The sequence below is a fragment of the Magnolia sinica genome, chromosome 12 (assembly GCF_029962835.1).
Source record: "Magnolia sinica isolate HGM2019 chromosome 12, MsV1, whole genome shotgun sequence".
NCBI lineage: Eukaryota > Viridiplantae > Streptophyta > Magnoliopsida > Magnoliales > Magnoliaceae > Magnolia > Magnolia sinica.
This window is the reverse complement of record NC_080584.1, coordinates 9666377-9738465: the sequence shown is the minus strand read 5'-3', so window position 1 is coordinate 9738465 and position 72089 is coordinate 9666377. Positions and strand designations below refer to the sequence as shown.

Sequence of the window (72089 nt, the reverse complement as noted above, 5' to 3'; positions counted from 1 at the left end):
ACACTTAGAGAAATATCGGGTCTCTAGTAGAGTTAGATATAACAAACTACCAATCATACTCCGATAAAGTTTTGAGTCAACATTTTTACCATTAGAGTCTTTTGATAGTTTCGGGTAGTACTCATAGGAGTATCGAAATTCTTGCCATTCTCAAATCCAAATCTCTTGATTAGATTCAAGGCATACTTAGATTGAGAAATGAATATTCCTTGATTGTTGCTTTACTTGCAATCTAAGGAAATAAGTCAATTCCCCAACCATGCTCATTTCGAACTGTGATTTCATCAAATCTGCAAACTCAGTAGTCAAGTCAGTACAAGTTGATCCATAAATGATATCATCAACATAAATCTGTACCATTAAGATATGATCATTATGTTTTTTAACAAACAGAGTTTTATCAACAGATCCCATTTGAAATTTATGACATAAAAGAAATTTTGTTAGTTTCTCATACCATGCCCTAGGTGCTTGTTTTAATCCATAAAGTGCCTTTTTAAGCCGATATACATGATCAGTATTTTTGGAATCTTCAAATCCCATTGGCTGTTCAACATAGACTTCTTCATGTAAATCGCCATTTAGAAAAGCACTTTTTACATCCATCTGATAGATCTTTATCTTTCTAAAACATGCAATGGATATAAATAGTCTGATAGATTCAAGACGTGCTACTGGTGCAAAGGTTTCATCGAAATCAATCCCTTCAATTTGAGTATAACCTTGTACCACCAGTCTAGCCTTGTTTCTCATTATATTTCCACATTCGTCAGACTTATTTTTGAAAATCCATTTTGTTCCAATGATGTGTTTATCTTTAGGTCTTGGTACGAGATACCAAACATCATTTCTTATGAATTGGTTGAGTTCATCTTGCATCGCAACAATCCCGTTCTCATCAGTAAGCGCTTCTTTTACGTTAGATGGTTCAATTTGGGATGTAAAACATACATAATTACATATATCCTCAAGTTGTCTATGGGTGCGAACACCGGTGAGAGGGTTTCCAAGAATTTGTGTGGTTGGATGATCTTTAACAGTCCTCAACTCAGAATCAGTTTGATTTGATGAAGTATCGGGTTTATCAATGATTAGTACTTCATCATTATCTGAATTAGAAGTTGGTGTGTTTAAATGATCATCAATGACAACATTAATGGATTCTTGAATCACACCAGTCCTTTTGTTCAGGACCCTATAAGCTCGACTGTTTAAAGAGTATCCTAGAAAAATACCTTCATCACTCTTCGTATCGAACTTTCCCAAATTTTCACGATCACGTAAAATATAGCACTTGCTGCCAAAAACTCGAAAGTATTTAACAGTAGGCTTTTTATTGAACCACAATTCGTAAGCCGTCTTATTATTATCTTTTTTTGTGTAGACTCGGTTAATAATATAGCAAGCTGTGTTGACTGCTTTGACCCAAAGATTTTTAGAGAGCTTCATGCTATTCAACATGACATTAGCCATTTCTTGAAGCACCCTATTCTTCCTTTCTACAATTCCATTTTGTTGTGGAGTTTTGGGAGCAGAGAATTCATGTAATATTCCTTGGTCAGTACAGAACTTCTCAAAATTGCTATTCTCAAATTCAGATCCATGATCACTACGAATTTTACTGATTTGAGAAGATTTTTCAGTTTGAATCCTTTTGAGAACTTTCCTTACTTCTTCAAGGGTTTCAGATTTATCCCTTAAGAAGACTACCCAAGTGAATCTGGTAAAGTCATCAACTATTACTAGGATATACTTTTTCCCACCACGACTTTCTGTTCTGGTAGGTCCTATCAGATCCATGTGGAGAAGTTCGAGTGGTCTTGATGTGGTATTTGAATTCACCTTTTTGTGTGAGTTCTTTGTTTGTTTGCCTATCTGGCACTCACCACATATTTTATCTAATTTCTGAAGTTTGGGTAAACCTCTTACAAGTTCTCGTTTGCTCAATCGATATAAATTTCGATAATGTACATGTCCAAGACGTTTGTGCCATAAATCAGTCTCGTCTGTATGGACCATGTAACATGTTTGATTAGATGAGTTGGATTCACTAATAATATAGCAATTTTCAGACGTTCTACGTCCAGTTAATATTACAGAACCCTTATTATTTAATATCTAACATCTTTGATTAGAAAACCGAACATTATGGTTATTATCACATATTTGTGATATACTAAGCAAGTTGTGCTTTAGGCCTTCAACATATAAAACATTTTTAAACACTGGAAGATTAAAAAGTTGAACCGTACCTTGGCCTATTATCTTGCAGTTGCTACCATCACCAAATGTGACTGACCCATCAGTCATATCTTTCAGATCGGTGAATAAAGCTTTGTCACCTGTCATATGCCTGGAGCATCCACTGTCTAGGTACCACTTTGAATGACTTGTTGCTTTGAAAGCAGTGTGAGCAACCAAGCAGGTGACTTTAGGAATCCATTTCATAATTGTTTTGGGTTTAGGAACATAGTTGGTCTTCTTTTGTGTATACTTGTAGGAATGACCTATAGAGTTAGATTTTAATAGCTCCTTGAGTAAATCAACTATCTTTTCAGCTAGTGGATTTCGATTCTGATTGAAGATGACATGGCTGTTTCTAGGGTTTTGAAAAGTTTTTGAATTTTTAGAAAAATCTTGATAAGTACTTTTCCCTTTTGAGTTTGAGGACTCTCCTTTAACAAACATAGGAGGAGTATATTTTTGTTTAGGAGGTTGATTTTTATCATAGCCCAACCCGGATCGATCGCCACATTTTCTTGATCCGGATAACAATTTTTCTAACTTTGGATCACCTTGGGCATATTTCCATGTGTCCTTTAAACTCAAAAGAGAGGAAACTTCAGTTTTAAGTTTCTCAATTTCAGATTTTAAATCAACAATTTGAGAGTTTTTAAATTCCAAATCGCATTTTGATTTTTCAAAATTATCTGAAATTTGTGATTTTTCTAAGACAAGCGATTCAAAACAATTTTTGAGTTTAGAAAACTTTTCTTTTTGAAGTTTAAGTTTGTAACAATTTTACAACTTTCCTTATATAGGGCATTGTAAGCGTCTTGAAGATCATCTTCATTTTCACATTCACTATTGATTTTCTTCACTTGTAGAGTCATTATCGAAAATGTGAATTTAGCTAGAGTCATAAGAGCTTTGACCTCATTGCCCGACTCGGTTTGAGAATCTTCTAATTCAGAAGAACCTTCAGAATCGGATGATTCATCCCATGTAGCCAACATACCCTTCTTCTTGGGTTTGTCCCTTTTAGGACATCTATTTGCTAAGTGCCCATATTCTAGACATTGTAACATTGACTATCTTTCAAAGATTTTCGAGATTTGGGTCTAAACTTCTTTTTGTCATTTGATTTTTGAAAATCAACTCTTTTCTTGCTTTTGAAAATTTTGTAAAATTTTTAGCTAAAAGAGCCATGTCATCTTCTGAATCAATTTTCTTTTGAACTACATTTAGAAGATTTTAGAGCGATAGATTTACCTTTAGGAGCTTTAAAGTTTAACTCGTAGGTTTGTAGAGAACCAACTAGTTCTTCAACCCTCATATTATCCGTATCACGAAGTTCCTGGATTGCGGTTACTTTAGAATTGAACCGTTCAGGAAGTGAGCGTAGTATTTTTGCACATACTTTACTTTCTGGGATTTTATCGCCAAGACCCCACATTGAGTTTACAATGTCATTCAATCTAGTGTAAAAGTCCATAAACATCTCATTTTCCTCCATATGAATTTCTTCAAATCTGGTTGTGAGGAGTTGGACTTTAGATTTTTTGACAATTGTAGTACCCTCGTGTGTCATTTCTAATGTATCCCAAGCTTGCTTTGCAGTATCACAAGAAATGATTCTTTTGAACTCATCCGGTGATAGTGCGCAAGTAATTGCATTTAGTGCTTTAGCATTTGCACTACTCTCACTTTTCTGAAGGGTGGTCCATTGGTAATATGGTGTGGTTTTCATAGACTTTGAACCATCAACCCTAGTAACTTCCATGATAGGAGGATTCCATTCGGTACCGTGGCTTGCCACACATTTTCATCCATTGATTTGAGGAAGATCCTCATTCTGGCTTTCCAATAAGCATAGTTGGAGCCATCAAAGGGTGGAGGCCTAGTGACTGAAAGGCTATCAAAATTTGACATCTTAAATAGCTTAAATCGTTAGCTCAGGAATTAAATCAAAAAAAAAAACGAGCTATTAGGCTCTGATACCACTTGAAAAGGCCAAGCTATATGTCCTAGAGGGGGGGTGAATAGGACAATGCCAAATAAAAACTTATAACAGCGGAATAATAAAGAAAATGATAGCCAAATTAAATAATAATGCAGGAAAGAAAAACAACCTCAAAATTCAGATCTTGAGAGGTTGATACAAACGTTATTCTAAGGACAACCTTACACCAAAACAGAGTTTATGGTAGGACAACCTTATTTCTAGAAAGGTCTTTGTATCAAGTCTCAAATCGAAGAGGAATACAAAAACAAATATGAACTGAATTGAAATAACTTGTAATTAAAGATGTATTGTTCTAGGGACAGCCATACACCATAAAAATGGCAGGGCAACCTTGCTGGAACAACTTTCAAAATGAAATTGAAAAACAAGCTTATAAAGGAATAGCAGAAAGTAAATTCTAAGCTATTACAACATTCTCACAAAGCTTGAAATAATTACAACATTCACCACCATACATACATCCCACAAAAAGAATAAAAACAATTAAAAGAATAAATCAATCAACCACAACTCAAAGGATTTATAGTGGTTCGCTTGTGTGTTCACCAACTGTTATCCAACAGCCACACAAAAAGCTACTCCACTCCTAATATCCTCACACAGGGGATATTAGCGTTCACTAAAGATAGGTTTTCCCAGGTTCACCCAAAACCCTTACAATTGTGTCTTTGTATGTGGGCTTACACAATTAAAAAAACCCCCACTTCTGAGTTTTCCTGGCTTTCCTCGGATGACCAATTTTACAAGATTTTTCGGCAAATCTTGAAAGAAACCAAAATAATAGAAAGGAATTTACAATATGTAATATACGAATATCTTCTTCGTTGTAGCGACCGGTAGAACCAAATCAAAGTAGATGATTGAATGTCCAAGTTCAATGTCCAAGACTCGATTACAATGGTTCTAGATCTAATTGATTTTAAATTAAACCAAATAGGGCTTGCCTTAATTGATTTTGATTCCAAAGAAAGGGAATAACAATTCCTCTTTATCAAATCGATTGGAATATAAGAAACAAAATCAATTAAAATAAAGCTAAGGAAAGAAGATATTAAATAAGCACACTTAGCTTAGATGGAGCACAAAATTATCTCTCGGAAGTTCGACGAAGATTGGCTTGAATACTATAATTAAATCGATGATTTCTTGAGATTCGTGCACTATTTATAGGTGAGAAGATCGGTTCTTCGACGGGTCTAGAGTGCTCTACGACTAGTCGAAGCTCTAACAGAGATGTGAAAAATCAGGCGGGAGTTGCGTTGACCGTTCTACGATTGGTCGTAGCTCTCCTACGATTGGTCGTAGGTTTCCTTCGATCGGTCGAAGAACCAAAGTTCGCCGGACTTCGAGTCGTAGATTCTACGATTGGTCGAAGATGTCGACACTGTTCCTACGATCGGTCGAGCAGACTCCAGGACTAGTCGAAGGCTAACTGATTTTATCCGGAATTTGTAACAAACTTACGATCGTCGAGGATTTTCTTAGACCGGTCGAAGCAAGTCTAGGACAAGTCGATAGTCGAAACAGACCAATCACATGTAAAATAACATTCGACTAATGTATCCGAAATGACCTACTTCTAAGGTCATCCTATGGTCAAACAAACCTCAATCATGAAGTATGGACATTGAAACAAGAGACCATGAAGAATGAGCCTTGAAGTCTTGATGTAGACTAAACCTTGAAGTAGCTCAATCATGAAAGTGGCTTGAGTTTCAGCTTGAGTCTTGAGTTCAGCTTGACTTTCAACTTGAGTCTTGAGTTCAGCTTGAGTCTTGCCTTGTACTTTCTTTTTCTTTTCAGCTTGAGTCTTGTGAGCAGTTCTTGCATTCAAGAGTCTTGTCTTGTGATCAGTTCTTTCATTCAAGATCCTGAGTCTTGTACTTGAGAGCTTTGCTTGATGTGAGCTTAGTTTGTTCATGAAGTCATGAATGTTGATCCTTGAGAGAGCTTCACTTAAGCAGGTTATATAAAACATAACAGAGATTTTGGCACCACAAATTTGACAACAAACAGGGATATAAACTTCGTCAGACGGTCCACGACAACCCAGATAACGTTTTGACTGCGCTGAGTCCTCGGCAAGCCCATGACAAAATCAGTATATATGTGCTCCCACTTCCACATCAGGATGCTTAACGGCTGCAATCGACGAGGGGGTCTTTGATGATCGGCCTTGACACGCTGGCATGTGTCACACTCGGCCATAAAACTAGCTATCTGCCACTTCATCCCCACCCAAAAATACTGATGTCTCATATTGCGATACATCTTCGTCGAGCCAGAGCGGATAGAAAATCGCGATCGATGTGCCTCGGTCATAAGATCTCGGCGTAACTCAGGAATATTCAGGACACATAATCGGCCTTTAAAAAGAAGTCCACCATCAGAACCATCTGTCAATCTGTCTGACTCTCAAATGCTGCATTTGCTCGGTAATCCTATAACGACTCGTTTATCTGCTAAGCCTCGATCACCCTTGCGACAAGAGAGGGTTGAATCGACAAGCTCAATAGCTGAACGATAGAAGACTGTAGACCAAACTCGAAGTTGTACTCTGTTTATCCTCGAGCATCCTCTACTCCTGAATTATCATGTGCGCCACTAGGCCTCGTGGCTGACGGCTGAGGGCATCCACCACCACGTTCCCCTTGCCTGGGTGGTATTGGAGATCAAAATCATAGTCCTTCAAGAGCTCCATCCAACGCCTCTGCCTCATATTCAGCTCGGACTGAGAGAACAGATACTTCAAGCTCTTGTGGTCGGAGAAGAGCTCGAACCTCACCCCATAAAGATAGTGCCTCCACACCTTCAGTGCGAAGACTACTGCTGCCAGCTCTAAATCATGCGTAGGGTAGTTCAGCTCATGGGCCTTGAGCTGACGAGATGCATAAGCCACCGATTTCCCATGCTGCATCAGGACAGCACCCAAACTAACTTGCGAGGCATCGGTAAAATACAACAAATCCATCACTCCCAGAGGGAAGAGTGAGGACAGGAGCGGACATGAGGCGATCCTTCAGCTCCATAAATGCATGCTCACAAGCATCACTCCACATGAACTCGGCACCCTTCCAGGTCAACGGGGCTACAATGTGAGAAAATCCCTCAATAAAATATCGGTAGTAGCCCGCCAAACTAAGAAAAATGCGGATCTCGGATGCATTCGCGGGCTGCCCCACTGACGCACGACATCAATCTTCGAGGGGTCCACGGCGACACCCTGCCTCGTCACTACATGACCGAGGAACTTCACCTCCTCCTGCCAGAACTCAGACTTCTCCAGCTTTCCGTAAAGCTGGTGTGCACGAAGGGTCTGTAATGTAATCTCCAGATGCCGCTCATGCTCCTCATGGGTCCTCAAATAGATCAGATGAACATCACAACAAACTGGTCGAGATACGGACGAAAGACCTCGTTCATCAACTGCATGAACAATGCAGGCGCATTGGTCAGTCCAAAGGACATAACTTGGAACTCAAAATGATCGTAGCGAGTCCTGAAGGTTGTCTTCAGAATATTCTCATCTCGAACCCGAACCTGATGATAACCGGACCGCAAGTCTATCTTCAAAAAGAACTACACCTCCTGCAGCTAATCAAATAAATCATCGATCCTCGGAAGCGGGTACTTGTTCTTGATCGTGACCTTGTTAAGCTTGCGTTAATCTACGCAAGGCTTCAACGAGCCATCCTTCTTCTTCATGAAGAGTACCGGCGCTCCTCACGGCGAATTGCTAAGACGAATAAAGCCTAACTCGCGCAACTCGTCCAACTGCTTCTGTAGTTTCCGTAACTCCAACGGTGCCATATGATACGAGGCCTTTAAAATAGGTGCGATACCAGGCACGAGATCAATCTGAAACTCAGTGTGCCGACGAGGTGGTAACCCCGGAATCTCCTGGAACACATCGGAAAAACCACAAATGACCGGCAGTTGGTCGATACACAAAGCGATTGACTCCTCAACGGCACACGATAACAAGCAAGAAAGCTGCTCTCCTCTGGGCTCGGCAACAAACTGGAACTCTGGCATGCCGGGTATACAGAATATGACTGTCCTCGCGGAGCAGTCTAATATGGCGTGGTACTCGGTGAGCCAATCCATGCGCAAGATAACATCAAAATCGGACATCGGCAATACGAATAGGTCTGCAGGTAAAAAGATATCCCCAATCAGAACGTGGCAAGACGAGCAAAATCGGTCTAATACCACAGTCTTCCCTAAGGGCGTCGATACTGACAAACTCTCTCGGGCAGACTCCATCGGTAAACCAGTCGATCGACAGAAATCAGCGGCCACAAAGGAATGCGATGCACCAGAGTCAAAAAATACACGTGTAATACATGTAGAAATAGGGAGAGTACCCTCAACGACCCCTCCTAATGACTGAGGGTCCTGCTGTGCGGCATAAAATCTGCCCTGGGACTGCTGGGGAGGTGCAGGTCCCCTCTGAGGTCTCTACTGATGTTGCTGCCACTGTGGTGGCCTGATTTGCTGCCTCTGCTGCTATGGGGGAGGTCCTAGAGGCTAGTGTTGTCGTCGCTGCTGCTACTGTGGTGGCTGTCGCGGAGGTGGATGTGGTGCCCTTGGCTGCTGCTCCTGCGGATGGGGACACTCGTGCACCCGAAGTCCTGTCCTACCACATCCAAAGTAGGTGCCTGTGAACGATCCCGAAGGTGGTGCTGGTGGTACCAGTGGTGCTCGGAATACTGGGAGGATCGTGCGACGCTGCTGTGAACAACGCTGCTGGTGGGAACTACTAGAGGGCGCCTTCCTCTTTTGATTTCCCCTCTGGTCATGGGCTCTTTGCAAACTAGCCCAATCTGACTCATAAATCTGTGCCCTCTCCACGATCTGCTCAAATGTCGGAAGCATATGTCCGATCACACAACTCCTGAGGGCAGGAAGCAAACCGTTCTCAAAACGGCGGGCCTTCCGCCCCTCATCATCAACAAGGTAGGTCGCGAATCTCGACAGCGCGATGAAATGTGCCTCATACTGGGACACTATCATGTCTCCCTGGACTAGAGTCTTAAACTCTAATGCGCGTTGCTGTCGCACATGCTCAGGAAAGAACTTCCGGTCAAACCGGTCTACAAAGTCCTCCTAGGTCCACTTAAAATCGGCCGCTACCGATCAGGCTACAGTTGCCCACCAATGCTGAGCCTCACCCTGGAGAAGGAATACAGCTAATGGGACTCGTTGCTGGGTCATACATCTCATGGTGTCAAATATCTTCTCCACCTTGGAGCACCATATCTCTACTGCAGTGGGGTCAGGCTCGCCCCAGAAATACGGAGGATCGTGCTGTCGGAAGTCCTTGAGAAGGGCGCTCGCACGCTCCTGCTCGGCCTCGGCTGGTGTAACAGTGGGATGCCTACTCTGCCCCTGAAGAATAGAGGTCATCGCCTGAAGCATCAGCTACACCTGTGTGGCACTCACAGGTATGGTCGGATCCGCATCGGTCTCAGGTAAAGGAGTGGCATCCATAAGTTGGAAAGCAGACATATCGAGTGGTGGAGCGAGAGTCACAGGCGGTAGAGCGAGAGTATCAGGTGGTGGAGCGAGATTCGTTCGGGTCGATCTTCTAGCCATTATGTCCTACAGGAAGGAACAAGGGCCTATCAGCCTTGAGAATTCTCGAAGGCATAAACGTTAAGGGTCTATGTCAAAAAAATCACTAAGTTATTCGGACTCAGAACCTTTCCACCCTAAGTTCATTAAAGATATGTGATGTGATCCTTAGGAATTCTCAAGTTATGCTCTGATACCAACTTCTGTCATGCCCCAAACTTGGAAAACAAGCTCACAAAATTCTCGATCGCCAAATCCAGCGCTGACAGTCTCCATAGTGCCCCATTCTCGGATCCCGGCACTCGCATGCCAGATTCCGATCCTGGGATCCTACAAGGAGGATTTTCAGTATGAATTTTTTTTTGTAATGAAGTATAACCACGAGCATAACCAAGTCACAAAACAACATCACCACATATCCACTATATCAAAAACTTTAAGTACAATGCGGAAAGGGAAATACAGGGTGATCAAAAAGCTCTAAAATAAACTGATGCGCACTCCTGCCTCAGCGCTGCTACTGTCCAACGCTACCTGCACGCAACGGTCGTGCATAAGCTTACAAAAGATTAGAGGGTGGTGTAAGTGTGTGCACAGGGCAAGTGCCAAGTGTACAATATCAGAGTAATGCGAAAATATGCGGTAAGTTCATGAATGCTATCAGCTGTACCAAAGCTATATGATGCAAGACATGCATGCTATCGGCCATACCAAGGCCATGCGATGTGAGGCCTATGTAGCCAAATGTCATATGCAAGATGCAAAGCAAGCATGCCAGTCCTCATCAAGTACACATATTAGTACAGTTCCTCTCTGGATATCACCGGGGTCTACTACAACTCACACTGACTGCCTCCTCCCTAGCTGCACAGTCAAGCAAGTGGAAGAGACCACACTATCCGCCTGACCAGTAGTCTGCCAATACCTACCCGGCTCGTCGATAGCGGACTCATTTGTGAGCTGGTCAAACTCAGCCTAGCTTATAACCCCCTCACTCGAGCGGATAAGGCCACACCCCCTTCTAACTGACCACGACACAGTGGGAGACGCGACCTACTAGTATTCGGTACTTGGGCGCTCGTGTATCCACTCGGTCTAGATGTTGGAGCATCTCCTGGTACCAAAAAGGTTCTGATATTTTCACCCAATGACATCCTAAGTACACACAATGCTAGAGCCAATTTTTTCGGTATCCCATACGAACATCCATAATGTGCCTGTTGAGGCCACCGCCCTGATGTCACTAGGGCGTGCAGTGATCAAGTCACACATATGCGAGATGCATGAGTCACACCGTAAAATCATGCAGCAATCCTACGCGTACCACGCGATCATGTGGGGCACTCCGTCTCATAAGGAGTCCCGTAAATGTCTCAGCTCAACGGCTTATGCTATGGTCAAACATTCCTCATATCAAGCATACATATGATGCGTATGGGCATGAATCATAGAACTATACTAAGCATGTTATAAAGCGATGAATTAACAACAAGTATGGGCCTATCAATGGGCCTTAAGGAGAGTTACAATGTGGACATTTAACCAACATTGTACTTATAATGTGGACGTCAAACCAACATTGTTCCCAAGGCATGGCCTGCTATAAAATATCATTACACAAACCATAGGGAATCACACATTGCAATGGACCTATATTCATCTCATTGGGCCTTGACCCATAGGCCTTAGATACATCAAATGGGCCGCCTCATATGGGCCTTATATGAATCAAGTGAGCCGCATATATGGAACTAGTCCCCTTTCAAAGGAGAGTCGATTGTTTTGATCCCTACTCCAATGGGACATAAACCATCCACACCACACAACAAATGCCACTAATTCAAATCACAAGTATGATACTTAAAATAAAAATAAAAACTTAAATCAACAACCCAGTGGCAGGACCAACCATGAGGGTTCAGTCCACAAAGAAAAATAAATCAATAACCTAGGTGGTAGGGCCAACCATGAGGGTTCGGTCCACAAAGCAAAATAAATTAACAACCCAGGTGGCAAGGCCGACCATGAGGGTTCAGTCCACGAAGCAAAATAAATCAACAACCCAAGTGGCAGAATCGACCATGAGGGTTCAGTCCACAAAGCAAAATAAATCAACAACCCAGGTAGCAGGGCCAACCATGAGGGTTCAATCCACAAAAAAATTAAAAAAAAAATAAATAAAAGTAAAACTAATGTAGAAATTAAACTATGCTATTTGAAAAATAGATTCAGCGGATGATCTTTGTGATCAAACAGCAACTGTAGGACAACCATAGCACTTGGGTGATAAAATCCCAAGCAGGGCAACCTTATGTCATAGTTAGTGCTTGAAAGACCCAACTGAATTTATTTTCAAAGAAAAAGAAAAGAAAAAAATAAAAATAAAATAAAATAAATCTACAAAAAATCTGGAGGGTTTAGAAGAAAACTTACCTTAGCTATCTTGCACAGATCTGATCTATCTCAGTCTCTTCCCGGCAATGGCGCGAAAAAATTGATTGCTTGCCTCCAAGTGCAGAGGTTCGTAAGTAATATCCCGTGAATACAGGGTCGATCCCACAGGGAGATGAATTGTGAGAAGAAAAAAATAATCAAATGCAAAACAAACTAAGTAATAAAAATTAATCTGATGATTTGATTTTGAAATTTTTGAATAGATGTAATTCAACTGAATAAAATAACACCCAAGCTTCAAAGTTCCACACATAGGTTAATGTTCCAAAATCATGATGACTTGGATAACACAACTAGGATCTGAGCACTATGGTCAGCCTAATCGGAAAATAAAACAGTTTAAATATTTTAATAAATGATATAAAAGATTAGAAAATGATGGATTTGCACCATTGACATATATTCTCAAGCGCCGGTGATTTTAAGTATTCAATATCTATAGGATAATGAATATCAAAGAAATATAACAGGTTGAGAACATCTCCTATCTAGAAAATCTGATTGATCTAGGGTAAGCCTATCCATCAATGTGGATCTCATATGATGGAAACATATGGATCTCACAAGAGGACAAAAAAATAAAACCTAAATAATAGATAACATGCATACACCATTCTTCTCATCATTAAACCAATCAATAATCATAATCTTAAAAAATTATTAAACTCATGTGCTTCCCTTCTAGCTTAGGCTAGAAGGAACTTAGAAAAACATAATTAAATTGCAGAAATAAAAAGCAACAAGAAAGAAAGAAGAAAAAAATGCAAATAGAAAAGATCTAAAATTAAAAAAAATAACTTATAAAGCTTTAATAAAACTAAAAACTCTTTAAAAACCCTAAATATTGCTCTTGAATGCTTCTAATAATGTTTAAGAATGCCCTAAGAGGCCCTATTTATAAGTAAGGAACTCCAATTTTTGTACAAAGTTGAAAACCCTATAAATCGCCTCAAATATACGTATTTTCCCAAAATAGACTTCTCACTGCATAATTCATTTAAAACAGACTTCCTGCTGCGTAGTTTTTCAAAATAGACTTCAGAGCTTTAAAATACACTTTTCATGATGATTTTGATTCTTTTCATTCCTCACTTGGTTTTCTTGGATCTTTGGCATGTGAATTCTTCAATCTTGGTTTCCTAAGATCCATCCCTTGCCTTGGTAATTTTTGAGGATCAAATTCTAACTTTTTAGCACCCTTTTTCAATCTAAGCTCTTAATTCACCTTGCAACACATACATGAGTAAAATAGAATATTAAGATGATTTATGTTCATAAAACTAAGATATAAATAGAGAAAATTATGCAATATTTGAGTCTTAACATTCATTAAAAAAAAAGGAAATCTAGGCCTAATAGAGCACCCACCGTTCGATCTTCTCGGTCCGTTGGAATGCCAATCTCCTTGTGTCTCACTTTGATGGAGAGGATGAGAAATGAAGGGTAAGGATGATGGATTTTTGGGATGGAAATGTGGGCCACCAAAAATCATTTTTTTTTCTCCATGGGAAGGCTTAGACATGGTTTTTTTTTTTGCTTGCTTGAGATAGAGTGTTGAGAAAGTGTGAGAGAGAGAGAAGAGGTTGTAAGGAGAGAGAGTGATGGATGTGAGCGATGGGTGAGGTGATGGTGTATTTGACATGTATGGTTGTGTAAGAGAGAGGGTGAGAGAGAGTTGACTTGGTGGTTACTTGGGGATAAGGTGAAAGGTGATGTGTACTTGACATGAAGTGATTGATTGATGGATGGATTGATTGATTGATGAGATATGTTGTAGAGATTCTCTTGGAATTGCAAATGCGTGGCGTTTTCTTCGAAATAAACGCCGGCCCACATCTTCCAGCCAGGGTATCGCATTAGTGCGTGAGTCACGGCGTTGGAACCACGGCAACAGTGCGGTCGCAATGATACAATTTTCAGATTAAGCCGACTCAAATCTACAGGATTCGACTTATGGTCGCGCGCAAACGTCGATTATACGTCGCAAGTTGCCGAAATTTGACGGGAAAGACCGCGGGAGTCGACGGAATATTATGGACTAGGATACGGGTCTTACACTAGGGCCATGGTATACTTAGGATATAACCAAAAGTTGGTTGTTTCAGTCCAACGGAGCACATCTGGAGGCCCCTTTTCTACGTACAATCCGGAGTAAGTTCTCTAACATTGGATCTAGGTCAAGTTAAGTTTTCAGTCCGATCAAATTTACAGATCAACCGCGGAGGATCAGTTTCAGTTCAACGGTCACCGTTACTTAATAAGGGCCACATATATACTAACATATGTTGAAAAATTTCCTTGATTTGAGGCTGTAGTTGGGTTTGAATCTGACGGTCTGAATCCTTAGATTTGACCTTTAAGCGAACGGCTCAATTCACTTAAGTTCCAGTTCATTTATAAAGATATTCACATTTCTCACACACTTCGCTCCAGGCTCAAGTTGTGTGTTTCTGGATACTATTAGGACTTGATTTCTGAGATGGTTATCAAGCCCAGTAAGGTGGTCATAACCGTATAGTTTTACGATAATCGAACTTTCGACATGCAGTCCAGGTCCGATACGGAGTTTCGTAATGCTCCCGAGAGCAACGAGGTTTTGAGATGGATCCTAGATTTCTAGGCAATGTAGCATTAGTGATTTTACCAGTTTTAGGTCTTGCAGTTCGTATTGAAAGCTGTCCAGGCTAATTCGACAGGTGATTTTGTTTAGCCCTTAATTAATCTTCGTTTAATTTCTAAAGGATTTGGTCCTTAGTGATTTCTGCCTGAGGTGGTCCTCGGGTCTTTGTACATATTTTTCCGAGACGTTACACTTTTTTTTAAAATTATCAACTTTATTCAATATTCTTTTTTTCCCACAAAATAGATTTTTATTTTTTCAAAATCTCATTTTTTTCTCAAACATTGTTAAATTTTTTTGACTTCCCAATATTCTTTTTCATGTCATGTTACAAATCATTTAAATATTAGTTTTAAATTTAAAAAAATAATAATTTCTACTCGTTTGATATAAAAACAAAATAATTTTTTTTAGCATTCAAACAATTGTTAAAAAATAATATTAGATACAAATATGTACAATTAAACGACTAAAATTCTATTAAAAAACAATTCTTAGACTAGAAAAAATAATAATTTTCCACCATATTCTTTAAAAAAATGAAAAAAATAAACGTTCAAGGAAAAAGTCCTTTTATGATGGACCATGATCCATCGCAAAAGCAATTAAAAAATATCATGAATTGCTACTTGGGCGGGAATTTGCAACTAACCATATTCCATTGTAAAATCAAAATTTACGACGGATTTAATCTGTCGCTATTTGACGACGGACCAAAATCCCTTATAAATCTGTTGTAAATCAGGTTTTAGCGACGGATTTAGGTTCATCGCAAAATTCTACAACGTTTGGACTACAGATTTTCAAGAAAGACGGGGTTGGCGACAGACTTTTTCCATTAGCGACGGATTATATCTGTCGTTAAACTAAGCGATTTTTGCGACGGACGAATTAAGCGATTTTTGCAACGGACTTCGTCCGTCGCAAAAATCCGCCACAAATTCACAATTTTAGCGTAGTGTAGGTTAGGTTTTCTACCTCTCTATGTTTTATACAGAGATATTTTATATTTGTTAGACGAAATTCTGTTTAGTATATGACACGCTGCAAACAATGCCTCACCCCATAGACTTAGTGATAATTTTGCTCTTATTAGCATTGAGTTGACCATCTCTACTAATATTCTATTCTTTCTTTCAGCTATTCCGTTTTGTTGAGGTGTGTATGGTGCAGTACATTGATGTATTAGTCCATGTTATTCATAAAAGTTATCGAATTCATTGGAGAAGTATTCTCCTCCTCTATCGCTAAAGAGAATTTTTATCTTCTTATTTAGTTGATTCTCTACTTCTGCTTTATATATTTTAAACATGTTCAATACTTCATATTTGCTCTTTAACACATAAACATACACATATCTAGAGCAATCATCTATAAAGGTTATGAAGTACCGTTTACCTCCACGAGTAAGAATGCAGTTTAACTCACAGATATCACTGTGCACAAGATCCAATACTTGAGACGATCTTTCAACACTTGAAAAATGTTTCTTCATCATTTTGAATCATATGCACACTTCACATTTATCTTTTTCATTATCTGTGTATAAGATTAAATCATTCTTAGCCATGAACTTCAAGGTACTATACCCTATATGGGCTAGTCTATCATGCCACAGTCCAGCGGATTCAACCATATATGCATAAGAGTCACTTTCATTCAGAGAAAACTTAACCATCCCGTTACAAGCATATCATTTTCCGACAAAATTCTCATTCTTTAAAAGAATCAGTTTACCTGACTTGTATACCACCCTTATGCCTGGTTTACTCAGAAGATCCCTAGAAACTAAGTTTCGCCTCATGTCTGGGACGTGTAGTGCATTAGTTAGAATCACTTTCTTCTCAGAGGTGAATATCAATTTGACAGTTCCTTTGCCGATGACCTTCGATTGGACTTCATTACCCATTTGGACTTCTTGTCCATCGGTCAATTCATCATAAGTTTTGAAGGCTGATTTGTTGTGGTACACATGTACTGTAGCGGCAATATCATACCACCAACCTGGAACTTTGCCTTGAATGGCATTCACCTCAGTGATCATAGTTACAATATCGTCTTCTTCTACTGCACTTGCCTCTTTTTTATATTTGCGATATCGGCATACTCGAGCATAGTGTCCAATTTTCCCATAGACATAGCATGGGCCTTTGAACTTTTCGTTTTTCTTTAGGACATTTTTCTTGAATTTCCCTTTATTAGGTTTAAGGGAATCGTCCTTCTCAGGATTCTTATTATTAGTGTTCTCTACTGTATGTACCTTGGACGAGGTATTCCCGTTATCATTCTTTTTATCGCGGTTACGGGATTCTTCCTCAATTTTGAGGTGTTTCTGGATTTGTTCCAATGTGTAATCTCCAGTTTTATATAGCAACTTTTTTATAGTCTTTCCACATCGGTAACAATTTAGCGATTATAGCCCCGACTTGGAATGATTCAGGAAGATCAATCTTTATAACTTTAATTTTGTTTACTATTAGCTGCAGTTCTTGGATTTGGGACAGTAGTGGTTTTTTATCTACCATGTTGAAGTTAAAATACCCAGCGATGAGGAATTTGTTGGTACCTTCTTCTTCAGCCTTGTATTTAAACTTCAGAGCAGCCCAGATCTCCTTTGCTGATGACATCTGTTGGTACAGATCGTATAGGCGGTCGAAGAGCGCGTTCAGAATGTGTCCACGACACAAGAGTTCGTCTTCGGCTCGTTTATTGTGGGTAGCCACCTATTCAGGTGTGTCTTTGTCGGATGCTTTAGGTAGTGTTTACTGATTTGGATCTAATATGTAGTAGATCTCCAGCGTCGTTAGAAGAAATTTTAGCTTGTCTTACCATCTCGTAAAATTAGTTCCATCGAACCGATCAAGACATATCAAGTCCTGATTCATCAACTTGATGGATGAAACACTGTCGGCTGTCATGGCAAATAACACTTTAAGATTGTTAAAAAATTTACAAAATAATATTTTTTCTGTAAAATATGGAAACTGAAAAATGCAAATTAATTTGAAATAAGGACAGACTAAAACACATCTGAAACGCTGTCCGTAAAGTGTTATTTGCCCCTACTTAAGTAAATTAAGTATGCTGATAGGTTACAGGCAAACCGCTTCTAGTATACGACGAGCCTGGTGTGGGTCTGCGTTCAGCAAACACGAAGGCCCACCAATGAAACTCTTGTATACACTATCTGGTAGAATTACAATAAAAGAAAATTTTCAAAAGAGAAAAGAGAAGAAAATTTGTGATTTAGGCCACTGCACTGGTCAGGTTTTTATCCACTGGTTCAGTTGAACTGTTTTAGACCACACCGTTGGTCTATTCTTCAAACAATGGTTCTGATCAACCATACTATACTGCTGATATTTTGGTCAGTGGGAGATGAGATGCTTTGATTTGTATTGGGATTGCTGGAGTGTGGTGAGATGGTTTGGAAACCCATTTAGGCCCTCCTTTTATAGGCTATGGTGGTTGGGGGTTACGGTCCAGGGAAATAAATCCTATGACCATGACCGTTTTCTAGCTGTTGGAGAAAATTAGCCGTTTTATGGCCATTTTCTGACTGTTGTGCATGGGCCATTAAGCTGCTACATGCTGATTGTTGGGAGACAGCAGTTAGCCGTTTTCTAGCTGTTAGGCTAGCCATGCAGCAGTTACACCTGGACCCTGCACTAATAGCACAGCTGTTACAGATCTGCTACAACAGTTCTATTTCAGTTCTCTATATATACTAGAGGACTCTCATTCAGTCCTCTAGTAGTCTCCCCTTCATCCAGCCACTAGAGCCTCTACAGCCACACTGCCTCACATGTCCACGCCCTCGCATCGTGCCGAGCACGCCGGTGTTCCAATGCTACTCCACTATTGGAATACTCAAGTTCCATTCTCCTTTGGACCATGTGGGTAAGTATTATAATACTCCACTACTCTCATATAAACAACAAAATCTTCTCTTCCCTTTCCCATGTGGGACTATTCTTAAAAACCTCCAAAAAGCTTTTTTTACAAAACTTTTAATATATTCTATTATATTTTATTTTAAAATATATTTTATAAAATCAATATTTTATAACAGGGGGGCTACCCAATCCGTTTCCCAAAAAATGATAATCCTCTTGAATAGAAAAATTCTAATTTCCCGTAGAAGAGAGTATAGAGTATTCGTAAGCTGCATGCATCACTGCCCAACCAGGACCAGAGGTGATACAAAAGTATGTACACCGAAAGTTCAGTATTAACTCTTTGCACCCAATTCTCTGGTGCCCGTGTTGGGATAGTGCAGATGATAAGTACTGTCCAAGTTGTGGAATCAATTCCATATGGGCTACTTAAGCAAAATAATGCTGAACGGATGTTCTTGATCATCACCATCTGTAGACGAATTTAGAATAATGAAAGTAAAATTTTCAATAGCTTGCATTCAACCGTAAAAAAATCAAAAGTTAGTACCGTTACAGATGAGTAATTATGATAAAATGTCTTATCTATGGTGTTAGCCTGAAAATGGACGGTTCAAATTATCCGACCATATAAGAAAGTGGGCCTCAGTGGATGGTCACCTAAACTAGGCCATGAACCGCGACGGATGCAAAACGATCATGCAGTGATTTATTCATGAGGAGGCACTGGGGTCGCCTGGACGGGAAGCCGACAGCGTACGGAGTTACTAAGTAGGTTAAGCGTACTGAGTAAATCTGTGGGGTCCACCGATGATTTTTGTATTTTATTCACTCTGTCCATCTGTTTTATCAGATAATTTTAAGGCCTGAGCCCAAAAATTAAGCATATCTAAATCTCAAGTGGACCACATCATAGGAAATACTGTGAATTGAACTTCTATCATTGAAAAATTCTTCGAGAACACAGAAGTTTTGGATAAGCTGATATTTTGTTTTCCCTTCATCCATGTTTGTTTGAACTCATGAGCAGGTTGGATGACAAATAAACATCACTGTAGGCTCTAGAAATGTTTTAATGGTAAAAATCATTATTCCTGGTACTTCCTGTGGCGTGGTACACTTGAGCTTTGGATATGCTGCAATTTTGAAATCGATCCTAAAATGATCCGGAAAAACGGATGGATAGCCACATTCATTCACAGTGAGACCAAATGAGTTTACTCAATGAGATAAGAGCGTACAAATTATGAGCAACTCAGTACAATTTCGCCTGGACGCAGATTGCGCAGCATATTGAGTAAATTCTGTGAGGCCCACTATGATGACGTGTCTTATTCACGCCATCCATCTGGTTTGGATTATCAGGCATGATTCCAGAATCAAAGCATATCCAAAGCTCAAGAGGACCACACCACACGAAACAGGAATTGAACGCCGCCATTGAAAATTTTCTTGATCCTATCCATTATTTTTCTACAGTTTATATTATAGCTTATTCTATTGAATATTAGACCATTAAATTTTAATTCTCGATTGAAATTGTGAAATTGATGTAATTTATATAATATCTAAACAAGATTCTACCACGTGTACGGTAGAGAGATGGATCTCGAGTATTGCAGTTCACCACGGATGCTATATTATCGGCCCCCATGAGGTGTTCCCCAGGTAACAGCTTAGGGGCGTTTGGCGCAAGGTATTAGATGAGATTAGGTTCTATATAATTGTATTAATTTGATCCCCTTAAAATCCATCCAATATTTGGATGGGATGAGAAATGTTGTGATTATGTAGGATGGAATTACATTTGGTATCACATGTGATTTTCATGGATTTTGAAATCCAGTGCACATGTAGTCCCACATTGACGCAAGTATTTATCCATGCCATCCATACATATATATTATTTACACTCGATATTCTTGTCATATGTGTATGCAGGTTATACAAGTGAACAACATCCGTTGTGAATTTTGTCTATTAATCACAATTTTCTAGTCCACCAAACAAAATTTTGTTTAATCTAATATTTTTCTGTACCAGCAAATTTTATCCCAAACCTATAATTAGATGGCTAAAATATTACACTATTTTCATACATGCAATCATAGTACAATAGCCATGTTAATGGAGTATGATACAATTCAATACCATTTTATTCCGCGAACCAAACATGCCCCCAGTTACCCTTATCGTAGGGCCCACCCTGGTCATATGGTGTGGAAAAGGATTGGCTGGTATACCACACACCACCCATATAGTTGTTGTTGGTACCTGTCGTGCAAAGAGGAGAACTAATGCTCCTTGATCTTCAAGTTGTACGAACGGTTCAAAGGAGATCAAAGTTACATGGGCCCTACAATGATGTATTTATTACATCTACACCGTTCATATATTATCCAAAACATGAATCATATCTAAAGATCATCTGGACCACATCACAAATAGCGATAATGATTCATTTTTAGATAATGCTCTAAACTGATCTAAATATGAATCATTATTGCTATTTCAGTTTAAAGATAATGATGCTCGAAAGTGATCTCTAAAAATAGCGATAATGATTCATGTTTAGATAATGAATCGAACTTGGATCGAACCAGTTTGGTGACTCAGTTACTTTGCCATTGATGTTGTTCACCAAATGTTTGATAAAATGACTCAACGAAGTGTGACTGGTGGCAAGGGAGGTATGTACATGAAACAAATACCATTTTTTTTTTTTTTTTTGTTTTTCTTGATTTTTATGTTGCTTAGAAAGTGTTTGTTAAAATATCTATTAAAACTATTGCTTCTATTTCACATACAAAGGAATTGAAGATGCAGTTCAAGTGTTTGTGAAAATGCCTCGATGGCGGACTCGACTCGATCTTGGCTCAAGCTCAACTTGAGCTGGCCTGAGTTGCTGACCGAACTGAGCCGAGTCGAGCTGGCTAGTTAAACTCGAGGACCAAGCCAAGCCAAGTTTGAGCTGAGGTCAGCCGGTGGCCGAGCCGACCAGCTCGAGGTTGGACTCGATGTACACCTCTGCATATGGTGTATATCCACCCTGTTCATCCGTTTATTACAGCTCATTGTAAGCACAAAATATATTCAAATATGACGGTTTGTACAGTTTATTAGGTGACAAATAAATCCAAATCTGACGGTTTGTACAGTTTATTAGGCGAATATCTGTGCAGATTGACTTTTGATACGTCATTCCAATAAAAAAGGACGCGGAGTTCCCGCTAAACCCTTTGGCATGAAGTTTGTACGCTGTGAACTTAGGTGGGGTCTACTGTGATGTTTCTGAGAAATCATTTCCGTCCATCCAATTTTTTATTTCATTTTAAGACATGATGCCAAAAATGAACCGTATCCAATGCTCAAGTGGGCTGTAATAAAGGAAAAGATGGTTAGGGAAATTCCTACCATTGAAACCTCCGTAGGTTCAACAGCGATGTTTATATACCATCCATACCGATAATAACGTCATTCCTACTGGGGATGAACTGAAAACACAAATATTAGCATGATTCAAAACTTCTATAGCCCCATTAAAGTTTCAACTGTGAAAGTTCAATTATCACGTTTTCAGTCCACTTGAGCATTGGATTCCGTTTATTTTTGTCATCATGTCCTAAAATGAACCAAAAAAACTGATGGGTGGGGAGGATTTCTCACAAACATCACAGTGGGTCCCACCTGGGTTGCCTGTGCGAGAACTTCCTGCTCAAGGCTTCTGCAGGGAATCCGCGTCCCGTAAAATAGTACGAAAGTGGCCGTCCACCCTGATCATGACGTGTGGCAGGTGGGAAAGTGGGTATGTGCTTTTCATCGCGTGGGTATGTCCTTTTCAACGCGTGGGTCTGGTTGAGCATTGAAACCGCTGTTATCTAGGTGTCCCATTAAACACTAAGCATGGAAGTTACTGCGCTGGAAACCAAGTGGGGCCACTACGATATTCGTGAGAAATTTATCTTTTCCATCCATATTGTAAGTTCATTTTAACACATTATTACAAAATCAATCCCGGTTGAATGCTCAGCCGAAAACATAAGAATTAAAGGTATACTGTTGAAATATTCCTGAGACCACAAAAGTTTTAAATGATGCTAATATTTGTGTTTTTCGTTCATCTTGATACAAATGACGTCATGAACCGTATAGATGGCATGTAAACCTCACTGTCGACCTAGACGGTAGGAATTTCCTTAACCACTTTTTTCCTTTAATATAGCCCATTTAGTCCTTAGATCCTGCTCACTTTTAACTTAATATCCTAAACTGAGCTGAAAAAAAACGGATGAACCGGGTGGCCTTTAGCTGGAGAACCGCGTTTATCTTCAGTTGGGACGCGGATTAGCTACGGACAGGTTGAGTAACAAGACTTGCTAATGAAGTGACGTCATCAAAATCTGTGAGCCCACTATGATATATGTGTTGTATCTACACTGTACATCCATTTTGAGATATTATTTTACGGCATGAGCTAAAGAATGAGGTAGATAAAAATCTATAGTGGACCCCACCACAGAGAACAATGGGAAGAGTGATTCTTACAGTTGAAACTATCCTAAAGCCCACTATGATGTGTTTTTGAAATCCAACATGTTCACAAGTTAAAAAAAGACATGAAAGAAGGGACAATACAAATATCAGCTTCATCTTAAACTTTTGTGGCCTTAAGAAGTTTTCATTGGTGAGCGTCATTGTCCCTACAGTTGTATGTGCTGGGTCCACTGGAGCTTTGGATTTAACTCATTCTTTGAATCTTGCCCTAATATGATGTCTCTAAATAGCTGGACAGCTTGGATACGAGACATTAATCATGGTGGAACTTGATGACGTCACTTCAGTGGCGAGTCTCGCTACTCAACCTGTCAGTATCTAACATGCGGCCTTCTTTTGTGCGAATTTTGCTTGGTGCCCAGTACCTGACACCTAGCCAGTGGGTAATCCGGCCCTTCCAACTAATGTGTCATCCCGACAGGTAGGCCTGTGTTGAAAACGGACCAGAATCCTCAGCAACTCCCGTTTTAAGCACCCTAGCTCTGTGAGACACACCAGCTGTGTATTTAAAATCCACTCCATCCGTCAGGTCCTTATCTAGGATTTAGGTTGGCTACACGGCCAGGTAAAATGGAAATGGAATGCTAGCCATAAGTTTGTGTAGGGGTCAATGGAACATGACAAATAATTCCAACTCAAAACAAAAATTTCTTTCTACGGTTTTTAATCTCTAAATAATTCTAACTAAAATCATAACCCAAAACAAAATTACTACTTCCATTGCAACAAATGTTGTCAAATTTATGTTTATATCATTTTCTTTGAGTAAAATTTAGAGACCAAATGAATGTTTAAGAATTCAAGTGGTCCATGGTTTACAATTTAAACTATTGGTTGGTTGGATCCACTGGATATAAGTACGATTTTATAGGTTCTAAACATATGAACACTCAAAACCAAAAAAAAAAAGAAAAAAGAAAAACACAAAGCCCAACAATAGTATATTGGTTGGTTTGGATAGGTTAGTTGGGCCCAACCCTGTTGCAATTAAATGAGTTGGGCCTGATCAGGTTAGGGCTCTACAAATTTTATGTGTATCGGGTCAACTCACTAGTTAATAGGTATCAAGTCAAGTTAAGACTAAATCCCTTGTACTTTTAATTAAATTGGTTGGGCTCAGGCTACCATAATTAAGGAAGGGTGAGAGGAGGAAATCAACTACTTCAAGTATGCAAAACTTTGAATCCACAAAGTTATTCTTAAATCTACATTCGGCTCATTCCACTTTGTTAAGTTTTGTTTCGGTTACCTCGATGTGCATTTCATAGATGCCTCTTAGCCACTTGTTTACTTTTGAATACTTTTAACTGCCTCTTGTTTTGTTATCTCATTAGTTATGACTTGTAAAATGCACTCTAGGGCGTGTTTGATTTTCCAATTCCCTGAGAAATGCTTGGAAAATGGTAATAATTATATCCCTCCATAATTGTTGCACTCTTCTCCATAATTGATTTGACGGCCTAGTTTTTTGGTGTAAAAACAGTAGATACTGTAAAATATTTGTGGGTCCCACCATGATGCGTATTATATATCTACACCGTTCATCCATTATGTCAGATGAATTTATGATATAAGCCAAAAAATGAGGCATATCCAAAGCTCAAGTGGACCACGCCAGAGAAAAATGTGAATCAAATACTTACCAGTAGAAATTTCCTAGGGCCACTGTTTCTTTTGGTATGGGCAGCTGAGTATTGGATCTACTCCAGTTTTTTTTCTCATATCTCAAAATGTTGTGGTAAAATGAATGGACGAAACATATATGTCATATACATCAAAATGGGATCCAAAAATTTAAACTACTTCTTTTGAATCAGTTTCCAAGACTGAAATTCTCATGAGTATTCAAATAGGTGAAACGATAATAATCATCCAATTTTAGGGTATTTACCGTTTCCAGGTGAAATGATAAAAATCAAACAGGCCCCTAAGGATCTTTAGAAATTTTTAGTATGCTATGTTTTTTCTTTATTATAATACATGTCATTTCTAATTGATTTTCTCAAAAATGATCAAAATTAAGATACAACATATTTAACATGTGGGTTCAAATAAATGGAAACAAATCCATTGCCAGAGAAACACAACCAAGTTTCACGGAGTTGTATATATTTTTACTATCGCCCACCTGACGAGAGATCAACCTGATTATTGGGCTGAGACATTAACACATCGGTGGCATTCTGATTGATGGATTGGATCTCAGACCTCTTGCGCCATGATGGCAGATATGTGGTGCGTCGCACCACCTTTATTCCACACCCATGAGTGCTTAGCAAAGTTCTATGACATGGGCCTCTGCCCATGGACGCGGATTACACCAAGCTCTATGGGGTTGACCTTGATGTATGTGTTTTATTCAAGCTGTTCATCCATTTTGGTAGCTTATTTAATGCTTAAGTGGACCACATCACAGGATGAACGCCTACTGTATGTTGAAACTTTTCGAGGTCCACAAAAGTTTTAGTTAAAGCTGATATTCGTGTTTTCCCTTCATCTGGGCCTACGTGACCTTATAAATAGATGGGAGCAAGTAAACATCATTAACTAGAAAAATCAAAAACAAAAAATTAACTAGAAAAACAAAAACGAGACTGCCGATGCAGTCAAAACACATACATAACGAGAACCCGTGTGGTCACCAAGCAAAGCGCGTCGAGGCGTGGTCAAGGAAGCGTTTTCTATTTAAATAGACTCATCTCCGTTCTTCTGTGACGGTCCAGAAACCAAAACAAAAAACAATACTACAAGCATTTAGGTTTGGCAGTAGATTTTGATAGGAAGATATGAAGTCGATGCCAAAATCTCCACGCTATACAATACTTGCCTTTTGCTTTTGGTGCATACACCTCTTGCGTTCGGTAGAGCGATCCACAGCTCAGACTACAGATCCATCTGAAGGTATGTATGTACCTTTAGATGCATGCATTTGTATGTGTATTTATGTATGAAATCGTAAATACTCTTTTTTAAGGAAAAAAAAAAGGGAAATTGGAATTTTATTTATATACAATAAAAGTAGAACTTGTTCGTCTTTCTATATAACAATTTGGTTGGTTTTCTTTCAAAACAGTTGAAAGCATGTGAGATATTGATTTTTAAATTATTATTTTTTGCATTTTATTATCTAAGAAGGAGAGAATTATCATTTTTGGGTGCTTGGAGAGAGAGAGAGAGAGAGAGAGAGAGAGAGAGGGCGTGAAGAGAATATATACTGAACTTTTGGTGTATATGCTTTTGTATCACCTCCGGTCATGGTTGGGCAGTGATTCATGAACGTACGTATGCGCAGGCGAATCGTCTCTTTAGAAATTTCAATTTTTGTTTATTCAGTAAAAGTACTTTTTTTCCTTTTTTTTTTTTTTTTTTATCAAACATTCGAGGAAGCGGATTGGCTGGTGTACCACGCACCAGCGATAAAACTGGTGTGGGTACCTGTCGTGCGAAGACGGGAAACGGATTGGTTACTCCCCCTCCCACCAATGGCTAATTGTCGGTGTCATGTGGGCCCACCATGATTTATTTGTTTTATCCAGGCCGTCCATCTATTTTAATAGATCATTTTATGCTACGAGACTAAAAATGAGGTATATGCCAATCTCAAGTGGATCACATTATAGGAAACAGTGTTGATTGAACGTGGATCATTTAAAACTTTTTGGATGCCATATAAGTTTTGAATCAAGCTGATCCTTGTTTTTCTTCCCTTTGTCTAGGTCTGTATGACCTAATCAACAAATTGCATGTCAAATAAAAAGTACAATGGGCCCGATGAGGATTTTAATGGTGGATATCCAGTCACTATTGTTTTCCTTGTGGTGTGGTCCACCTGAGATTTATATACATCTCATTTTTGGGATCAAGTACTAAAATGATCCGTAAAAATGGATGAACGATGTAGATGAAACACATACATCATAGTGGGGCCCATGGAGCACCGAACATCAGCCACCAGGCTAGTGGCAGGGGGAGTAGCCAATCCGTTTCCACGAAGACGAGCCCTTACGCTCCTCGATCTCCGAGTTGTACGAACGGTTCTAAGGAGATCAAAGTTTCATGGCCCCAAAATGATGTATTTATTATATCCACACCATTCATCCATTTTTGAGATCATTCTGGACCAGGATCCAAAAATTGAATCACATCTAAAGCTCAACTAGACCCCACCACAAATAGAAGCGGGATAATGATGTTCACGGTTAAAACATTTGTAGGGCCCACCATAACATTTATTTTCCATCCAATCTTTTCATAAGGTCGTAAGGGCCTGGATGAAGAGTAAAAATAAATATCATACTGATCCAAAGCTTCTGTGACCCCAGAAGAGTTTCAATGGTAGACGTTGAATCCCTTACTACTTTTTGCAGTGTGGCCCACTTGATCTTTACATCTGTATTACTTTTTGGCTCAAGCCTTATGATGAGCTAGCCAAATGGATGGACAGGTTGGATATAATATATACCTCATTGAGGACCTACAGATCTTGCTGACGTTAATACACCAGCTAGATAGCTTGTGTGTGATACACCACCTCGATTAACTATATCATTTTATCCGCTCCGTCCGTCCATTTGACTGAATAATTTTAGTTCTTGACTGTAAAAATGAAACATATCCAAAGCGCTGACCTCACCACAAGAAAAAGTGTGAATGTAACATCTGCTGTTGAAACAATGTTGAGGGTCATAGAAGTTTTGGATCAGGATAATGTTTGTTTTTCCATTCACCATGTTTATGCGATTTTATGAACAAGTTGGATGAGAAATAAACATAACCATGCACCCTAGAGAGGTTTCAACGGTGGAAAATCATCATTCCGACTGTTTCCCGTGTTGTGGTTCACTTGAGCTTTGCATATTCTACAATCTTTGGCTCTAACTCTAAAATGAGCGGAAAAAATGGATAAGTTGCATAAATAAACTTGTACATTTACAGTGGATTAGCAAAGTTTACGCAGTACCTTAAAAGTATACTAATTAACTCAAGAGATTTTTCCTAATGTATATCTCACCTTTTTACCTTTCAGCTTTTGAAAACCATTCAAACTTTACTTTACCCAACTAAACCAATGCTATACAAATATGACGCTAGAACCAAAATACCCTTCCAACCCTATTGTCCAAAAAATTGACCCCGTATTGCTGCCCATCCAACTCAAAACGGATTGGCTACTCTCCCGCCATCATCCAATGGTTGGTGGTTGGTGCTCCGTGGCCCCACCATGATGTATGTGTTTCATCCATGCTGTTCATCTATTTTTCTAGATCATTTTATGGTATGAGACCCAAAACGAGGTATATCCCAATCTCATGTGGACCACATTACAAGAAACATGAAACATTGTTGAATGAATGTTGACCATTAAAAACTTTTTGGGGCCATAAAAGTTTTGGATCAATTTGATCTTTGATCTTTGTTTTTTTTTTTTTTTTTTTCCCCCTTCATATGGGTGTATATGACCTAATCAATGGATTGGATGTCAAATAAACAATACAGTGGACCTTAGGAGGATTTTAATGCTGAATATCCAATCACTATTATTTTCCTGTGGTGTGGTCCACCTAAGAGTTATATCCCTTTTATTTTTGGGATTAAGCACTAAAATTATTTGTAAAAATGGATAAAGGGAATGGATGAAACATATACATCACGGTGGGCCCATAAAGCACTGACCACCAGCCACCGGGCATGGAATAGCTATTAACACGCTGAGTAGCGAGACTCGCTACTCAAGTGACTTCACCAAGTTATGTGGGTCCCACCATGATGTATGTTTTGTATCCACACCATCCATCCATTTGGAGAGATCACTTGGAAAGGTTTCAAAGGTGGGCATCACTCTCTCTACTATTTTTTTTTTTTTTTGTGGTGGGGTCCATTTAAGCTTTGAATCTAACTTATTCTTTGGCTAATGCTCTAGAATGATCTCTCTAAATGGATGGACGATGTGGATACAAAAAATACATCATGCCAGGACCCACATAACTTGGTGATGTCACTTCAGTAGCGAGTCTTGCTACTAGAAACAAGATCGGGATGCTCTGGCATTCTTCTCAACTCAAACTTGATCGAGTACTTCGTATGTAATGAATTGGAAGAGACAAACCCAGGCGGACCAAAGGACACGAGCATGGGGCCTCTATGGGTGTTCTGGCCTTAGTGATTGAATAAGACTAATGACTGTAATGGATGTACTCCGGCTTCGTGAAATTGACCAAGCTTCACATGAAATTGACCGAGCTTCATATGAAATTGATTAAGTTTCACATGAAATTCACCGAGCTTAACATGAAATTGACCGAGCCTCACATGAAATTAACCGAACTTAACATGAATTCACCAAGCCTAACATGAAATTGACAAAGCCTCACATGAAATTCATTGCTTCACATGAAATTGACCGAGCCTAACATGAAATTGACTGAGCTTCACATGAAATTCACCAAGCCACACAAGAAATTCACCGAGCCTCACGTGAAATTGATCGAGCCTAACATGAAATTAATCGAGCCTCATTTGAAATGGACCGACCCTCACATGAAATTGACCGAGTTTCACATAAAATTCACCGAGCCTAACATGACTAAGATTCACATGAAATTGACCGAGCCTAACATGAAATTGACCAAGCTTCAAATGAAATTAACCAAGCCTCACAAGAAATTAACCGAGCCTCACATGAAATTGACAAAGCTTCACATGAAATTGATTGAGCCTAACATGATATTAACCAAGTTTCACATGAAATTCACTGAGCCCCACATGAAATTTGACCAAGAACTCTAGCAAGATGTGGAAATTGGATTACTCAGTACACTCTTATCGTACTAAGTAAACTGAGTTGGGCCCACCTTGAATGTATGGAGTCTATCCATGCCGTCCATCCGTTTTTCCATCTAATTCAAGGGGTCGAGCCCAAAATCGAAGCATATCCAAAGATCAAGTGGATTATACCACAATAAACAATGGGGATAATGATTTCCACCCTTGAAACCTTGATAGGCCCCACAGTGATGTTTATTTGTCATCCAACCTGTTCATTTTTATTTATTTATTTATTTTTTGTTAGCTTGTTACTACACCCATTGTCAGTTCACACTTCACTATTAGCCACCCCCACTAGGGAATCGATACTAAGACCTCAGTGTTGAAACGAGGTATCTTTCACTTAGTCTACCACTTGAGTTATGGATCGGGGTGTTCCAACCTGTTCATATGATCTTGTAGATATGGATGAACGGAAAACACAAATATAAGCTTGATCCAAAACTTCTATGGCCCACAAGAAAGGAGATTTTTTTTATTTTTTTATTTTTTTTATTTTAACACACGCACACACACACCCCACACACTCACGCTAGTGGAATTTCACCACCTGTGGATATTCGAACCCTTGTTCGGGTGTTGAAACTCCTTAGAGTCTACCACCCAAGCAACAGTAAGGATCCCCCACAAGAAAGGAGATGGAAAACTCAAAAACTAAGGTTGTGTAGAAAATCCTAGTTTTAATATCATGTTGTAAAAAAATGAATCATGAGAAATTAATGTATTAGGGAGAAAATGGCCTCCTCATCTCTTTTATTAGTAATAGAAGATACAAAGATATGGTGTCCCAAGGGAGCACCAAAATCAACATAAAACACTCTCTGTAGTTTTCCATTGTGTAAACCTTATTTTAATGGAAACTAAATGAGTAAGTTCATCTACATATCTTGCCTTAACTGCTATACAAGGAGTTGCTCCACATATTATTTGACGGAAATAGGTGGTGGATACGTTTCTCTTCTATTGAATCTTTTTTCATGATTCAGTAGTGTTTGTACCACTGATCATTGATGCATACTTGTATGATCGTATCATGACCGACCATCAATCCTAACCGTTGACTCTTAAAATGTTTGCTTTGCTTTGGATGGTGCAGCGGCTACTCTACACTCCATATTTCAGCAGTGGAACATTTCTGCAACATCTGATTGGAATATAAGTGGGGAACTGTGCAGCGGGGTTGCCCTTAAGGGAATCGGCAATGTGAACCTTGGGATCGAATGCCTATGCACTTTCAACAATGGATCCACCTGTCGCATAACGAGACTGTATGTGTTCTATCATGTGCACTATCCATTGATACACACCTAACACACGTATGAATATTTGATTTTGCTTCAAGGGGAATGATATTAATGGGCCCGCAACTTATCTGGTTTCAAGATATAAACTTGGGCTATCAATGGGCTGGGATCTGTTGGGTGGTTTCAAGCAAGGTGTTTCAAAATGATAACGGTGGCTGTAACGGCCACCATCATTACCGTTATGATATGGGCCACAATGGCCGTTACAGCCCCCATATAAATCATTATGGTCGTTTTTTATTTTTTTTAAAAAAAATTGCTACTTGACCTGTTACGGTTGGTTACAGAGCCGTTAACGGGGCCATCATGGCCTGTTTTTCTGTAACGGCACACGTTACGGCCGTTTCAACCCCATAACGTGTAACGGTTATGACAGTTACCATTATGGCCATTATGTAACCAATTTGGAATACATTGGTTTCAAGGACCACTCATGACGTTTTGGGCTTTGGTCTTAAACAATGAGGGGTGAAACGTATTTCAATTGATAAAGGTTGTGATTCAATGAGCAGTGCTTATTTGAAGGGGTGAAACATATTTCAACTATTTGGGTGGACAATACAGCTGTCCCAAATTTGGACCATATATTAGGTAGGGTACACTGAACATGCCATGGATTGAAAATAATATTGGTCTGTTGATTAGGAGGTTAAACTTGTACGAGAAAAAATGGGCAGTTAAACAGAAGAAAGTGCAGTGATTCAAATTCAAGGTATCTCAGTTGATGACCCAGATATTTGGTACATGTCATGTTTATAGTGTCTCCTGCCTAATCAATGGGCCTAAAACTCTGAAACATGTTCTGATGCATCACATGAGGGGCCCTTCATTGGATCATGACCCATCTAGGTGGGCCGTGACACAATCGAGGTCCATATTGCTGTTTGGACTGAAGAGTCAGTGCCGTGGGCTAGTAGTAGGCCTCAGGAGTGAAAAGTTCAAATTAAGTTAGCCCCGTTTGTTAAATCTGAAGTCTAAAGACCAAATCTGAAATCTGAAGCCTGAATCTGAAATCTGAAGTAAAAAAAAAAAAAAAAAAAAAAACTTGTTTGATAATTATGGCTGAAGTCTAAAAATTAAGTACTGAATCTTAAACAAACTGTTTGTTAACAAACATTTTAAATGTCTAAAATATGTTAATTTGACACATTTGTCCCTATCTCTCATTTGGAAATGTTTTGCATTATAAAGAAATTATTTTTTATGAAATGAAAATAAAATCATTATATTTAATTGAAATAAACTAAAATACTTAATAAAAAACTAAAAATCATCATAAGGTCCTCAATTCCTCTTAGCGGGAAGATTTTATAGGATTGAACACCAGTAACAACAAAACCTTCAAATAAGCCCATCTTATATTTATATGCTATCCAAACCGAAAAAAATAATCATATTAATCTAAAACTTCTGTGACCTCAAAAAGGGTTTTAATGGTAGATGTTCAATCTTCCGTCGCTCTCAAGCTTTAATATGAGCTTGCCAAATGGAGGATGGTTTGAATATAACACATACCTCATGATGGGACCCATAGAACTTGCTGACATCAATACAACAGCTATATAGCTGGTGTGAGCTACACTCTCCCCACTGTTTCCTGTGGTGAGGTCCACTGGAGCTTTGGATTTTACTCATTCTTTGGATCTTTACCCAAAATTATATTTCCAAATGGATGTATAGCATGGCTACAAAACATACATCATGATGGGCCCCACATAACTTGGTGATGTAACTTTGGTGGCAAGTCGCTACTCAACCTGTCAGTATCCAATCCGCATCCGCGGAAACAGATTGGTTAATCCCCTGCCATCAGCCAATGGCTGATGGTCGGTGCTATGTGGGCCCCACCATGATGTGTGTTTCATCCATGCCGCCCATCTATATTTATAGATCATTTTATGGTATGAGACCAACAATGAGGTATATCCCAATCTCAAGTGGACCACATTACATGAAAACAGTCTTGAATGAACGTCGGCCATTAAAAACTTTTTGGGAGCCATAAAAATTTTGGATTAAGCTGATCTTTGTTTTTTCCATTCATCTAGGTCTATATGACCTAATCAACAGATTGGATGTCAAATAAACAGTACACTGGGCCTTAGGAGAATTTTAATGGTGGATATCCAATCACTATTGTTTTCCCGTGGTATGGTCCACTGGAGATTTATATTCCTCTCATTTTTGGTATCAATCTCTAAAATGATCTTTAAAAATAGATGAATGGAATGGATGAAACACATGCATAATGATGGGGGCATAGTAAAGTTTCATTGGTTAAAAGTTGATTTTGTATTCCACAGACAATTTAAAGAGAAAAAATTGCCGTAGTAACTTGGGAAGGGGTAATTTTGGAAGCAAATTTTTTTGTTTAATGAAAAAATCACTCAGCCCATTCCGCATTCACCATTAAGCCAGACTAATATCACGGAAAGAATTCAGTGAAAAACCTCTTAGCGCTTTCCTTCTTCGGCGTTAATGATGCATTAACAAACACCACTACACATGGAATATTTTCCCCATTCCGCGTTAAGTGCAAAAATTCAGCGTTAACAAACAGGGCCTAAGTCTCTGGTAGACAGTTGCTCAGCACATGTCCAACCCATTGATAACACACTAATTTGGACTATTCATCCAGTGGCCCTGCTTCTTATTGATGCCAAAGCCTAAAATTTCTACCAACCGTGGTGGCATTGAATGTGGACCTTTGCTCTTTTTCTTTGAACAATCCATTGACAGGTGGTCGATCCCTGAGCAGAAAATGGATGAATAATTCATTTTTTTTCACTCTCCAGGAGGGGCCCACGGTATTAGGTTTAAGCTATTCATGGGCCCATCACTGGCCTCTTTGTCTCGGCTTATATAAAGAGGAGATTTAAGTCCCCAAGCTTGCATGCACATGTTAAGATATGCCCTTGTATAAATTCATTTATTTCTGTTTGTTTTGCCCTTCAGGAGAGTCGTTATGCAGAATGTAACAGGTCACATTCCGGAAACCATCGGGAATCTGACTCACCTCAACTACCTGTATGGGTTTCTCTGCTCTAATTTGTGATTTCCACAAAAACTTTGATTCGCTAGCAGAGTATGATGGATGATACCCAGGCACTTAGAAATTGCAAAATGTTTATTGTTTTTATCTGACTATTAGATTGGTGGACGTTTATTGGATGGTTAAAAATGAAAACATCCACAGTATTATTTTAATAAGTATCCATGAATATAAGGTCAGCATTGTTCAACCAATCTGATTTTTTGTTGGTTTAGTTTGAGTTGATATATGCCTCGTGTACCATTTGTAAGTGCCTGTGTATCAAACATCATATGAAGTCAGGTTATCAAAAAAAACCCTTCCACAAAACACCCGTTTCAGGGCCAAAATAACCTTCCTCTTATGCATGGGGTATTTTGGTCACATTGAGAGTTAAAATTAGGACTGGCCCGGTTTGAAGCCCATAGCTCAATGGTTAATAAGGTGTTTTTCAGCAGTGAGGTCGTGGGTTTGAGCCCATCTTAACCAGTGGCCCATTTGGTAGTTGGGCCCAGCTATTAGTGGGCAGATGGGCTTCAATTAATTTTGTGTGTGTATGCTTGGGTCTACTTTCAGGCCCCAAAAAATAAATATACTGTGCACAGGCTATATAAAATATCTAATATATGACCTTTGCTAAGCCCACGCAAGTGTACAATGCATCTCATTCACATGCTACCTGATGTTTGCCAATGTGGCACATGAGTGTGCGATCCAAGCCGTCTGTCCATCTTAATCTGAGAAAAATCCTACTCATTATTTCTGAGAAAAATCTCTCTTCTTAATCCTCATCTTATTTACTAAAACTTTTCCAAAGAGAAGAAGTGTGGGCATGTACATATGACAAAACAGAAGGTGATCAGAAGCATCCATCAGGTGGGTTTACTGCATTTTAGCTGCAGGCCAAAAGTACAGTGAACTTACCGTTGGATTTGAGGTCTTTAAACCTATGGTTCAAAAAGTTAAATTCCTCCATTTTGCAAAGATTGGATGGTCTGGTCCATGTGATTTTGGGATCAAAGCCCATCTATGGTGGGTACCTGATGGAAAATTGGGTCACGTGATCATGGCCCATCCTTGCTCCTTAGATGACTGCTGCTTCAATGTTTGCAGATTACTACTGCACTAATTACAAAGTTTGGCCTATATTTGCAGGGCATTGGATGGAAACTATTTAACAGGTTCCTTGCCTTCATCTATCGGCAACTTAAGGTCCATGCAGTACATGTAAGTTATGTAGGAGCTTCTGACATATAGGCAAGTAGCTTGACCATGATGTTGTTGTTGTTTTTGTTGATGATGATGATGATGTGGTTGTTGGTAGTGACGATGATGGCCATGATCATGATCGTGATGCAGCTGTCGGCAATGATGATAATGATTTAATGAACTACAATGTACTCCATAAGTTTAACAACCATCAAATATTTTGCAATGGAGACAATGAAGATGAAAACCAACGTGTGTGTGAGTCTTGTGTTTGTTGTCAATGTCTTGAATCTTTCTATAACAGGATATGTTGGTGTCATCAACTGACCACTCGATGTCATTGAACAAATGTCGATGCCATCGACAGATGCTCGATTCCATCGAGAAAATCTGAAAAAATCCTAGCTGATTGCTGAACAGTTTTGGAGGTGCTACTCAATGACATCGAAGGATGCTTCAATATTATTGACAGGTCTTCAATGCATGTCAATGCCATCGAAGGTCCCACCGAAGATGCACACAAAATTGCGTAAGCGCATGATTTGTTTCCTGTTCCAGTGTGATTATATATATATATATATCGGGTATAATTGGGATTAGGGAATGATTAGGGCTTTCTAAGTTGTTCTTAAGGGTTCAAGGGCATAGCTAGGGATTCAAAGGAGATTCGAGGGGTTGTTTGAATCAATAAGATGATCTATCTCTTGTAATATTTCTTTCATAATGCATTACTCATTGCTTTGTGCCATGGTTTTTTTTCACGTAAAATTTCGGATTTTTTTTTTCGGTTTGTTTGTGCGATTGCGATTAGTTTGCCTAATTCTTCTCTGTGGTATTAGAGCTAACATTGGGAAGCGGCTCGAATCTGAAAGCAAGTTATCAATGACATCTAACATGAAGTTCGATATAGAGAAGTACTTTGATAAAAATAATTTTAAAATATGGAAAGTTAAGATGAATCGCATCCTAGTTCAGCAAAGATTGGAAGATGCACTCCTTGGAAATGATTATAAACCATGAAATAAGAAGAATGGAACAAGTTATATAAAAAACCAATATCTTAATCCAGTTGTGTCTAACGGATGAGGTCCTTTATAATGTTATGAGAGAGAAAACTGTAGCAGATACATGGACGAAACTAGAGAACATGACCATTGTCTTAGCACTTCAGTCCCAAAGACGATAAGAAAGAAACGAGATGACATGAATACTTCTACAAATGCGATGGTTATGAGGGAGAGAAATTCTGAGCGGGATAGTGGATCTTCATGATCGAGATCCAAATCGAAAGGTAATGGTAAAGGTAAGATGAAGTGTTGGAATTGTGACATGACAAAGTATATGAAGAATGATGGTTAGAATTCTAAGTCGAGGAATGAGAAATCAAAGAGTTCTTTTAAAGACGTTAACACTACGAAATCCAGTGATGAGGCAAGTGATAGTGATGTGATGACCACATCAAAATTTGGATATTTCATTGATGAATGGATTTTGAAAACAGGGGCTTTGTACCACATGATCTCCCATAAGAGTTGGTTCACCAGTGGTGGTTAGGTGTTTATGGGTAATGACAATACCTGTAATATGGTTGGTGTTGGATCGATATGCATTAAGATATTTGATGGCATGGAGCGTATCTTGACCAAAGTGAGACACGTTCCTAAGTTAAGGAAGAGTCTGATGTCTTTAGGTGCACTCGAAGTAGAGGTGTACACGAACGACCTAGCTCGGTTAGCTCGCTCGACTCGACTCGAAAAAACTCAATTCGAGGCTGAGTTCGAGCCAAGTTGAGCTGATTTTTTTAGCTTGAAAATGAGTTCGAGCTGGCCCCTACTCGATTTGACTCGGATCGAACCCAGCTCGAATCGAACTCTGATCGAACCGATTCGGTGACTTGGTTACTTTGATATTGATGTTGCTCACCAAGTGTTTGATGAAATGACTTAATGAAGTTTGGCTGGTGGCAAAGAAGGTATGTACATGAAACAAATACCCATTTTTTCTTGGTTTTTATGTTGCTCAGAAGGTGTTTGATATAATACCTGTAAAACCATTACTGCTGTTTTACAAATAGTGAGATTTTGAAGGTGCAGTCCAGGTGTTTGTGGAAATGCTTTACAAGTGAAGTCGGCTCGATCTTGGCTCGAACTCGGCTCGAACTGGTCCGAGTTGTTGACCGAACTGAGCCGAGCTTGCCAGCTAGGCCCAAGGATCGAGCCAAGCCGAGTTTGAGTTGAGGTCAGCTAGTGGCCAAGCTGAATGGAGCTGAGGCCAGCTCGACTCGGTTTGACTCGATGTACACCCCTAACTCAAAGCGCTTGGGTGCAAATTCATCAGGTTCGATTGTGTCCTCGAAGTTTTAAAAGGGGCACTCGTAGTATTGAAGGTACAATGGAATAGTAACTTTTGCAGGTTGATTATGAGTACTTTATCGGGTAGAGTTACATCGTCTATAGAAAATTTCACATATGCATTGTGTGACATGTGCACTTGGGCCACATGAGTGAGTGGGGCATGAATGTACTTTTTGACTGCTACGTAATTTCAATTTTTTAAAACATTGATTTTAATATATGCGAGCATTGTATATATGGTAAATAGTTAGGTTATCTTTTAAGTTTGGAAAACATGTTTGTAAGGGGGTTATAGATTATGTGCCTTTTGATGTATAGGGGCCGTCACTCGTAGTTTCTGGTGGAGGCTCATCATGCTTTGTTACATTTATTAACGACTAGTCTAAAAATGTATGGGTTTATTTTATTAAAAAGAAATTTGAAGTTTTCACCAACTTTAAAAAGTGGAAAGTGATGGTAGAAAAACAGCCATGGCAAAAGGTGAAAGTGTTGAGGGCATATAATAGTTGAGAATTCACTTTTAGGAAATTCAATCGGTTTTGTTAGGATAAAGGGATAGTGAGGCACAATATATTGCGCCACACACCAGAGAAGAATGGTTTGGCTGAGTAGGTGAATCAGACTCTCATGGAGAGGGCTGATACATGATGAGTAATGTTGTGTTGGATAAGGAAACGTACACTTAGGTCGTTAACACGGCTTGTTGCTTTGAATCAGTCCCATTCTATAGCTATAGATTGTAAAATTTCAGAGGAAGTGTAGTGTGGTCTATAGGTTGACTACCAAAGGCTGTGAGTATTTAGTTGTGATGCTTACTCTCACGTACTGTCAGTTGAGAGGGATAAGCTGAACCAAAGAGTTAAAATGTATGTCTTTTTCGGCTATGGTAATGGTGTGAAAGGGTACATATCATATGAACTGGTCACACAGAAAATCATCCTTAGTCATAACGTCAAATTCGAGGAAAGATCTTTATTCCACAAGGATGAACACAAGGAGGATGAAAAGTCGATTGTGGACATTCATATGGACAGAGATGAGACTCAGTCTGATACTGAGTCGTAGATGAAGGTATAAGAGAGTAACCACATATGAGAAAGAATCCATCAAAGGATCGTAGTTTATCGATGATATGTAGGGATGACTCGAATGTTGCATTTGCCCTCATTATGGATGAGAAAAATCTATCTACTTTTCAGGAGGCTCTTGACGATATAGATGCCGAAAAGTAGAAACCAGCAATGCATGATGAGATGAACTCCCCGTACATGAATGAGATGTGGGAGCTGGTAGAGCTTTCCATCGGCCATAAAGTGATCGAGTGCAAGTTGATCTTCAAGAAGAAACATGACAGGTATATGACAAGGTTGATAGCGAAGGGATATTCTCAGAGAGAAGGCGTTGACTTTATTTAGATATTCGCTCTTGTGGTGAAGTAGATATCTATCAGATTCGTATTAGCACTGGTTGCCCATTACAATCTCGAGTTGGAACAGATGGATGTGAAGGCTGCTTTCTTACATGGGGATCAGATGAGCAGATTAACATGAAGCAACTAGAAGGTTTCAAAATTCAAGGGGTAGAGAACAAGTTTTGCAGGTTGGTGAGGTCGTTCTATGACCTGAAACATTCACCTAGGCAGTAGTACTAGAAATTTGATTGTTTCATTATGAGTAAGGTTTACTAGGAGTGAGTATAATCATTGTGTCTATTACAAAACAGTAAGTAATGTGAAGTTCATTATCTTGGTTATATATGTTAATGACATGCTTATCACTAGTCATAGTATGTATATCGATATACTGGAGATTAATTTATTAGGAACATTCGAGATGAAAGATCTGGGGGTTGCAAATAGGGTTCTCGACATTAACATACAAAGACAGGAAGATGAATAAGTTTTGGTTATCTCAAGCAGAATATCTTGAGAAGGTATTGGTAAAGTATGGGATGGATAAGGCAAACTGGTCAACGTTCCTCACGTGGCTCATTTTAGGCTTTCTTTAAAACAGCGTCCTGAAATAAATGAAAAAAGTAGGTTATGTCTCGTATGCCTTATTTGAATATGGTTGATAGCTTGATGTATGCCATGGTTTATACAAGATCGGATATTTCACATGCGGTGGGTGATTAACAAATACATGTCTAAACCCTGACAAGCAACACTGGGAAGCAGTAAAATGACTACTTTGATATATTTAAGATATGCATGACTACGTCTTGACTTTTAAAAAATTAGGAGACAAGTTAGTAGGCTACGTGGATTCAGATTACGTGGGTAATGTGGATAATAGAAGGTCAACTTCCATTTACTCATTTGTATTAACGGGTGGAGCGATTAATTGGATGTTCAAGATTCAGTCTGTAGTAACACTTTCTACAACTGAAGCTTAGTATATGGCGGTGACAGAAGCATTTAAATAAGGTGTTTAGTTGAGAGGAATGATGAATCAGCTTGGGCTTCAACAAGAGGTCATGACAGTTAGTTATGATAGTGAATGCACAAAAATTTGGCAAAGAACTCTGTTTATCACTCACTAAATATATTATTGTGCGTCATCATTTTATCTCATAGTTGCTTGAGGAAGGAGACGTGACTCTTAATAAGATACACACAAGCGTGAATCCAGATGAAATGCTACCAAAGGTGGTTCCTATAGAGAAGTTCAAGTTTTATGCAACTTCTCTAGGCTTGACAAAGGCTTAATGAGGACAAAGTGTGCATGAGAAGCGATGATGAACCTATGATAAAAGGAAATTATAGGTGGTGATGACAAATGAGAATTAGAGAATGAAGATTGAAGACATGATAGAGATTGTTGTCAATGTCTTAAATCTTTCTATAATATGGTCTGTCGATGTCATCGACAGATCACTGATGTCATTGAGTAAATGTTGATGCCATTGACAGATGCCCGATCCTTTCGAGAAAATTCAGAAAAATCATAGTTGATTCCTGGACAATTTCGGACGTGCTACTTAATGGCATTAAAGGATGTTTCAATGTCATCAACAGATCTTCGATGCATGTTGATGCCATCGAAGGTCCCATCAAAGACACGCACAGAATTGCATAGGTGCACGATTTGTTTCCTATTCTAGTTGTGATAATATATATATCGAGTGTAATTGGAATTAGGAAATTAGTAGGGCTTTATAAGTTGTTCTTAAGGGTTTAAAGGTATAGCTAGGGATTTAAAGGAGATTCGAAGGGTTGTTCGAATCGGTAAGATCATGCATCTCTTGTAATATTTCTTTCATAGTACATTACTCGTTGCTTCGTGCTATGATTTTTTCTTGTAAGGGTTTTTTCACATAAAATTTTGGATTATTTTTTGTTTATGTTTATTTGTGCGATTGCGATTACTTTGCCTGATTCTACTCTGTGTGCTTCCATGAGTCCCAACAAGTGTTCCTATTGCTAATCCCAAAACCAGATAAAGGAGGATGGCTGTGTCAGGTCCACTGCTGGTGTGGAATTTTTTCCACAACTTTTATCATGGATTGTTGAGGGTCAAATATTGTATATTAGACCCCAATTATTACCTGATTTTATGAACATGATAATGCTTAACGTCATATTTTAATCGTATTTTTGTTGCAAGGTGAATTTAAAGAGCTTGGACTGAAAAGGATATTAAAAGCATGAATTTAATGCTCTAAAATCACCAAGGTAAGGGACGGACACCAGGAGACCAAGATCGAGGAATTTACACGCCAAAGATTCGATAAGATCAAGTGATTGGGTTTAAACGGGCCTGACAGTCATCCAGAATGCAAGATCACAGGGTTCCCACCATTCGTTCGGCTCGAAAGTTTATATCTGGCCTGAGGACCATAAATTAACCTTAAACGTCAAAATTCAGCCCTTGGATTAGTGTATAAGTGACCCGTTGGGCAAGATCAGACAATAACCATTAAGAAAGCATCTTGGACATCTTTGAGAGATCAGGATCCAAACTGAACCGATGGAGCACGAAAAACGGTGGATATTCGCCAAATTTCAGAGTGTTTAGACGGTGTACTCTAACATAATTGATGTCGGAAGGTGGTTGAGGAATTGATGGCAATTCTGTAAATAAAGATAGAACCAGGTAGGCACGTACGTGAGAAGAGGTTTGCTTCAACGATGGGTATTACTTCATCACAGGTGGATGGTGTGGCCCACCTAGAGTTCGGATCTACTTCATACTTTGACCCATGAGCTTACACATTACTAAGAAGATGATTAGTGGAGTAGATCTCCGAGAATGTCATCAAAAGTGGGCCCCACCTATTTTTTGAACAAAACATCCAAACAGTGCTCCTTCTCGCGCAAAACGTCTAGTGACAGACGTGTTTCCGATTGGGTTTTTACAGTGGGCCCTATCCATCATTCCATTGGATGATTTGATCCATTCAGTCGACTCAGGGAGTGGAGCAGACCCTCTCTTAGCTTTCCTTTTTGGTCCATACATGTGTACGCATGTGGATCGTCAAAAAATGCAAGATGGACGGCTAGGTGAGTTGATACAGTGGGCCACACCAAACTCGATCAAAAGTACCTATTCCCAATTGGTTTTTCGCTAGGAATCTAATGGACGGGGTGGATTTCTCTGATGACATCGATCATGAGCCCCATTGAGATCACTGCAACCTGCTTTACGCAGGGAACGTACGTGCAAAGCAACCGGACGATCCGGGCTGTTCTGCAATCATGGCCAAGATCAGACCAATGATCCTGGCTGTTCAAACCTCTGCCAAGGGACGTCCGACCAAGCCCAAGAAGGCTGATCGGAACAGATCCCGCAATAAAGCTGTCTTTGTGTTGAAACTGGTTGCACCAGATGGTTTCGCTACGCAGAATAGTTGCGTAAAAGCCTCACTGCTTCTTGGTGCGTAAGATTACGCACGCATTGTTGACTTCCAGCCGACCTACAACACTCTTATAAAAGGAGAGAGAGAGAGAGAACTTGAGGATCATCTGGACGTGGGCAGCTGTGGAGGCATCTGGTGAGAGGAAGAAACAAGAGAGAAGGCCTAGAGCGTGGGCCGGTTAAACGAGTTTTTCTTCTTCTTTTTACTTAATTTATTTTATTAAGAGATTTTAACCACTCATGTCTATGATCGGTTAAACCTCGCAGCTAGGCTTAAGAGGTGAAGCTTGTAGCATGATTAGGATGTTTGCTTGGTTTCGATTCATGTTTTGTTGAACTCTTTTGGATGCTAGTTTAATAAATTCACCATTATTCCATCACCTTCTCATAATTTAGATTTTATCTTATTCTAGTTCTAATTCTAGTTACTTTCAGATTACGTACAAGGTTCAGCCCCTGTGGATTCGATCTCGGTCTTACCGAGATTATTACTATATCACAACCCTATACTTGGGGTGTGAACATGGATCCTCCCAAAAAAAAAAAAAAGACTTGAGGATCTATGTTTAATTGAGGATACAGTTTTGATATAGTGGAATGACAAAAACATTAAAGTATCAATGTTGCTGACCCCAATTATTTGCGATAAGGCTTATTTGATGATGATGATGAAAAGATTGGAGAAGATTGGAGAAGCACATTGAGGTACATCATTATATTTAATTGAAGTACACATGATGCACTCAATTCATTAGCATCCACTAGTATGTATTGTCGAAATCATTATCCGGCTTGTCAGCAACTGAATAGACTTCAAAGCCAACAACCGGAAACTCTCCTTCCATACCAACAATTGTGTGTGGCTAATGACTATAGAGTGCACTATTAATGGACTTAAGAAGTCTAATTTATACGAGACTACAAACATGCTCCCTTAAATTTAACATTCCATGGCTAGTCATGCCTTACATATTTCTCAAGCTGTAGAAAGTGTTCAATTTTAATGGTTTTGTGACAAAATCAACAACTCACATGTCTTTGTTACCCAAACTTGATATCTTTACTTTTTCACGAACATTCCAATAAAGTAATAATGAATGTCCATGTGCTTGCTACATTCATGGAAGAAAGAATTCTTCGTAAGAGATATTTTCGAGCTATACTCAAAATAGATCATGGTGGGATAGTCTCAAGGATAATACAACTCTTCAAACATTTCGTAAGAGATATTGTTGAGCTTCCTCAAAATATATCATGATTTGGATAGTCTTGAGGATGATACATCTCCCAAACATCTCTCCTTAACTAAATGTCTTAGCCTGCATGAAATGTTGTTGAGAGAGTGATAACCTCTTTTTTTTTTTTTTTTTGAAGACAACGTGTATATGCTGCTTCCAATATATAGAACATGTAGCTCGATGTTATCAGCCTACTCACTAAATGTGAACTCAAAAGATTGAGTTTCATTACTATTCAAGACTTAAAGATACCATGATTATGTGGACTTTTTATGTAGTGTAAGATTTCTTTTTCCTACTTAAAGATGAATCTATCTTTGAGATCCATGTAGTGACTGACTTAGGAAGTCCTATTTACACCAAACTCTTACCATTCTCCATTAAATTTAATTAACTTTCCATGAATAGTCATGCCCAATATATATCTCAAGTTGTAGAAGGCGTTCGATTTTAATGGCTTTGTGACAAAATCAACAACTTGATCACAAAATAACAACAATAACAACAACAACTTGATCACATGTCTTCAATACTTAAACTTGATATCTTCAATTTTCACAAGCTTTCGAATAAAGTGATAATGAATGTCCATGTGCTTGCTATATTCATGGAAGACAGAATTCTTTATAAGAGATATTTTTGAGCTATTCTCAAAATACATCATGGCAGGATAGTCTTGAGGATGATACAATTGCACAAGCATTTCATAACCGATATTGTTGAGCTATCCTAAAATAGATAATGGTTGGCTAGTCTTGAGGATGATGCGTCTCCTCAAGTATTCTGCTTAATGAAATGGCTTAGCCTGCATGAGTTGTTGCAATGTACTTGGCTTTTACAGTTGAGAGATATACAGTCTCTTACTTCTTTGAAGACAGTGTGGATGAGCTGCTTCCAATAAATAGAACATGTAGCTCGATGTGATCATTGGCCCACTCGCTAAATATGAACTCAAAAGGTTGAGTTGCATTGCTATGCAAGTAAAATATAAGCCTAAGTTTCCTCATGTTTCCCAAAAAGTGCGATAAATTACTCAATACAAACGATATATCCTGTATAATAACCAATACATATTTGTGTCTTGAGGATGTAATACGTAATGTGATACCGATATTTTGAACACCGCATAGAACCAAGTGGCTCGAGATAGGCAAAATTAAATAAAATGCAGTAATTGAAATGGAATGCAATCCTATCCTTCCCTCACAGAGTTTAAGGCTTTAGGTAGGCAAATAAAGTAAAAGAAAGCAGAGAAGAATGATAACAAAAATAAAATAAAGATAGTTATTATTAATGTGATTAGGATGTGTAAAATGGCATACAATTTGGGTTATTTGAGAGGTAAGTAAGAAAAAGGGAGTTTAAAGACCCTCTATTTATTATTTAGTATTATTATTATTATTTTTTACATACAAAAGATATAGTTGTATATCTTTGATTCTAACCCTACTCTTGACTTCACTGGCTTCTTCAGTAGTTATTCCTTGGATCGACCTCTAGAGTGAACCAACACCTTAGCATGTCGAAAATCTTCAGGGTGCCTTGGACCCTGGGCTGACCCTATATTCTCTCTCCTTGACTTTCTTCGCCCTTTCTCCATTCTTTCTATCTCTATACCCCTAAAATGGTAGTTGCTACATGCGCAGGATTTATAGACCTCAACCATCGGTTTGTGAACGATCAATGGTGACATTTCCACCTCTCTCATCAATGATTGTGTATGTAGGGATTAGGCAGAAAAAATGAGTTGCATGAGCCATCAGATTGCCATAGGCCAATGGTGACGTGACACCCCTTTATGATATTACTTTAGTAGGAGTCAGGCAACAGTTCTATTCATGTGGAGAGTCTGAATAATCGGCTAGGATATGATTTGTTAGGTTCCAAATTTGCCTATCAAGATAATTGTTTGTTTCTAGGATGCGCCAAGGGTCCTCTCCATCTTATCGGTTTGCATTTTCAATAGTTCCTAGGTTGCCCAAAGAGTTTAATTAAAGCCTGGCTGAAGCTCGGGGTAGTTCAATCTCATTTGGACCGGGGTGTCTACCTAAGGATAAAACTCATATAGGATATAATTAAGAAAAATAAAAAGAAATATCATTTTCAAGTAAACTAAGACCACTTAGGTTTCCATATTTATGGAAATACCATTGAATCTATTTAATGAGCCGATAAAATGTGTTACTTAAAAAAACAACTACCAACATTTCTTACCTGACTTTTCCTTGAAGTTAATGGATAATCAAAACTATCCCTCTTGTTATAACTGTTGTGGATGGGCAATGGCCCGTTAGTTATGCTAAATGGATAACTATCATATGTCGATGTGGAGTTGTGAACAGATGAATATGGATGGTTGAAAGGATAACTTTCAATTGTGAATGTTATACTGCACAAAATCGTTATGATCTACTTTTAGTGTAATTATTGGGTCCTTCCCATTAGTGGTAGTGTGGCACCTAAAAATATAAACGATTCCAATCATCAAACCATCTCTCTATGTGGGACCCATGATGAAGGTGCCCAAATTAATGCAACTAATGGAATGAAGTTGTTTCTAATTCATTGCTTGTTGTGAATCTTGTGATCTATGTCATTAACATTCATATTGATCTTGTTTTTTCAGGAGTGTTAGTACCAATTTGTTGTCTGGAGGCATCCCAAAGGAACTTGGAAATCTTAGAAATCTAACCAACTTGTAAGATATCGTTTATTTCTTAACTTAGTCATTTAACTTTTAATTAATTAAAGTTTGATCCTGGCTGTGATAATTGTAAGGAGTTGTTCATTGGTCTAGTGTAATCATTGACAGTAATTTTTGGTGCAAGTAGGGTTGTACACCAGCCAAGCTAGCTTGAAAAGCTTACTCGACTTGATCTAGCTTAGCTTGACTCAGCTCAAACGACGACTTGAGCCAATCCAAGCTTCATGTGACCCAACTCGTTTTGAAAACGAGCCGAATTCGATCATAGTGGATCTTGACTCGACTCAACTTGAACTCGGCTCGGCTCTAAGCTCGAACTTGAGCTCGGCTCGGCTCGATTATATATTATATTATGTATAATATATTATATTTAAAAATAAAAAAAGTTAAATATTATATATATATATATATATATATATATAAAGTGAATATTTGATTTGGGAGTTGGGTCAGGTGTGGGTTGGGTCAATTGGGTCGGGTGGCTAGGTTGAGTCGGGTGTCGATTGGGTTGGGTTGCTGGGTTAAGTCGGGTGCATGTTGGGTATTGGGTTTCGTCGGGTTGGGAGCATGTTAGACTCGACTCGAGGTAAGCTCGCCTCGACTCGATCCACTAGCTTACCTCGAGCTTGACTTGAAAGGTTTGGCAAACAAGCCAAGCTCCAACGGTAAGCTCGAGGAGAGAACGAACGAGTCAAGCCAAGCTTGGCCCACCTCGACTCGACTTGGCTTGATGTATAGCCCTAGTTGGAAGTGGATTGGCTGGTGTACCACACACCACCGACCTGGCTGGTGTGTTGACGTCATCTAGTTTTGTGGGTCCCATCATGAGGTATATGTTATATCCAAACCATCTATCCATTTGGCAAACTCGTTGTAAGGCTTGAGCCAAAAAATAAGATAGATCCAAAGATCAAGTGGACCACACTGCAAAAAGCAGTGGGGGGATTGAACATCTACCATTTACAACCTTTTGGGGGTGACAAAAGTTTTGGTTCAATATGATATTTGTTTTCCCTCTTCATCCAGGTCTATAGACCTTATTAACTGATTAAATGGAAAATAAATGTTATGGTTGGCCCTACGAATGTTTTAACGATGAGAATCATTGTCCCCACTGCTATTTGTGGTGTTGTCCACTTGAGCTTTGGATATGATTAATTTATGGGCTCATGCTCTAAAATAATCTCACCAAATGGATGAAAGATGTGGATATAATAAATACATCATTGCGGGCCCATGTAACTTTGATCTCCTTTGAATTGTTCATACAACTCGGAGATTGAGCAGCGTCAATGCTCGTCTTCGAATGACATGTACCCACACTAGTCAGGTCGGTGGTGTGTGGTACACTAGCCAAGTAGTTATTATAACCATCTAATCATGATCAAACGAGGAAATGGATTGGCTGTACTCCCCCTGCCACTAGCCAATGGCTGGTGGTTGGTGCTCTGTGGGCCCCACCATGATGTATGTATTTCATCCATGTCGTCCATCTATTTTTCTAGATCATTTTATGGTATGAGACCAAAAACGAGGTATATCCCAATCTCAAGTGGACCACATTACAGGAAATAATGTTGAAAGAATGTCGACCATTAGAAACTTTTTGAGGGCCATAAAAGTTTTGAATCAAGCTGATCTTTGTTTTTTTCCATTCATCTGGGTCCGTATGACCTAATCAACAGATTAATGTCAAACAAACAGTACAGTGGGCCTTAGGAGGATTTTAATGGTGGATATCAAATCACTATTGTTTTCCTGTGGTGTGGTCCACCTAAGATTTATATCCCTCTCATTTTTGGGATCAAGCCCTAAAATGATCGGTAAAAATGGATGAAACACATACATGATGGGGCCCACAGAGCACCGACCAATAGCCACCGGGCTGGTGGCAAGGGGAGTAGCCAATCTGTTTCCCTTACGTGTCACACACATATGTGGGGGCCGCCACTCTAGACCCAACAACTTGCCAATCACAATAATCACACTATTATTTAGTTTGCACATGCTAAACCATCACTTCAATAGTAGGTGATTGCAATGGAATTTGTTTTCCTAGTGTTGCAACTCAAGATCGTTAGCATGTGTGGTTCCTTTGAGCCACATGTGGAGATGGTCCAATGGTTGGACCTCCATCTTCTTGATGTGATTATAAATGAGCTATGGTGGTGTAACCATCTTTCAAAAATGAAATTGACCATTGATTTTTTGAGTTGATCGTGAACTATGAAAAATGCTCTTTTCATTATTCTAAATTCATCGGCATATATGTTGTGTCTAGTTTTGGAATGTGACTTAGTTCTAGATCAAAACTGAGTTGTCATGTCTGGAATGAGTCAAAGCCTAAAAATAGGCCACTTAAAATACCTAAAATGGGCGTTGACTCGAATCATTCAAGACCGTAGTTGAGCCTACCCAGAGGAGTTAACTTAGCTTCATCTGATAGTTAAAACCACTGGGATTACATGGCATTTTTTAGTTGTTTGACTTTGCATTTATCATCTTGGTTAAATTATTTTGATTTTTCATTCTTTTGCAGGGGCTTGGGTACTAATAGTTTCAGTGGGTCACTCCCTCCACAGATGGGAAATTTGATAATTCTGCAAGAATTGTAAGTTCTTAATCATATCTTTAATCTAGTGCATAATACATCTTGGGAAAAATTCCACAGATGAACATAAGAAAGCATGCACAAGTACACACGATTTTAGGTGGAAAAATTCTTGGGAGAAAAAACCACAACACAAATCGAGAATAAATCCACTATGAAAAACGAATTACGAAAGATGGATCTTACTTACATATGTGAAACCCTGCAGAAAACCCTATCTTGCCTTCTAAACCCTCTTAGAAACATTTTAGCTCCCTTTATGATGCCCTAATCTTGTATTATACCCATATTTATAGTATGACAACCGAAATATGAAACAATTTGCGCAATTATGCAAAACTGCATGTGTCGTTAATTGAAGGATCAATCAATTGACATCGATCGAGTTCCATCAAACTATGCTCAAAATTGTTTAGAGAGTTTACATGAATTTTCTAAATTATGTTGATCAATCGAGCCGAGAGTTTGATTGATCAAACTTGTCTAAAAGTGTCCATGGACCAATCTTATAAAATCCAAGGCTCATTAGATTAATCGATCAAACTGGTCGATCGATCGAGACCCTTATTCATGTACAGATTGAAGACATCAAACAACAATCTCCACCATGGCTTCAATTATCATGAACCACAACTCCAAGCTACATCTCTAATCATTTCTATCATAGATTCATCATTGCTGTCACTTTTCCTGAACACTTCGTCTTCATCAAACATTTTCCATACTTAGAGAAGTCAAACAAAATTTGAACTTCTCTGTGAGAATCACATTTATAAGCATATTCGACGAATTCATGCTCATGTGGATTTTCTTGAGAGTAACATCGCCTTTCTCAAGCACCTGTCAGATAAAATAATGACGAACATCAATATATTTAGTTCTAGAATGGTAAACTAAATTCTTTACCAAGTTGATCGCACTTTCTCTGTCACAATTAATCGGCACGGCTTCCTGCTAAAGATCCAACTCATTCATCATTCCACTTAACCAAGTATCTTCTTTGAAAGCCTCTGTCACTGCCATAAACTTAGCTTCGGTTGTGGGAAGAGTAATTATAGACTGAAGCTTTGACATCCAATTGATCTCTTTACCCACTAATACAAACGATTAACTGGTAGTTGACCTTATGTTGTCCACATTTCCTGTATAATCAATGTCCACATAACATACTAGCTTTCTCTTTGATTTTTTGAATATCAAAACATAGTTCGATGTACCTTGAGATACCAAAGTAGCCATTTGACGGCCTCCCAATGTCGCTTGTTGGGGTTTGACATATATTTACTCACAATACTTACTACATTTGAAATATCCAGTCTTATAGAGACCATGGCATACATCAAGTTGTCAACCAAGCTCGAGTAAGGTACACGGGATATAAACTGCTTTTCTTCATCTGTAATGTGACCTTACCCTGAAGAAAGTCGAAAATTAGCAACATTGGTTTAGTAACTGGTTTAGCCTTGTACATCACAAGTTTCACTAACACCTTCCCAAGGTATTCTGCTTGAGACAACTGTAACCTGCTCATTTTTCTATCTTTATGTATGTCAATGCCGAGAATCCTCCTTGTAGCCCCATATCTCTTATTTTAAATGTCCTTGATAATTGAGTCTTCAATATGTTGATCTTAAACATGCTTTGGTTAGTGATATGCATGTCATCAATATATAATACCAGTAAGATGAACTCCCCATCACTTAGTGCATTGAAGTAAATACAATGATCATATTCACTTCTGGTAAACTGTCAACTCGCCATGAAAGAATCAAACCTTTTATACCATTGCTTAGGCAATTGTTTTAGGCCGTACAACGACCTCCACAACTTAGAAGCCTTATTCTCTATCCCTTACACTTCAAACCCCTATGGTTGCTTCATGTAGATATGCTCTTCCAGTTCCCCATATAGGAAAACAATCTTCTCATCCATTCGTTCCAATTCCAAATTGTATTGGGCAACCAACGTTAACACAAAGCATTACCTATTTGGGGGTTCCGATTGCAGCAGGCAAGCGAAGAAATATAGAGTTCCAGAGGTTGATTGAGAGGGTGGAGAGCCGTATCAAGAGATGGAAAGCCTGCTGCCTTTCTATGACAAGTAGAGCAACTCTAGTCAGACACGTCCTATCCAGCATCCCGATGCATACCTTGGCTGCGACTCACGTTCTAGCGGGGGTCCTTAAAACTCTGAAAAGTAGATTTGCTGATTTTCTTTGGGGCTGGTCTGAAGGCAGGAAGAAGCTCCACTGGAGGAGTTGGAAAATATATCTCGGCCCCAAAAGAGGAAGGCGGTTTGGGAATTAGAAGATTGGTCGACGTCAAGGTTGTGTTCTGGCTCAAAGTGGCGTGGGAAGTTAGATTCAACTCTCAGAAAGGGATTTGGGCATCCTTCATAAAGTCTAGATACGAGTAGGATTTGAGGAACAGGGGCCACACTCAAACAGTTTTCCCGGTCTCTCCGTTATGGAATAGAATTCGGAAGGTCTTCTGGCTGTGCAAATTGGCAATGGAGAGCAGAACATTTGGCGAGTAAACTAGTCAGGTATGGGCCTGTTGTTGCATAGGACGTCTTCCCCTCTCAGTCCGCTCTTGGAGAACCTAAAAATCAGAGACTTTCTCCGCAATTCTGGACCGTTGACACCGTCAGTTGTTCTCAATATCCTCCCCCAGCACGTATTAGACTCCATATTCAACAGCGGAGTCTGTCTGTCGACGGGGCATGATCAGCCGTTCTGGCCGGCTAGGAAGTTAAGAACATTTACAGTTGCGTCTGCATGGAACATCTGCAAAACGGCGGCTCAGAGGTTGGATTGGGGTGAGAAGATCTGGAACGTCAGAGTTCCACCGAAGATTTCTCTTCTTGTATGGAGAATCATTCTCAGAACACTCCTGTTAGATGAAAGCATCCAGGTTCGGGGAGTCAGCATTGCTTCCAAGTGCAGTTGCTGTCTTGACGCCACCATCCACTCGCAGATTCCTGCCCAGGAAACGTACGTCCACCTGTTTTTGAACTGTAGCCTGGCGAAGGAGGTTTGGTCCTTCTACGATCAGATTTTTAACGTCCAACTTTGCACGTTTTCTTCGGTCAAGGATTGGCTGAACCACTGGTGGAATTTCTGCTCTTCTCGCGGGCCGCCCCCTCTGTACAAGAAGTTGTGGCCCTATTTTATTCTATGGGAGATATGGAGGGGTAGAAGTGAAGCCAAGTTCGAGGGGAAGCTGATGAAAGTGAACGTGGTGATTTCCCGCATTCGGGGTTGGGTTCGCTTCCTATCTTTATGATGGGGTTCTCCTCGCTCCCGAAATGATTCGGTCAGCACTGGCCTTGAAGCTCTGGGGATTGCGAAGGAGCCTAGGCCGAGAAGCCCATCCCAGGTGGTTTGTTGGAGAAGGCCTCCTAAGGGCTGGTTTAAATTGAACATCGATGGATCTTCTAGGGGCAACCCTGGTGAGGTGGGGGGCAGTGGAGTATATAGAAGGTAGAAGGGAGATTTCTGCTCTGGTTCCATGAAGGCTATGGCGTCGCCTCAAACACTCGAGCAGAAGTCCGAGTTATCCATGATGGGATGATGCATTGCCTGCGCTTGGGGTACTCTAATATTATTGTTGAATCAGATTCCCTGCTCGTGGTGAACTTCCTTTTGGGTCGGTCCAACCTGGGTTGGAAGTGGAAGTGTTGGATTGCCAGGATCTACACTCTATGTGGAGGAGGAAATGTAAAGTTTGTGCATATCCCTAGAGAAGGGAATGGACTGGTGGATGCTTTAGCCAGAATGGGGAGCTTATCCTAAAGATCGGCTTTATTTCTTAGCTACACCAATCTCCCGCGCACCCCCAGCGGCCTCCTCTTTCTTGATAGGATGGGCCTTGGCACTATTAGGAGAGGGTCCTAGCTCCTAGCTTTTCTTTTTGGCTTGCGCTCCGGCCGGCCCTGGGGTTCATTTTTTTTTGTTTTGTTTTTCGTCGTCTAGCCCCTTACGATAGGCTCTCCCTCCTTTTGTTGGGGAGGGCCCGAATCTTGGGTGCCTCTTTTCATCCTCTGTACATCTTTTTGATATATGAATGAAAGCACCCCCCTTAAAAAAATAAAAATAAATAAATAAATAAATAACCAACGTTAACACAAATCTAATAGATATCTACTTAACAATTGACGCGAAGATCTCACAGAAGTAAATAACTTCTCTCTAAGCATACCCATTTGTAACCAATCTCGCCTTTATCTATTCTGTTTCTTTCTATAAATTCACTTAGAACCAATCACTTTAAACCTAATGGGAAGCTCCATCAGCTCCCACATCTCATTCTTGTATAAAGAGTCTATCTCATCTTGCATCGCCCCATCCACTTCTCAGCATCCAAATGATCCAGTGCTTCCTGAAAGGTAGAAAGATCCCCCTCATCGTCATATCTCTAATTCATTCTCAAATCCTAACGTATAGCTCTGAAACCACTTGTTGGGAAGGCGGGGAAGTAAAGTTCGAATTCAAATCAAACATATGAAAGATAAATTCAATGAAGCATGCACAAGTACACCTGGTTTTACGTGAAAAATCCCTGCAGAAAAAAACCACGGCACAAAGCAACAATAAACCCACTATGAAAAATGAATTATAAGAGATGGATTTTACTTACAAATGCAAAACCCTTCAAAAAAACCCTAGCTTCCCTTCTAAACCCTCTTAGAAATGTTTTAGCTCCCTTCATGATGCCTTAATCCCGCATTATACCCAAATATAACAATCGGAATAAGAAACATTTTGTGCAATTACGCAAAACTATGCGTGCTATCAATCTAAGTATCAATAAATTAACACCGATCGAGCACACCCTCAATTAATCATGCTCTCATGCTCGATCAATCGAATATGCTCAAAGTTATCCAGAGAGTTTAGATGATTTTTCTGAATTATGTTGATTGGTTGAGTTGAGAGTTCGATCAATCTAACTTATCCAAGAGTATCTAGAGATCAATCTTGTAAAATTCGTTGCTCACTCGATCAATTGATCGGATTGGTTGATCGATTGAGACCCCTGTTTCATGTATAGATTGAAGACATCAGAAAACAAGGCGGTCCACATTGTCTGCAAAAGAAAGTTATTTTAGCCATGTAATTGTTCAGTACATATCGGGTTTTCACTCATGCTTCACACGTTCAAACGTGTACAAGATTGGATACAATTAATTCAAACAAGGCTAAAGCTAATTTAAAAACATAATTTCGATTCACAAATAGGAAGAAGAAGAAATTATAAGGGGAAGAACTTCTACACTTTGAATCTTTTACCACAACTCTTTTTCAAGAGCTTCAGCCTCCCAAGGATTGATCACCCCATCTTCTCATAGGAGGGTCTAAGTCTTAGGCATGAGATCCCATGGGTCTCCATATATAGAGTTCCAAATAGGTATTACCTCACAAATATGCTTTCTCACTTAATACACATGTTTTATTAATTTATTAATTAAACAAAAGAAATTTTTTATTCAAAACTATACATCACATGTTACATTCGGGCAGCCCTAGCCTCAAAAATACCACGGCCCGCCTATCATATACCCCAAAACAAAGCAAACGAAAACTGAAAGGTAGGTCATCAGCCCTTTCAAATGATCCCCAGGTCCACACCGTCAAGGAAGAGGGCCCCACGAATGCCCCGAGGAAGCTCCGACACATCACAGAAGAGCCTGACCATCAACATGGAACTGTGTATAGTTAAATGATCACAATCAAATCAGATCTTAATGATCTAACAGTCAGGCCCACCAACCACTGAAAATTGATTCCATAAATGATCAATTAGCTTGTTTAAGCTACCTTCTTGAAGTTTACTAGATGTGAAGCAAATGAACCATACGAAACAAATGGACTATATGAACCAAGATTACCATTGTTGGGTCCAACTGTCGGATGACCATAGTAGTCTGATCTGATGGTGGTAGCTAGGTCCACTATACACTAATAATCTGTTATATACTATTGACTATCATTTTTTATTTTATTTTTTTCTGTCATGCCAAGCACTATTTGCGCCTTGGGTGATCAATTTCCAACCATTTTGTTGATGTAAACTTCAACAGTAACATGGACAGTATTGGTGTGAGTGGTCCAATTCCTTCAACATTTGCCAATCTAGTAAACTTGGAGAGACTGTAAGTCTTTTTTCTTTTCCTCTTGATTTCCTTCCAAGCAATGAACTTATCGTCAACCTGATTTTTTTTTTTTTTTTTTATTAATTTTTTTACATTGTAAAGTACGCTGCGATTTCAGGTGGGCCTTTGATAATGAGCTCAATGGCACGATACCTGACTTCACGGGGAATTGGACCAAGCTTAAAATTTTGTAAGCTAATATAATAAGATTTGCTCTTTTTCTTTCCTCAATTGAATCCTTTCTTATTTATTGGTTAGGGTTGTAATCAAACCGGTTATACATTGGGCGGGTGAAAGTTCGGCCTTGCCCTGGACCGTGGCTCAGGCCGGGCCTCAATAAGGAAAGTTGTTAGACCTGGGTCTGGGATTGGGTAGTTGACTTGTCAGATCTAAAATTCAGTCCCGGAGCCGCCAACCATGATTTTAAATTTTGTTTTGGATTGGGAGTCATCCAGAGAATTGAAACTAGTATAACCTGCCCTGACTTGTTCTGACTTGTTTTAGTTTCTGAGAGTGATTCTCCCAATGGCCTGTATTTTTCTCCACTAATGCTAAGCTGAAGTTGACTAGATATTAGATTATATTTAGAACCATGCAACAAGCAGCCCTACTGATGCAGCTGGATCATGCCTGCCTTTTATATCAGTCCTACCCGGTGGGACCTACTCCAGATCATCCATGATTAGTGTCCTACTTGAAGCACATCTTGGTACAAGTCCCTTGTAGTTATCTTTGTTTTATACAATCAATAGATTCTTATCTCATTAGGGTGGAAAGAGGCAGTAGGATTAGAACTCTATAAATGGGTGTAATCTCTATATTGTTAGAGTTGATTTTGAATGAATTTTGACGTTAATGGAAGGTTGTTCTCTTCTTCCTGAAATTCTAGCAATGTCGTCGTGCCATTGTTGATGGGTTGTGTCATGTAAAGCCTTGCTGAGTTGCTTTTGGGTCTGCCAATAACTGTGCCTTGACCATCTGTTACAGAGACACTTGCAGGATAGCCAGTTATCCCCTTTGGTATCACAGGTGCAAACGTTGCAATGCTGATTTGTTGGTGTTTTCCGTCACCCCGCAGCTGCCCTCACCTGTCGTCATTTCAACCAGAACGGACCATGTCACCTATAAATCAGGCTCATGACTGGCCCATTTAGTTTTCCTTGACAATGTTGATTCATCGTTTGCTTGAGAATTTTAACTAGAGAATGCTTATGTAGGAAACTGCATGGAAATGCTTTCCAAGGTCCGATACCTTCCAGTCTTTCCAGTTTAGCATCTCTAACTGATTTGTAAGTATGTGTTTCTTCCAAGGTCCACACCTTTCTTTCCAGTTTTCCTTGATAACTTACTGCATTTGTTTAAATTGACTATTCAATGATCGCACAGGCAAATTGGTGAAATAACGAGCAGAAGCTCATCTTTGGCATTTATCAAGGGAATGAGGAACTTAACCACTTTGTAAGTAACCATGATACCTATATATGTATTAATGCTAATTTTCTAATTTATCGTTGTTGTTCTTGTTTTTGGGATATAATCGAAATAATTTTTTTTTTTTTTGGAGAATCGTGAAAAACAGTAAGATTTCAGATAGAATTCCATTCGACATTGGAGAGTACCGATCATTACAGCATCTGTAAGTTTTTCACATCACAATCTCCTATGTTTGAGCAAGGGTTGGGCCTAGGGCTGTCAATGGGCCTAGCCTAAATGGCTAGTGATGGTTTCCCAAACAGGATTTATAGTAGTCGTGTTGAGCTTTCTAGATATATAAGAGGGTTAATGGCTCTAGACAATGCAGGAGTGGGCATGTTCAGAAGGAAAACTCGTAAAAAGATGAAGGGCTGAGTCTCATTCTTATGGCTGTTGTCTTATCTTCCGCTTCTTTCTTTTTAGCTTGTGGTTGGGTTTTGTACAGGAGTCATATGATAGGCAAAGCCCCGGCTTTTTTGCGGATTCTCTCCCGAATGTCTGTAGTCTATTCATTCAGCAATAAATAATTTCTTTCCAAAAAAACAAAAAAGGGCTGTCAATGGGCAGGCTGGGCTGGGCTTCATGCTACTTAATCTCAACCTAAAAATCACTAGGCTAGCACAAAACCAGACCTTGTCCAAATAATAATAATAATAGCAACAATAACAACAACCACCTGCCAAGGCCAAAAGCCCACGGGCTGGCCCGACCCATTGATGGCCCTGGTTGGGTCATACTACGATCAGCGCAGCCCACCTTGTTTATTTTTTTGACATGAATTATAGGCCTAAGCCTCCCCATGAAAACCACGAATAAGCCTGGGTATTGGCTGATGCTGGGCACAACAGAAAATATTATAATATATAGGTGTCGGCCAGCTTATTTATTCTTTGGGCCTGCCAATGGGTCTAGGCTGAGGACTAGAACACCACCCTAAAAATGAGGTCCGAGTCCATTTTGGGCCCAAATGCCCCGAAGAGGTACATGAGTCATTTTTTCTGTTATTACGTTAATCTTTCGTTTTAGTTTTTTTAGGGATTTGAGCTTTAACAATTTAACTGGTGAAATTCCAAGCTCGCTCTTCAATATGAATTCCCTTTCTTCCTTGTAAGAGTCAAACATCTTCTATGCTAAGCTGCTTTAGTGCTGATCCTAGTATTTCTCCTTTCAATTTTCCTTCTTTCTCATTCTCATATTATGAAATATAACAACTTTTAAATGTTATTTGATGTTTGCATTTTCTTTTGTTTTTGGTTGTCTCAATCGGCAGGTTTCTTGGAAACAATAGCCTGTTTGGTAACCTTCCTTCTAATAAAAGCTCGTCGCTCCAGAACATGTAAGTTCATTTGATGTAATTGTACTGAATCATAATCAAGATTGCATTTTTCCCACTTGGATGCCTTTGGATATGTTATTGAGTTCAATTGCAATAATTAGCTCAATATGGTGGAAATCGCCAAACTACTATTACCATATATGGCGTTCATGTTGAGAGAATCAGCTCCAAATTTAAGGGTCACTTCCAAATATACATACCATGACAGGTACAATGTGGCCATTTCCTTTCTATTGGACTGATTATTGTAATTCGATTCAATTGTACAACCAAATGCATCCTTAGATATTGTCCAGGATTGCTTGTATATCTTTGTTTCTTCTCTTTTATTGTTTGAGTTGTGAATATTCGATTGATTCATTATGTCAATCTTAATGTTCCGCTTGGACAAGTAAATGAATCATTTTGTTCTAATGAAAGGCTAATCTTTTATCTAACATATTTGGTTGGTTCTGGCTCTGTTACTAACTTGCACTAAATCTATGTTAATTCATTTTCATATATGTTGTGTCGGCAGAGATTTATCATACAATCAATTATCAGGAGGCCTTCCCTCTTGGATTACACAAGGATTGCAACTGTATGTCCAAAAGATGCACAAAGTTTGCTATTTTCATCTTTATTTCTCTAGTGACCAAACAATTCATTATATCAGTAAGGGTGAATTTGGATGTCCTGTTGAATTGAATTGCAATAATTAGTTTAGTAGAGAAGAAATGACCAAACTTCAGTTACCTTGATATTCAGAATGAGGAAGTAGTACTCAAATTGCATTTACATTACTTTCAAGTTCAACTTGAAAGTAACTTAATTGTAATTTAGAGGCCACACTACCTCTATACGAGTATAGAGGAACGTGATGGAATTTGATCATTCAACCTCACTGAAGTAGTAATTCTTGCAATTTGATTCAATAGAGCATCCAAATGCAAGATAGGACAATGCCCCTCTTTATTTCTTCTTATGATATTTGAATATGATTTTGGAATAGATTAACACCTGCTATTACACATTTGATGGTTCATAACCATGACTAGTTAAATCTATGCACCAGAATCAGGCATATGCAAGTTGCAATATTATGTTTGGTGTCCATATTTAATATTTAAAATTGCTAAATTAAGTGTTTTTCAGAATGAGAACATAGCATAAGTGTGCAATATCAGGGACATTCATCAAAAGTGCCCAAACTTGAACATGCCCTGGGCAAAAATCAAGCTGCTCCATGCATCATAAGGGTCAATGTGGATGAACAAAAAAGATGGTTTGGAAAAAGACAGCAGATGCTATGTATTCAACAGGACGTGAATGTAAAGTGCTAAAATGGTGCACTGAATGTGAACATAGCACAGGTGTGCAAGATTAGGATTTTTTTTTTAATTTTTATTTTTTATGAAGGCCCTACCTTGAATGTGTCCTTGGCAAAAATCAAACTGGTCCATTCCTCACACAGGCCACTGTATGTAAGGGTGCAAATGGGTCGGCTAAAGGGGTCCTAGACCCAACCTATGCAATAATCGGATCAGAACTTTGGTCCCATACCAACCCATTACATTTGGGGTCAGGTCTATATTGGTTCCAAGCTTTAAAACTCCAACGCATTTATTTAGTGGGTCGGGTGTGGGTCTTCTATACCTGACTTGACGCATTAATCTCATAGGTCGGGTCTGGATAGGGTATGAAAATTCTAAGGGGCTTCTGAAACAAATAATGCTAGCTCTCAATATGTTAGTACCATCAAGATTTAAATCAATGAGCTCCAAGAGCTTATATGGTCCTAAGCGATCTTCGATAAACGTGTGAACAATTCATGATAAATTCCAAGCATAAGTTATCTTCAATTAACTAACCCACACTATGAATTAAAATAAAAACTCATTCACAAACCATCCATTTCAATTTTTGACAGTAAAAATATAGAGAGAGAAAAGAAGAGAAGAAAGAGAGAAGGGAGAGAAGAGATGGACCCAAATTAGGTTTGACACGCCTCACTCTCCATCTCTTATATCAATGAATTTCCATAATGACAAAAGTGCTTTGAATAACAAAAGTAAGGATCCCCATCATGTGCTAAACCACTGTTAATAAAAGTGCAAGCACAGAAACAAAATTGAGTAGGTCTAGTTGGGCAATACAGAATAAAAAATAAATAAATAAATAAAGGTAGGCAATACAAATACAGCCCACATCCACATCCATTAACACTCTCCCTTAAGTTGGCCTATAAATGTTGTCGATGCTAAGCTTGGAGCATATGGGTGTAGACTGATTGTAATAAAGAGCCTTGGTGAACACATCAACAAGTTGTTCCTGAGATCGGATAGATGATTTAGAGAATTCACAACTAGAGATCTCACGTATGAAGTGACAATCAACTTTGATGTGCTTAGTTCTTTCATGATAGACTGGATTGTTCCTGATATGGGATGCCACCTAATTACTATAAAATTAACACATAGATAAATTCACTATAGGATCCATTTCTTACAATAATTTCTTGATCTACATTAACTCATAGGTGTTATAAGCCATTGCTTTATATTCTGCTTTAGCACTTGATTGGGTCACCACACGCTTAATCTTACTCTTCCATATGACTACATTCCTCCCACAAATGTGCAATACCGAGTAGTAAATTATATGTCTGCTAAAAGACCTGCCTAGTCTAAATTTAAGTACCTTATGACCTGAAGATGACCGTTCCATTGGTACAAAATATCTTGACTTGGTACTCCTGTAAGTTATCATAGAATCCAAATAATTGTATTCATACTCTTGAAGAACTCATAAATTGGCTCACTACACTCACAACATAAAATATGTTTGGTCAAATTATTGTTAAATAAATAAGTTTTCCAACTAATCTTCTATACCTCACAGGTCTTCTGCTGCATATCTTTGATTGCTTACAATTTTTTTATTATTATTATGATCCATTAGTGTATCGACGACTTAATGCTTTGAAGACACGTCTCCATGAGCAAATCCATAACATATATTCATTGAGGCAAATTTATTCCTTCTTTAGATATAGCTACTTATATACCAAAAAAGTATAAAAAATGACCCAGATCTTTTGTAAGGAAATGTCTTTGAGCATACTTCTTTATCTCATCAATCCCTCTATTGTCACTTCCTATAACAATAATACATCTACATGTACTACCAATATAATAAATCTTTAAGATACCTTTCTGACAAAAATGAAATGATCGGCATGGCTTCGAATAAAGCTATAGTTCAACACAACTTTATTGAATTTGTTAAACCATGCACGTGGTGACCATTTTAACAAATAAATTACCTTACGTAGTTTACACACTTTATTAGACTCTCCCTGCGCAACAAATTCAAGCGGTTGCTCCATATAAACCTCTTCTATGATATTACCCTGAATGTAGGCATTTTTTCCGTCAAGTTAAAAGAGGGATCAGCCATGATTAACAACTACAAACAATATAACACTAATGCAGTTTAAATTAGTCACAAGAGAGAAGGTTTTGGTGTAATCAATACCAAAAGTCTAAGTATATCCCTTAGCAACTAGGAGAACCTTTAGATGTTCAATCATACCATTGGGATGGAACTTAATTGTGTAGACCCATCTACAACTAACAATACATTTACTGGCAGGCAATGTTCAAAGTATCAGTATCACTACAAGTTTCGCATGTCGGGGGTACGGAAACAATATCAATATTGCCGATAATATCGCTAATAACTAAAAATGAGGGAAAACATGGGGAAACCGTTAGAATTTTCAGTGAAACTTCAGGAGATGCTAAAAGACATGTATTTGCATATTTAGAAATAAAAAATTTACAAAAAGAATGAATACAAAATAAGTTTCCATTTAGTGGGACCTTAAAAGCAAGTGTCGTCATAAGAAACAGTCTAACCATCCCATCCATCCCATCCAACCATCTAATCATCCATGCAACCTTCCATCCAAGAATCAATCGACATTGCAGAATATCGATAACTCACGATATTTTGCTACGAAATCATTGACAATTGAAAATGAAATCAAAGATTGTGGTATTATTGCGCATGTTGCGATAACGATAATGTTGAAATATTATCAATATTAGCAATGACAAATTGAAAACTGCATACAACAATGTGCTCATAAAAAAATTAAAATATAATTTTTTTTAATAAACAAACTTTTCGTGATATCCCTATGTTGGTGATATTTTTGAAATATCGTTGATACACTTGTGATACACGTGTCATCTTGAATTTACATAGTAAAAAATATTGGCGATATCAATACATTGGCAATACAAGCAATGCCTGGAATTTACATAATTGAAAATATTTGCGATATCGATACGTTTGCGATACTTAGCGATACATTACTGATGCCTGGAATTTCTAATACTACCAGTGTTATCGGTATCGCCAAGCAGGAGATAACGATAATATCGGAGATATTTCGATAATATCGGAGATAATTCAAACAATGCTGGCAGGTAAATTGGCGAGTTCCCAAGTGTTATTCTGATAAAGAGAAGTCATTTCCTGTTCTGTTGCCTACTTCTACCCTTATGTATGCATGTAACAACACTACTTGGTATGACTTGGGAATAGAGTGAGAGGACAAGGATAGGGAAGACTTTCAAAAATTTAGAAATAAGCAGTGGAATAAAGCATATTTAGAGATATGGTGATCGATACAAGCAAACTCCTTTTTCTCAAGGCAATAAAAATACCAACCCAATCTAGAGAAGTCACTACATCACAAGGCTCAAAGAAAAATATGTTAGATGACACATCATGATTAATTGTACTATCTTTTTGTTTTTGTCATGAGTAAACCTTTAACCGAAACACTGTGAAAATGGAAGAGTTAGCATAGTGAGGAGGTCGTATGATGTCTTCAACTGCAATAGGTATAAGCACAACTTTCGTTTAAAGAGATTTACTGCCTTTTAAGAAAAACGGTGTAGAAGGAAAAGTAACATTTTTATATACATATTGTTTTTGAAGTGAAAGACTATAACAACGATAATCTCTGTGTCAGGAAGTATATAAGAAAAATACATTCAACATCTCAAGCATTTAATTTATCATGGCCCGAATCCAATGAATAAATAAAGCAGACATAATCAAAAACCTTGGGAGGCAAAGAAAAAAACAAAGTATTTGGGAGTAACATTTGATGAGGTGACTGACCCATTAAATAGATGATGGCATTCAAATTATCAGAAAACATGTCGTAAGTACTACATCACTCCAAAAAACTATTGGAAACATTTGTGAATTAATAGAGCACAAGTTACCTTAAGTAGGTGACGTTTTTCCATTCCTCAACATCGTCTTGTTGTGGGGTGTGTACATGTGATGTTTAATGTAGGATACCTATTAAAGAAAAATACTAACTAAAAGCTTGGGATATATATATATATATATATATATATATTCTTGGGCATTATCAAAATGAAACACATAGTTTTGAATTAATTTGATTTTCTACTTTAATATGAAAAGCTTTAAAAATAAAGAATAATTCAAACCTGTCTTTCATTAAATGAATCCACGTCATTCTTGAGAAATCATCAACAAATGTAATAAAATAGAGTCATATCTTAACCTACTAGATATTTTAAGTGGTCCCCAAACATCTGAATGAACTAAAGAGAAATGAATTAAACTATTGGTAGGTAAGTAGTACAATGATGTTTGTTGAATTCACACATAACACTCTATATGACATAGATGACCAAGAAAGAATGACACCCTTAAGAATATTCAATAATGGGTGACCGAAACAGTAGTGCCACTGATAAGGGGAGATGCTTTTATGTGTTGCTGCGCCAACTCACGATCAAGATAGCACTACTCGTCATGTTCATGTCCTCTACCAATCTTCTTCTTCACCTTTGAATATTGAAAAGCATAGTTTAAATTAAGGATAGAAAGTTATAAAACAATTAAGAGATTTGGTAAATTTTCTAACAGGCAAAGAAGACTGAAAAGGAAATTTTGAAATAAACAAGACATAGGATACTGAGAGGGAATGACTTGTATGAACAGTACCCATTCCACATGCTATGGATTGTGTACCATTTTTATTTTTTTTGTCCAAACCGATGCCTTCATTTCTTATATCAAAAGGAAATACAGAGAGGGAACAATGCAACACCCTAGATTCGGGTTCCCCCTAACAAAAAGGGGAGGGAAGCCTATCGTAAAAGAGGAACTCCAAAAAAAAAAATGGGGCCGAGGGAGGCCTCAAAAGAGAAGGCCAAGGCCTCTAATGCTCCCTTCTAACTGAACATAAACCCAACCTGTCTAGAAAAAGAAGACCCCTGACTTCCTGAGGGAGGTCGGGAAGGGCTGAAAACAGAGCCGACCCTTGCTTTTCGCTACCTAATTTGGCTAAGAAGTCCGCCGGCCCATTACCCTCTATACAAATATGAACAAACTTTACATTTAAGGAGACGCTGAGGCTCTTGATTCTAGTGACTCAATAATTCCATTTCCGTCCCGGGCAAGACAACCCCGAGAGGAACTGCACCACCAAGATAAAGTCGGACTCCACAATAATGTTGGAGAAGCCATGTTGAATGCAATGCAGCAGGCCGTCAAGAACAACACGGAGCTCCGCTCTCGTGTTCGAAGCGTAGCCATATCCTGCATAAAGCTCGAAGCAAAACTTGCCTTTGTCTCCTCTGCAGACACCCCCGCCACTGGCTGCCCCTGGGTTTTCCCTAGAAGAACCGTCGATATTCAACTTAACCCAGCCCTACGAAGGCTTCGTCCAAACAACCACCTGGACCGGTTGCATAAGTTGGGGCTGCCATGAAATGCCCAAGGCCGCTAGAGCCCTGCTGGAAGAAGCTGCACGGGATTGAGGGGACTTCCAATTTTCCAAAACAAAACGAATCCAACCTGTGATGTGCGAGATGAGTAAACCAACGTTCATGATCACCCCGTCAAATTTCGACGCGTTTCTCCCTTTCCACAGTTCCCAGAGAATGAAACAGGGCACCATTTTTTTGAAGGGGGATGGCCCAATCGTAGAACGCGAACCCCACTAATGAACCGATCATCTCTCCACCGATGGGAAGTGGCGCAGTTGAACATCAAAATTTCGAGCAAAATGGGCCCAAACCGCTCTTGCTGGGGCGCTCTACAGAAACATGTGGACAGCGGTCTCCACCGCAAGTTTCTGCGTCAGCCGGAGGTCATCTACACAACAGCAGTAGTGAGAAAAAGCTGAATCCCTCAGGCTTGGACGGCAACATTAACCGACAGCGCCCCCCTGATAGTTCTCCAGACTAGTAGAGAGATTTTGGGCTGTAGCTTAGTAAACTAGATTTTAGCACCCAAGCCGTGCAGGGGCTGTGCATCTTGCATATGTCCCAAGCCAACAAATCAGAGAAAGCTCCTGACGGGTTTGGTTGCTAGACAAGAGAATCTAGGCCATCAGTTAAACAGTGCCCACTATGGAAGATAGCGTCAATGTCTTGCTGAGGGTGGACCAAGTAGACGGCAGATGGAGGAAGCGGGCCCATCCTGCCCAGGACATCATTGACCTGAAGATGACGAAGCGCAGGGGGAATAAGGCACAACGTCCTACCCTCCAGCGGACCCTCACCCGTCCAGTTGGTTGTCCACAAATCCAAATTTCCTACACCTATCTGCCACTGAACATGATCATCTAAAATCCGGAACAATCTTCGGATTTTCTCCCACAGAGGCGAGACTAAAGCCGTGAGCTGCGTCTGACCCTCACTTTGCAGGTCCTGGGTATATCTGGCTTGCATAAACGAACCCCACAACCCCTTGTCAGCTTTGCACTCACAATCCAAGCCATTTTGAGCTGGAACGCATTCATGACTTCTGAAAGGCTCCTAATACCCAAACCCCCTTCCATCTTAGGTGTTGTAATATTCCGCCAACTCTACTAGTGGAGCTTTTTTCTCCCATCAGCCCAACCCCAAAGGAAGTCAGCGAGGCGAGTTTCCAAGCTTTTAAGGACCCCAATTGGAACATGGGTCGCTGCTAGAGTATGAACAGGGACACTAGCCAAGATGTGCTTCACCAACGTGGCCCTACCCACCATTGATAGGCACCGCGCCTGCCAAACTTTGATACGACCATCAACCTTGTCCACAAGCATCTGAAAAGAATCCTTTTTTCTTCTGCCCGCCGAAATCGGGACTCCCAGATAAGTGATACCGTCCCTAATTCTCACCGTACCCAGCTCTCTTTGGACTGTCGCGGCTTTGGACGCAGTCATATTTTCAGCACACAGGAAGTGGCTCTTGTGGAAGTTAACCTTTCAACCAGACGCCCGCTGATAGTCATCAAGGAAATGCTTAGCTGCTCGAATGGATCTAAGGCCACCATTGAGAAACAGAAGTGTATCATTAACAAAGAGCAGATGAGATACCACCATGTTACCACGCCAGCCTCTGAACGGGAGACAAGCACCTAACTCCACTTGATTTTTGAAGCCTCTCCCAAGCACCTCCGAAGCTAGGATAAACAAGCTAGGAGATAACGAGTCCCCTTGGCGAAGTTCTCGGGTGGATTTGAAGAAACCTCCAACTTCCCCGTTCACTAAAACCGAGAACCAGCAATTATTCCAACAACGTTCCACTAGCTGAATCCATGGAGCTGAAAAACCAAAGCGCTCCAGCACACTTTTGAGGAAAGGCCACTCAACTCTATCATACGCTTTCTCCATGTTAAGCTTAACCAGGATGTTGCCTCCCCTGACTCTTCTATTCAACTCCTGAAGGAGCTCTTGGGAGAGCGCAATATTTTTCAAAATGGAGTGACCTTAAACGAACGCTCCCTGCTCCAGGGAGATCAGCGAGGGTAGGAGCATGCTCAACCTGAATGCAATCACTTTTGCAAAAATTTTATACACCACATTGCATAAGCTAATGGGTCAAAAGTCTGAAAAGCGTTTTAGAGCTGCAGCCTTAAGAATGAGGGCAATCAGTGAGGAGGTGATGGCCCTAGGCATAGAGCCTCCCTTGAATAAGAGAGTAGCCACTTTTCAGAGATCCTAACCCACAATATCCCAACAGCCTGCGAAGAAAGCAGCGGAGAATCCGTCCGGGCCAGCTGCTTCATCCCTTGGAATGGAGTTGATGGCCTGATGCACTTCCAGCAGAGACAGCGGGGCCATTAGCCTCGCATTATCCCTAGCTGTAACCAGCGAAGGGATGGCCTCGAGGACTTCATTCCCCAGCTCAACCGCACCTGCCGAGAATTGATGGTAAAATCTGATTGCCTCGAACTTGATTTCAGCTTACGACTCAACGGTCTGACCCGAATCCAATCTGATGGAACTGATCGACGCTCTTCTGTCTTTCTCAGTAGCTGACGCATGGAAAAACCCCGTATTTCTATCCCCCTCCGCCAGCCAGCTATTTCTGGCTTTCTGTTTCCAGAAAGATTCCTCCATGAGTTCGAGACGGGAGAGGGTCGCTCTAGCCTCCAACACTCAGCCTGAATAGCACTGTCTTCCACTGACTGACCCGCATCTTGCTGGATTTTCAGCTCCAGATCAGTCAGTTTACCCTCGGCCTGCTTAACTGCTGAGAAATGTCAGAGTGACAAATGAACATGTTAACAATGTATTAATGGAGGAAAACACACTGTAGCCACTTGTCATATGATCGGATGCTCTAGAATCAATGACCAATGGAGTGTGGGACTTAGATCCTAAAATGCTATAGCGGAGGTCACAAATGTATCCACAGGTGTGGAAGCAACTGCAGAAGTAGTAGGAATAGGCCGATTTTGTAAAATTTTCAGCAACTTGGAGTACTCTTGAGTTAGTGTAACTATTTGACCAATTGTACGTTGTTGGGGAGTTGTAGACGTAGAACTAGCCAGATGTGGCTGACTGCTCTCTCGAATATAAAATGCTTGATTAGCCTATGTTGGCTTTTCACAGAGATCTCAATTTTTTTCAATAGTGATTGGAGAATCCACAATGCATGCACTTCCTAGGTCCATGATCTTCTCCTATTTTGTCAAAATCACCTTGATACCTCTTCTACCATGGCTACCACCAAGACCTTGATACTGAAAGATGCAAAAATAGAATTGTCATTGGCTCCACTTGTAGAGTTCAATGATACATGCTAGAGATGAGCATGCACCTCATTCAGAGGTAACACATCTTTACCATCCAATATATGTGCAAGAACCGGTTCATACTCATGTTTTAACACTGATAAGAGTTCGGTCACACGAAACTCTTTACGTTGCTGATGTAACTTCTCCAAATTAATGGTAATAGGCTAATACACATTTTGCTCCTCACATTTCTTTGAGTTTGGAATAGTATTCACCTAGAGATTTATCAACTTGTTGAAGATCAAATATTTTTCATATAATCGATATGTACAAGAGATGTTTTTGTTGGATGACTACATCTCTCGTAATGCATCCCACGCTTCCTTTATTGTGTCAAGAAATATTATATTGGCATTGACGGGTAGTTCATGCTATTCCAAAACCATGCCAAAATTTGGGTATTCTCTTGTATCCATTGGTCATAAGTATTAGAACTCTCACTAGGTTTGTCTGTGTTCAAATATCTTGATTTGTCCTTCGCTATTAGAAACACTTGGACAAACTCAGACCACTGGAGATAGTTTATTCCATTTAATTTAATAAGGTTATCTGGACCCCTAAAAATTAGATGGATTTATGAATCCAAATTTTAGATCACTTTTCATCTCCATCAGAACAAGAAGAGAATACCACAAAGAACAAGTTAGAAGAGAATTCCACAAAGAAAAAGTTAGAAGAGAATTCCACAAATCTTTCACAAACATAGGCTGGCCTAGCACGATCGACAAACATACCACTTGTATGCTTCATGTAATGCCCACATCATGCTTAAAGAGAGAAATCAACCCATACATCCACCCTTACCAACTGGCTATGGATGAATATTATCACAAACATGGCATCCAACACGAGCTAGCAGCCCACATGCTTCTAATAACCACATGAGAGATGAGATCACATGGACTTAATTCACCTACTCACACATTGACTATTACAAAAGGCTCATCACCAAAAAGAAGAAGAAGAAGAAGAAGAAGAAAAGAAACGAAAGCCTAGGTTTTTTTTAAAAACAATTCAGCACTAGGGGGATGAGAAGTACCAATAAGGTAAAAGAAGGAGAAAGAATGAGAGAATAGGAGAAAGGAAAACAAAAGGTTAAATCATAAACAAGGATGCTCTGATACAATGTAAAAGTATAGAAAGAGAAAGAAAACAAGAGAAGAATGAGAGAGGAGAAGAAAAGGTTGGGAGAAGAGAGCGACCCAAACAAGGTTGACCTAGTCTAAATCTTTTATATTAATGAATTTTCATTATGATAGAAGTACCTTAAATAACAAAAGTGAGAATCCCCATCATGTCCTAAATCACTGTTAACAAAAGAGCAAGTATAGAGATAAAACTAAATAGCCCTAAGTGGAGTGTACAGTAGTACGACCCACATCCATTCTTAGTATGAATTTAGTATTGGATCCCATTCGAGGGTTCCTAATTTCTCACTTGACCTAGGTAGTATTAATTAGCTAGTCAAACTTTGAACTTTCCTATACTTACATTTTTTTTTTTTCAAAATTCCATCTGATATATTCATGAAGCAAAATCTTTATGAAAGTGGATTCGGGTAGTCATGCAATTTGGGCCCGCCTATCATAAAATGTACAGGAAGCAAAAAAGGCCGGATAGGGCTACCAACTAGCCTACACGGATGCTACCCAAGCCGGTTCTATCTAAGAAAAGGAGGCCTCTAATCTTGGCCGGTAGATCTTCCAGCGTCTGGAAGAAGCGATCCACTTGGCCTCCACTCCCCACGCGGGCCAACTCATCAGCGGGGAAATTAGCCTCTCTATGACAATGGGCAAAGCGAATTTCGATTGATCGATTGATGGCCCTAATCCTCGTCATCTAGTACCACATGGTCTGAGAGAGGGTCGAGGTGTTGGACAGGGCAGAAATGACACACTTCGAGTCGCTGGCCACTTCCACTTTGTTGAGCCCAAATCTCACACACAAGATTAGGCCGTCAAGAATGACTCTAACTTCAACCCGCGTGTTGGATCTGAGGCCGTAGGCCTAAGAAAAGGCAAAGAGAACCTTCCCTGTGTTGTCCTTGGCAAGGCCCCCCCCTCCCGAGGGTCCAGGATTGCGAAGGGCCGAACCGTCAACGTTGACGGTTGAGCTTCGTCCAACCAGGTTGCGGCCTGGACCATTTGACGATGCAAGCAGTAGGATGCAAAGCAGGAGGCGCAGGGATACCCAGGGTTGAGAGGGAAGCTGATATGGATCGGTAAATATATTTGGGAGGGGGTAGGGGCGGGGCAATTTGTGTGATCCAGCGCCTAATGTTTGTGATGATACCAACAACCGGAATGTCTACACCATCAAAGTGGGCCACGTTTCTCGTTCTCCAAAGTTCCCAGAATATGAAGGAGGGAATTAGACCCTTGAGGGGAAATCTGTAGAGGGAGGAAGAGGCGTCGGACCACCAGAAGGAGGCCATTCCCACTGTAGATGACTGGGTAGGCCTATTCATGTCGAGGATTCTATCATAGTAGTCCCAAACCTCCCTCGCCTTAGTCCCCAAGAGAAAGATGTGATCAATGGATTCTGCTTGAATCACGGATGAAGAGGAGCAGCAGTTGCATTTGGATGCAAGGGAAACCCCTTTACGTTGGATCCTGGTGTCCGTCGGGATGGCTTTGTGAAGGATCTTCCAGGCTAACATGGACATCTTTGGCGAAAGCTTTGCATGCCAAACCCATTTGGACCAGGTCTTCTTGTTGGCCTGAGATCTGAAAAGCTGCCCTACCAGTCAAACCGAGAGTTCCCTCGTGGCTGAGCCCGTCCAAATGCACCTATCATCTGTGGAGGAGGTACAAATACCTTCCTCAGCTATGTGGTCAATGATGACACATCGCAGAAACACAAGCAGTGGGGAGTGTGCTCGATAGCCATTTGGACCGAGCAAGTCCATAACTTTGGCAGACAGTAAACTCAGTGGAATGGGGCGAGAGGCCCAATTAACAAGTGGACCCAACCCTGTCCAGTCGCACCTCCAGACGTTGCTTTCCCCCTTCCTGATCAGTCAGCGTGTATGGGGCTACTGTAATGGGTTCAGCTTACATATCTGTTTCCACAGCGACGACGCTAAGACTGGTGCAGACGCAGAGGCCCGAGCAGACGCACCTCCAATGTCGTGAATGTCCGTAGCATACTTGGCACGGATAAATTAGCTCCAGCAACTGGACTCTCTCCTAAAATTAAGGGTCTACACCGTCTGTAGGCAGAATGCTTTCATAACAGCGATAAAGCTTCTGAGTCCCAGCCCACCTTCAGCCTTAGGAAGAGTGATCGATTGTCAACTGCGCTAGTGGCATTTACGCTTGGTCTCCTCCCATCCCCACAAGAAATTGGTGAAGGCTTTTTGGAGATCCCTCATGATGCCAATCGGCACGTCCGTCACCCCTAACGTGTGGATGGGCACGCTGGACAAAACACGGTTGATCAGCGTTAGTCTCCCCGCCTGAGACAGATCTTGGCTTTCCAGGTAGTTATCTTCGAGCAGGTTTTATCCAGCAAGGCCTGGAAATACGCCCTACTCGGT

General features: G+C 39.6%; 1 protein-coding gene across 5 annotated transcripts; it reads left to right on the top strand.

Moving 5' to 3' along the window:
• Positions 1 to 26043: 26043 nt before the first annotated feature.
• Positions 26044 to 59814, top strand: LOC131220891 (probable LRR receptor-like serine/threonine-protein kinase At1g56130). 5 transcript variants are annotated; one of them, XM_058215788.1, is made up of 14 exons: positions 26045 to 26248; positions 31269 to 31456; positions 34448 to 34503; positions 35663 to 35734; positions 46791 to 46862; positions 49408 to 49479; positions 55561 to 55632; positions 55751 to 55822; positions 56850 to 56921; positions 57019 to 57090; positions 57197 to 57268; positions 58141 to 58212; positions 58376 to 58441; positions 58959 to 59814. In XM_058215788.1, exons 1-14 carry the CDS (start codon positions 26134 to 26136, stop codon positions 59140 to 59142), a joined length of 1257 nt encoding a protein of 418 aa, XP_058071771.1. In that variant the 5' UTR covers positions 26045 to 26133; the 3' UTR covers positions 59143 to 59814. The 5 variants fall into 5 exon arrangements, with proteins under 5 accessions (XP_058071776.1, XP_058071771.1, XP_058071775.1 ...); XM_058215787.1 differs by having other exon boundaries at positions 26047 to 26248; positions 31269 to 31440; positions 34432 to 34503; XM_058215792.1 differs by lacking the exon at positions 57197 to 57268 and having other exon boundaries at positions 31269 to 31440; positions 34432 to 34503.
• The last annotated feature ends 12275 nt before the right edge of the window (positions 59815 to 72089 follow it).

Excerpts from the sequence above, each read along its gene's own strand:
- LOC131220891 (XM_058215788.1), top strand. The coding sequence starts at position 26,134 with ATGAAGTCGATGCCAAAATCTCCACGCTATACAATACTTGCCTTTTGC. Across the intron at positions 31,457-34,447 it reads GACTGTATGTGTTCTATCAT|AATGTAACAGGTCACATTCC; the intron begins GTGCACTATCCA and ends GTCGTTATGCAG. Across the intron at positions 58,213-58,375 it reads ATGAATTCCCTTTCTTCCTT|GTTTCTTGGAAACAATAGCC; the intron begins GTAAGAGTCAAA and ends CTCAATCGGCAG.